General features: G+C 46.0%; 1 protein-coding gene across 1 annotated transcript; it reads left to right on the top strand.

The window, feature by feature from the left end:
• The first annotated feature begins 32,450 nt into the window (after nt 1–32,450).
• On the top strand, nt 32,451–42,033 carry LOC119375630 (uncharacterized). The gene is made up of 5 exons (XM_049411221.1): nt 32,451–32,541; nt 32,688–33,022; nt 36,469–36,582; nt 40,772–40,860; nt 41,904–42,033. Exons 1-5 carry the CDS (start codon nt 32,514–32,516, stop codon nt 42,031–42,033), a joined length of 696 nt encoding a protein of 231 aa, XP_049267178.1. The 5' UTR covers nt 32,451–32,513.
• The last annotated feature ends 18,915 nt before the right edge of the window (nt 42,034–60,948 follow it).

Genomic DNA, 60,948 nt, shown 5'->3' on the forward strand with positions numbered 1-60,948 from the left:
CAGAATACGCTCAGCCGATCGTGCCGTGATCACAATCTCATCAGAAGTCTCGAAACATTCTCGAAAGTGCCCATGCTTACTGGTGTGGCCTTTGGGAAGTAGTAAGACGTGTACAAGTTTTTTGCAAGTGCAGCCTGGCCACATGGAAATACCGAAACAAGTGCGCGTCGCAACATGCAGCTACATAACAAGCACAACTACAGCGGCCTAGGGGCATGACTATTATTATTACCATCTTGCAAGAGCGTCAATACAAAATTGGCCTGCGAAAGCCTCATTGGGCTTGAAGGACGGAGCCGACAGACAGCACAGACAGGAATTGTCGTAGATAATCCCACGAAAGAATGCAGGAATTTTTTGTAGCAGGAACGTGTACGTACAGCAGTGCGAGAAGAAATAACTTGAAACTAACACAAATGACGTCACCTAACTTTAAATGAGATTTTTGTTCAAGCATGCAACAGCGACATAACAACCATGCAATAAGGCAGTACCATCAGTCTTTTGGTAATGGAATTGAAAGCGATCAAAGCCTGAAGAAAAAGACGAACACATGAAAAGGACATATAACATCACTCTAACGTGCAGCAAAACATTTTTTTTCTTTTAGCACAGCAATATCTGTGCGTAGCTTGAAATTACATGTTTACATTGAATGAGCACTGACAAAAATTTTGCACCTTGTTTTTTTGTTGCAATAGATAGCTTATGACCCACTTATCACGGCTTCAAACCTCGTTGGCGCGAGTGCGCGACGATTATTTATTTAGAGATGTTTTTAGAGCGCCCAGTAGCAGTTTCGGTTTCAAAAAGCACCGAACCAGGCAGGAGCACCTCCGGAGGCAAGGTAAACATATCTGGCCCCGTGACCAAGCAAAATTGTGACGTAGGCGACGCACGAGAGCGGGTGCGAGTCTAGGTGCGAGCGGGCGCCGCACTGACAGTTCGTCTGCTACACCAGTTCGTCTGACGCGGGACGCTTTGAGCTGCTTGCTGTTTGTTCCGCGTTTTTCACGCTACAAAAACGGACGTCGTCCGTGTCGTTGCCAGACATGGTTCCAGCAGTCAATAGAGCGTTCCAGTCTGTTTGACATTAAAAAAAGCGTCGCATAAAACCAAATAAAGTGTCCCCAAGCTGGTGCCAGGTCATGTGGCGCCAGCTATGGAGGATTAGAAACAACTAATAAACGCGTAATCTATGTCATCCGAGCATTCGGAAGCACCCATCTCGGCTCGCTGAGCTTACGGCATCGATTATTTGACTATGGCTCTCAAAAACGGCTCCAAATCCGGACGAACACATTGCTGTGGAAGCTGAAGGACATGAATCTAAAGGAAATGGAAGCATCAGATCGGAGCTTACACGCTACAGAGCTCACGGCGGGCACTTGATGGATTCGAAGTGGACGACGACCACTTTTGTCAGTGCGGCCATGTTTTTCGGAGGAACGAATCCCTCGCCGGCGAAGCTTGCCGTGCACGTTGGACAGCTCTCGCGCGTGCGGCGACGGCCGACGTTCTGCGGCACCACGCTGTTGCGGCAGGCTTGCCGCTAGCGTGAGCGGGCCATAACATCTGCCAACGGGCACGACGAGCGAACAGCGGAAGAGCGCACAACCAGCACACGCAAAGCCGCAGGCATGTAGGAAGAAATGGCAAGTAGCACAAGCGGCAAGGGCACAACCAGCAACCAGCCAACCAAACTCGTGACGTAGGTTTGTTTACATTGCCCCCCGGTTGATGTCGGCGTCGCGAGGCGTTCGCATCTCGCTCAGTCGCACGGCATGGCCTTTAAAAATGATTTTAAATATGTTCTGGGCTATATTTGCCTTTCATGTTTCGTAGGCGTTGTGTATGGCTCCACATACATTTATTTCACTCATTATCTCACCTTCAAAATTTTTTGTCAGTGCTCCTTTAAGGTTCCAATACCCCAACGGTATTTATTGGAGGAAAAGAACAGATATCACGAGACAGTTAAAGATTGATGCCACCAAGAAGTTGTTTCATTTTACTTTTTTTTTGCACGAAAGGCACTGCGGGTAGTTGAATAAGACAGGACGTTATAAAGTAACCACGAGTGCGCTGACCGTATCGGGCAAAGCAGCGAATCGCCCAAAAACAGTGTTTAGGTCGGAGGCAGCGCGCAGGAACGTAAGCAGCTTTATACTTGTTAAAACAAAAATTCCTCAGGACAGCCGTCTCAGTCAAAAAGGCATCGAAGTTTGAGCATCGTAATGATTTAAAAAGCCCTGTGCCTGAGGGTAGTCTTAAAGGGCCCCTGTCACGAAAATCGAAACCTCGAAATATTTGTGTTGTTTGATTGCCCTGTGTACGTAGGCTCTACTCGCCGATTATTAGTGGTGACCGATGCCTCTATAGCGCTTTATTTTGGTTGTAAGTTGGGGGTCCCACTCCAGTGTGGAATCTTTGTGGGCCACCAGAAGACGCCACCATGTCACCTCTGTGACTTCATGACATATACAGCAGCTGGCGGATATATGCGGAAAGGAGGGTGAAACTCTAGGACTAGGATTTAGTGTAACAAATTGTGGATTGATGGTATTCAATGATCCTTGTCATCAGGCGGTGTCAATACAGGGCCAAGAAATAACGAGGGTGAGCGAATACAAGTACCTCGGAGTGGCGTGTGTGTGGTGACAGGTGCATGGCGGTACAGGAAAAAGCCTCGGCAGCAAAAGGAAAGAGGAATGATCCCATAATGAAGCAGAGGACGTTGTGAGGTTATAATAGGTACGAGGTGCTCCGAGGTCTGTGGAAAGGTGTAATGGTTCCGGGGCTTACATTTGGGAACTCAGTCGTGTGCGTGAGGGCATAGGTGCAATCGGGAGTGGATGTAAATCGAAGGACTGTGGGACGTCCTCGCGTTGGGTGCTCACGGGAAGACGACAAATGAGGCTGTAAAGGGCGATATGGGATGGGCAGGATTTGAGGCAAGGGAAGCTCAGAGCAAAATAAATTTCGAAGAAAGGCTAAGGAATATGAAGGAGAGTAGATGGGCAGAGAAGGTGTTCCGCTATTTGTATTGGCCTGGTGTGCGACCGATGGCGGCGCTGCGAACGGCGCCTGTACGACGTCAGAGCGGGGATTCGCGCGCTTTCGTCTGCTACGTAGGTCCAGCGCCGTGTTGAAACCACCGTTGTGGTAAATCTCAACAGAAAGCAGTTCAATTGATTATCTTGCGTATGGTGGCTACTGACGCTGTTCGAACAACCGTGGGTCTGCTTTTAACCGTTCATTTAGAACTACAACTCTTTGTTTCTTAGAACTGCGGTCGCTTTTTTTTTTCCGCGGCGAGTGCTGCGCAATGGTGAAGTACTGCTCTGTGCCTCAGTGTGCTTCGTCCGCTCGTGAAAAAGGCGTTAGCTTTCACAACTATTCTAAGGTCCCAAAGCTGAAGAAGAAGTGGATAGTCAAGCTCAGTATGGGAAAGCGCCCCACGCCTTCATCGACCGTGTGCAGCAAGCACTTCACGGACAGTGACTTCTGCTACCCACCGTACGCGCCACTCTATAGTCGGGTACAACTTTAGAAAAAAGCGGCATTTGCACCTCAAAGGCGGATGCACACGCGCTTCCACCAATGGGCGCGCGCTCTAGACTGACGTCACGAGCCGGACGGCCGGTGACTCCGCTCAAGGAGAAGAAGCGGGACTATTTTCTTTGCCGCGGAGGCAATCGGCTGCCGCGCTTCGGTCATATGGGCGGGGCCTCTCCTTTTTTCTAAAGTTGTACCCGACTATAGGTAAGCTCGTGACCGCGTTTAAGCGCCTCGTCAATACTTAAAAGTAGGGGTGTGCGAATATTCGAGTTTCGAATTCGAATCGAATAGTACCTAATCGAATAATTCGATTCGACTTTCGAATAGCTAGTATTCGAAGTTTCGAATAATTCGACACTACGAATATCTAAAACGTGACAAAGGCCAATGGTGCAACTTGGTTAGGGTGGGGTGGCAAAAGCTCACGTTACAGTAGGCCTTTCGTTAAAACTTTCACTGACATCCTTGTTCGAAAGCGAGCGCATGCTGATCTTAAAGGAGATTATGCCATTTCCGCACGTAGAAAAACACATGAGAAAACTGTCAAGCCCTTCACAACTTCGTTCGCGAAACGAACGCACGGTCTTCTTGCGTAGTTCGGTCGCGTATGCCGCAAGCGGCGTAAAACGTCCTGATGTTGGCCTTCGAAACCCTCGGTCATTGGCTTTGCATGTTAAAATTTGCTCACGCTGGGCAGTCGCCACTGCCGCACCGAAACACTTGTTCAGAAACTTCCATCTCCTGGCCTTTATCAGCGAAACTGAACTCTTTCTTTTTATTTACCTTATGCCGTAGGGCATACTGGCGCCAATAAAAAAAAAAGAAACTTCCATCGTTTCGAGACGCAGGTAAAACGCTGCTGTGAACGGGCGCCCGAAGATTTTTGTGGCCGGAGCACTCGCAGCAATCAAGCACAACATTAACGTTGTCAGATGAATCGTATTGCGCGACCATTGGGAAAGAAAACTAGCCACCGTACCCCCCTGTGTGAGGAGGTCAGGAGTGGCGCTGCTGACTGAAATGACGGCTCTTCTATCAACATGCTTGCGCGCCCATAAAAGCTGAAACAAAAGCCACTCTTGAATAAGTGCGTAATAAAACTGTCGGCACGCCGTAGCGTCCCTGATTTTTTCGTTATCTTGCCGTAACTTGAGGTACACATTTCGTGTAATTACACTATTCGATATTCGATTCGATATTTCTGGCCACTATTCGGCACTATTCGATTCGAGGTGAAATTTCACTATTCGCACACCCCTACTTAAAAGTCGACTTACACCAGGTGCGGTGCCGTCCCACAACCTGCCGCGAAGGCCCCTAGACAAGGAGCCGACCACGCGGCCTCCAAATCGCCTCGCAGAAAAGCGCGCCTCGTGAGCTCAGCTGAGCGGCGCAGGATGTCTGAGAGCTGCATTTGGGTGGTGTACATACGTATTTTACTTATAAAGGCAAGCGCGCGCCTAGCCTACTGCTTATCATAAATTCATAAGCGAAACTCGTTGCCGCTGTTTAGTGTACATTCTCTAAACACTTTCACCTGAGGCAGCGGACACACTTATTTAAAAGCGAAGCTCTTTCAGCTTTCCGTTAGGCTGCGTGGCGTGAAACTCGACCCAGCTCGCCTTTGCCACGTTAATCTCTGTGGCCCTGTGCGTGGTATAATCAGCGATTAACTATTTGTTATATTCTAATACCCATGCGACGGCCCTGCGCGGTGTTAATATGAACTACGACGTAATATCGTTGTCACCGAACCAGCATTACGAGACAAACGGCGGTCATGGGCATCGGCAGGGGCGTGTGCAACAAGGCGGCACTTGTGCACTTGTTTGCGCACGCGGTCGAGGCCGTTGACGGCCTCGACCGCGCATTCAACAACGTGGCCTGCGTCGTACACCGCCTCCCCCTCGACAAGACACCGCGACCTTTCACATGCTTTATCTACATACTTGTAGATGCTGGAGAACGGCACGCTTACTGAAATATCGAAAGAAACACCCAAACTAATAAGTATCGTACGGCGGAAACAAGATAACGAGCGAGAACACTCACACATAGTTTCACTTTCACCAGCAATGCGGTCGGTGGCATCGGCGCACTCGTCGGCCATCCGGGGATATCTTGGCCCTATCGATTGGGCCGCAACTAAAACAAGTTCAAGATTACGCTCGAAAACGTTCGTTGCAGGCGTTAGTTGACCATCGCGAGGCTGTTCGTTCGACAAAGTTCCCGCCTGAAACAGACGATCCGCATACAGGAGCAGCGGCTGCTGCAGCGCGGTCGAGAGCGGAGTCCCCGCTCCGACGTCATACGCGAGAGGGCGCCACTGCAAGATCTCGAGGCCAATAGGAAGAGCGTGGACACAGAGGGGAGAAAAAGAACTAGGCGGCAGTAAATATACGTCTCGTAGTGTGCGCAATATGACAACAAAGAGCGTTAATCGAAAAGTCAGAGAGGCGGATATGATTTACGGGACGGCAGCTATGGAGAAAAAACCGGCTTTGAGTAATTACAGAAAGGGCAAAAATGAAATAAGGAGGGAGGCTTTTTCCTATAGTTCAAGCAGAAGCGCTTTACAGTTTGAAGCGAGATTGGGTTGCCTTAGAACAACGTATAGTTATAAAGCGAGATGCAGTAACGAAGAACAACAATGTACATCCTGCGGGGGAACTAAGGAAACGATGGAACATGTAGTGATTGAATGTGGAGATATCCACCCAGGTGTACGTTTGGGCACGAGCCTACATGAAGCCTTGGGTTTTCGAGACGACAATGGAAAGCTGAACACACCCGCGATTGAAATAAGTAAGAGACGGTTAGAGCACTGGTGGCAGAAAATTAGAGAGAGAGGACAAAAATAAATATTGGAAAAAAAAATCAGGACATAGAACTGGGCTGAGAATTTGTTTTTTTTTTCTAGTAAGATAGATTTAATTAAAGTAGAGACACTAGGCCAACACTAAGAAAAAGAAGAGTAAAGTGATTTTTTTGTCGAGCCTGGTGGCACACTTGTCACAGCCCCGTTATAAAGGGGCGCTCATAGCATCCATCCATCCATCCATGGAAAAAAAAAAGGAGAAAAATGCGCTCTCCGCCGTCGTAGCATGGAACGGCGAAGGGCGTGTTCCTGCTGCAACTAATCCATTCCTTGCAGGGGTGCCGCTGCTTCTACAATCTACAAAACGTTTCAAATGTGCATGACGCCCGCCCCCCCCTCCCGCATCCCAACAAAAAAAAAATCACGCCACATCCACGAAGTGAATGATGATCGAGGAGCTGGTTCGGAGATAATCGGGTAAACAGTGAATGCTCCATACACTTACTCAACTGTCACATAAAGACGTCACACGTCTTTATAGTAGCGATTGTGGTCAGGTTGTTGTCGAACCACAAGCGGTCTCAGACCACGCAGCTGCGGCCGAACGTGCGGTGGAGGAAATCAAGGAAATGTGGTTTTGCCTGCGGCAATGTCATCATCAAGGCGCTCCAAGAACAAGAGGAAGAAGACTTCTCTTTCGCGCGAGCTGCGCCTGTAGCGGTCGCGTACATGGAACTAAGGTTACGCTTACGACGCGGGAGATTGCCCCAGCTTAAGAACCTGGCGAGCCAGCTCCTAAAAAAAGAGAGCCTTTGCACGCCCGTGCAACTGTCCAGAAGAGAGGTGCCTCTCTCTCTCCTGGAAACGTATGACCAGTCTCCTTCGTATAACGATTTACAATAGAGCGGTTAGGCGCTGAGCCACGCTCCCGCAGGGGTTTCTGGGAATAAAGGTTCGATTTCTGAGCTGACACTTTCTCTCCCTCTCTAGAGTAGAAGACCGCTCGTTTGTGCAGTCACTTCTCGAGAAAGTTCGTCAGCGACCCTGAACACCGGCAGTCGGATGGGTCGCGTGGAACACCCCCGACCTTGTGCACGTGCATAGTAATGACAGATTTCGTCACTATCACCAGCTGTGATTCGACTGTAAATGTAGGGCGGGTGTCGCGCGTGGTCCGCTTGATATTTATGTCACTACATTCAGAAGCTACCCAGAAATCTCCTTTCGACTACTTCCATTACACAACGCCCCTTTTCCGCGCCTTGCAGTGAGCCGAAAATGGCGATTTTATATGCATTAATGACGGAAGGGCTTTGCCTTTTTGCCAGCTAAAACACTATGAGATTCATGCATCCCTAAACAGATGTATGGGCCGCCGCTTTCTTTTTGTTTGTTACATAGCTATTTGAAATCTTCAAGAATATGAATGGGGATTAGGATGTCATCGTCCATGTTGTGGTGCAAGGGTGGACTGCAAAAAGTAAACGAAAAAAAAATGGAAAAAAACGAGGTGTCATTCACAACATACTTCGCCCACGCACGTGTGCTCAGTTCGCTCTTATCGCACGTGCACTGTCCGTTTCTTCGGCCTTCTTCTGTCTGTCGCCGCACACCCCTCGCTTTTTCGTGGTTGCCCAAGAGGGGCCTCAGACGCAGCAGCCACAAAACACGCACAACACAAACGGGACGTCCCGAGAATTCGGCCTTTCTTTTCGCCTCAAGAGAATCACCCCCATTCGTAGAGGGTATTTTCAACGGAGGAAAGGTTCACCTTATTTCTGAGCTGTTGCACGGGAGTAGAGAAGCTGAGGTCACAGTCTCGGAGTACATTTTGGGGGGAGGGGGGGGCAGGGGGGGCTCAGGCATATTATAAACAGTCCAGGTGAGATCGCGACGCGCAGGAGCCTTCATTGGTAACGTGCATACCCCTACTCCTCACGTTATCCCGTCAGAGAGGCGCAGAGGGGAGGCAAAGACTTACAGATGGTGATGTGGGGTTTGAAGTCAGAAAAGACACTTTTACTTGAGGTAAAATGTTCTTGATCGCCACACTCGGAGATGCGGGGAACTTTCAAATTCAAGGCTTTCGTTTTGTCGGACTAGGTGCCGCTAGAGGAAGCTTTTCGTTGTAATGATTCCGGGGCTTACTTTTGGGAACTTAGTGGTGTGCATGAGGGCAGAGGTGCAATCAGGAATGGATGTAAATCAAAGGACTGTGGGACGCCTCGCGTTGGGTGCTCACGGGAAGACGACAAATGAGACTGTAAAGGGCGATATGGGATGGGCAGGTTTTGAGGCGAGGGAGGCTCCGAGCAAAATAAGGTTGAAGGAGAGTGGGTGGGCAGAGAAGGTGTTCCGTTATTTGTATAGGAAGAGCATGGACACACAGCGGAGAAAAAGAACTAGGAGGCTCACTAGTAAATATACGTCTCGTAGTGTGAGCAATATGTCAACAAAGAGAGTTAATCGAAAAGTCAGAGAGGCGGATAGGATTTACGGGACGGCAGCTATGGAGAAAAAAGCGGCTTTGAGTAACTACCGAAAGGGCAAAAATGAAATAAGAAACAACGAGCGCTAAAGGGGAACTCAGGTGCATTTTCGACCATATTGAGATAATGCCGTTTTCAAATAGTATAAACAGTCCTGTACAGCAACGGTGGTTCATTTTGCTGAAAGACTCGTCAATAATTTTAAATAAGCAAAAAACGAGGAGTCGAAACCGAAACAGGGAGGTGAGCTGCTCCGTGCTGGGTAAGCAATGACGTCACGAAGTGCGCTACACGCCGCCACGGCTGGCCAGGGTGTAAAAATAGCGCACGTGCTTCCTCTATCGCACGAAAAGCAAGCTGGTGATGTCATCGACGAGAATCAAGCTGTTCCAGCCCGTCTCAACTTAGCAGTGAAGGGTTCAGCGATGATTGCAGCTTATACTTCACGCGCCGGCAGGTCGAAATCAAAAGGCGCGGAAGCATCGCCATTTGATTTCGACCTGCCCGCACGTGAAGTAGCTGACGTGCTCCGCATCGATCTCCTCGTTGCTCATTATTGTGCGTGCTTATTGTAAAACCCGATGCCAATGACGACTAAGACGCTAGCAGCTACCAAAACCGCACAACTCTACTCGCGTCGTCACCGCCTCGTAGAAGAGAGCGCGAGCTACAACCGTCTGCTGGGCGAGGCGGGGTTTGAAAAGAGTAGGCACGTCACGTCACACACACAGGGTGGCTCGCGTTAACAGGCGTGATTCTGGAATCGGCTACCAGTTTTAAAATTCGTTTCCTAAAAAACTGAACGACTTACGGTTGTATAATTTGGCACATATCATCAGGGTACCAAAGTGAAGATATGTTTATAGTTTAATTCAAATCGGTGAATATCGAAAAAGCCCCGGAGTTCCCCTTTGAGCGAAAAGAAGAGGGGGAGATGATTTATTGGACAGCGGCTATGGAGAAAAAAACGGCTTTCTGCAACTACCGAAGGCGCAAAAATTGAGGGAGGCATTTTACGATAATTCAAGGGGAAGCGCTGTACTGTTTGACGCAAGATCGGGCTGCCTTAGAACGCGTAGTTATAAACCGAGATTCCGAAAAGAAGAAGAACAGTGGACGTGCTGCGGGGAAGATAAGGAAACGGCGGAGCATGTTCTGATTCAATGTGGAGATATCCACCCAGGTGTACATTTGGGCATGAGCCTACATGAAGCCTTGGGTCTTAGAGACGACAATGAAAGGCTGAACTCACCCGCGATTGAAATATGTAAGACACAGTTAGAGTATTGGTGGCACAAAATTAGAGATAAAGGACAAAAATAAATAGTGGAAAAAATAAGGACATTCTGCCGTAAAGGGCAGAGAATTTTTCTGCAGTTGGGATGAGTTTTTTTTTTCTGCAATAAGATAGATTTAATTCAAGTATACAGACTAGGACAACACTAAGAAAAAGAAGAATAAAGGAATTTTTTTTGACGAGCTTGGTGGCACACTTGTCGTCGCCCCGTTATAAAGGGGACGCTCATACCATCCATCCATCCATACATCGGTGTAGTAATAGCAATAATGCAGATTTCGCAGTATTCCTACAGTATTTGTGTGTGATTCGTGTGTTTAATTGTATCAGGAGAGCGTAACTGCTATATTTTGAGCTACGGATGCTCAGAGTTCAGCGCTGTTTGAAGATTACACCGGTTTTGTTGAAATTTGCAGCACGAAAAATTAAGACAGTTTACGAGCTCCGTATCAAATTTTTGCTCTCCTAATTGAAAAAAGCTACGCTGAGTTAATAGATCGTGGTCTCTAGTGTTTTTACGTGCAAATTCAGCCACAAAACTTCAGTAGCTTTCCACGAAAATGGGCCAAGGTAGGTCCCTATATTGAGAATATTGCCAAATTTGGATGAATATAATTTGAAAAGTAGCCCTTGCACATCAATGAAATTAGGCATTCAGACGGAAAATGTTAATTTCTACACGCGCCCCGAAAATGAACTTTCACTATCGAATGGTTACTGGACAGTCTGCTTCGAAAGTTTCTAAATTTGGCTGTTATCAAAAGCTAAGCAACAAAAAAGTACAAGTCCAACATGAATTTCCTACGTTGAGGAAAGAGGTAAATATATTTTGAAAGTGTTGCGCAAAGGATAGTGCTGTAACTGTGGCAGATGTTTCAAAAAATGGTCACTGTTGAGGCACAGTCAGCCAAAACTGTAACTTGCGCTTATTCTTCGCTATCCATCCCCAAATACTAATAATTGACTTGTCTTTATTAAATACATTTCAAATGTCGAAAAACGAAGCTTTTCATTTATATATAAGTCAGTTATATCAAACACGGAGCACAGACGCCGCGTCAGCTGGAAAAGTGGCAAAAACGATTTGTTCGTGCCGCCGGAGTGAGACCGCCACCTTAAAGTAAGCGCGTGAGTGCTCATCTGATTAGACAGCACCTCACTAGTAGTATGACGTAGACGACGGCACCGTCCGACGTTCCACAAGAAAAGCGAGTATTGTCCACGTCGCAGACGATTCGCGGGGCGCACACAGTATCCCGACCAGCACCCGACGAAAGCTATTGTTCCTCGCACGTGTCCATCTGTGGTCGGGCTGCCCTCAATGTGGTTCTGACTGCTTGCACCAGGAATGCTTTTCTTTTTCCTGAGGAGACACGCTCGAAGCACCCAAATCGTTTCATTCGTCACCCGCGCGGGGCCCCCGATTTGAAAACTGGGCGTTCAGCGTCAACGAAGCTTGAGCGCACGTGGTCTCAGGTGCTCCATCGCTGTGGGGCGCTAGTTCCTTACGATTTTACGCGGGCGGTTCGAAGTGACACTAAAATTCATCACAGTTAACGATTTAGAGCATTTACGATTCAATTTCGGAATTACCAGACACAAGGCTACAAATTATAGTAAAAAAGTCACAAACTGAAGTTTCGCTGTCAGGGATCCTTTAAATTGTAACTAATAATGTTAAAAATAGAACCAGGGATATAGTCTATTCTATTTTTCCATCAAATAGCTCAGTGAGCGAACGCCGTACTGGAGAATACTATAACCCTAAGATTGTAGGATCATTTTGCGATCTAATAGTGGCGTATAGCATCTGATAATATATAATGTACGAGAGACTGCACGGAGACTAGAAGGAAGGTACGCCAGGTGACAATTCCAGCTAAGTCACGGTCAAGAAAAACACCAAGGTATTGAACAGATAAAAAATAAGTAACGGGTGCGCAGGTACACGGACAACAAGAGGAACAGTGAGCCAATTATGGGACGCTTAAACTTTCTTCATTGAGTTATGGTAACACATAAGCTGTGTTTTAGAAGCGTTCACGTCAATCATATTGTTGGCGAACCAATTCATCATAATTATCGTAGCATCTAGCGAAAGGCAAATTGCTTCTGGAAAACGGGAATGCCGAGACTGACTGACTGTGTCATCAGCGTACTGAAATATGTCAGTAGATACAGCAGAACTATGGAACGCGAAATGCAGGCAGCTGCAAGAGCAAAAAAATTTATTTTCGGTTATTTCTCGAGACACAACGCTTAAAACAGCCTTTCGGGCTTTTTACTGAGAACCTGAAAAACGTCCCTGCATTATCGAGAAAGTGTGAGCGAATTTGTTCCTTTTTTTCGGAACTACAGTTTGCACGGAGGCGGCAAGTACTAATGTTGACATTTTCATGCCTGGTATTGCACAGATGACAACACATAAATGGAATGCACTTTGCGAGCAATGGCAGTTAATATAACGTGTACAATATAACGTTGCAGCATAACGATTTTGATTTAAGACTTGCTGTTAGCACCACTATTTAGATTTACATGCGAGATCCGCTACCAGGAGGTCACGAACTCTTGCGAGAATTGTTTGGGTCGCTTCTGTTTAGCGCTCTGTACAGGAAGGAACATGAGGTTACGTGTCATTCGTAGGACACTTGTCATAGTGGGTAGGAATGCGCACTAACTCCTTGTAAACAGTTCCACTAACTCCTTGTTCAATCCTGGCCTCGGCGGTCGGGTTTCGTTGGAGGCGAAATGATAGAGGACCGTGTAATGTGCAATAACAGTGCATGTTAAAGAACACCAGATGGTCGAAATATCCGGAGTCATTCACTGCGGCGTCCCTTATAATCATATCTTGGTTTTGGGAAGTAAAACCCGACATAATATTATCCTTGTGAACAGCAAGAGCTTGTATAAGGCACAGCTAAGGACATGAAAGATCATAGACTAAATGCGCCTTCGGAGTACCTACTCAGATAAGTTGTGGATGAGGCACAACTCATTTCTCAAAAAGGCCAGCACGTGCTCTTTGCAAATTTGAACGTTTGTAGTGCCCTGTGGTGTGCGACAAAAAAAAAAAACATATGCGGCGGAAACCGTGAATGAGTGCGGACGAATCAAAGGGTAGAAACCACTCACCAAATGGCCCGAGAACCGGCGAAAATCTTTGTCAAGAAACCGGCCGAATCGCAGCATGTGATGAGGAGGCGCCACATCCTCTTGGTGGTGGGCCTAATCCAACACACGAACAGCCGAACTTGTGAGGCACTGTGAGGACCAGGCGATGTCGCTACGAGCGTTGTTGAAACACAGATTGCTCTTATCACCAGATGACCACAGTCGAACACCACGATGAAGGTCGGACAGATACAATCTGAGAATTTAAAACAAGACGACGTATAGAAAATACGTGGGAATAAGCTTAACAGTGCAAAACTGACCGTCGAGTTCTCACTGTTACTTCCTACAGCTATCCGTTTAAATACTGGTCTACTACAGTAGCATTGTTCTTTTTGGGCCAACCATAAGTGGGAATGAAAACAGTCCTTTCATATTGGCTGCGTCGAGCCACGTGGTTAGCAGAGAGAGGAAAATATCACGTGACCACCTCGCAGCGAATCGTAGTGGGAAAGGGGCGGGTACGCTCACTGTCTCATTGTCTGAAGGGAAGAGGGTGAGGAGGCGAACAGACCTTGCTTCAGTGACTCACGGCCTTGAAGAAAAGGGCCTGACGTCGTCCTCCTGGAACGAAGCAGTGGAATATGTCTCGTATTCACACCATTATCCTTTCCGAAGGTATTGTTCCTTTGTTATAGTTCCAGCTAATCCTCTTTTAACTCTCAGGTGTATAAGAATAGCAATGGCCATGCACTAGGCTCGCGGTCCTTCCAGGGAAGGCAATGGACCATTTGCAAAAATCTGCAAGGCGGCTTTCCTGCAAGGTTGTTTTCCAACCAAAAATTCTCAATCCACAATCCCTGACTGCTTTTCTCGCTCATTCTGTTTTTGCTTCTCTGCCCCCTCCCCCCCCCCTTTTTTTTTCTTACGAACCACGGGTGCCTTGTCCACCTAGCGAAGGCTGGGGGTTCGTACGAGGCGGCCCCACAGTAATTGTTGGGGAAAGAGGTCGTTTTGTCGTACTCGCGTGCCTTCACTGGAATTAGGAGCGGTAAAAGTACAATGAGCGAGAAAACCAGTCTGCGACGGAGAGCTTTTCGTTGGAAAACAACCTTGCAGTAAAGCCGCCTTGCAGATTTTTGCAAATGGTCCATTAGTTGTGGTCGACATCTTCATCGCCACAAGGATTTTCCAGGAACTTGTGGTGTGTTTTCCTGAAACGGCTAATACATTCTTGTTCCCTTGTTTTGGTACGACTCAACCTGACATCGTTTCATCGCATTCAGTTGCACTCGGAGGGTGGTTTGGTGCTTCGGCGGAAATAATGGGCACCTTACAAAGTAGCTATGCGCACGCGCGAGCAAGTATGCTTCCCAAACAAATGCCTTCGAACACACTTTGCCAGATGGACAAGTAATTTTTGTTGTTGTTGTGGTTATGTGGAGGAAGAGACGCTTACTTCTGCAGCCCAGTCGGGAGCACGGCGCAGCGTCTCGCGGGGGGGGGGGGGGGGGGGAGGCAACACTCGTCAATGCCTTTCGCTTCTCTTTCTCTCTGTACACCACAGAGCTTGCTTGCTTGAGGGGTGACATTCCTGAAGTAATCTTGAAAAACCTTTGTGCCGCGGGGGCATCTTCGCTGGAATGTGGAGGGGTGAACTCGCTTAGAGCTAGAAAAGCATTCAGCAGGCAAGCGCTTTCCTGTGGAACAGATGATTCAAGGAAAGACGATTTACAGGTTTTGCTGAGTGGTTTGCCGACAGTGCGGGAGGTACCGAATTCGATGTGCATGCCTTCAGTGGCCCACGCTCAAGTTTGCGCAGCGCGATCCACCGCCCCAGCGCAGAGAGGGGGAATCTCCTGTAGCTCGGACAAGTCGCGCTTGGTTGGGTTTCTCATTGCACGCGCGGAGAACGTGCTCTCCCAGGCTTTTATCTCGCATTTTTCTCAAATGGGCATGCTGTCCTGCTGCATTGTGAATTGTCCCAAAAGTTTAAAAATGTCGACGAGCCCAAAACTGCCCGTCGAGTTCTACCGCTTACTCAAGCAGTGTCAGGAGCAGAGGCGTCAAGAGTGGATTCAATGATGACAGTTCGCCGCACTGTGCGATGCTTTCGCGGTCTTGCCACCTTGAAGCAATTTTTGTCGTACGCAGTATTAGGACCTATTAACTGGGGAAAATGCGATGACCGTGCTCATTTCAAAGGGAAGTGCGTTTGTGAGCCGAAGCTACAACAAATAGACAGCCGCTGTACATTTCGAGATTGCGTGCTGGCTTTCCGAGTCAGCCATTTGTAATGTGACAGCAGAGGAGCATGTTGACTTAATACACCAGTTTAAAAACCGTACCGTGAGTACTACATGTGTTTTATTCTGCTGATGGCGGTACATTTCCCGTCGCGGCCTAACTGTAAACAGAATTAAACTACATGTTTGCACTGAGCGTTTATATTGACCTTGCATGCGACACGCCGTGATTTCTTAGCAGGCTGAGGTGTTGCGCTGCTAAGATCGAGGTCTTGGGTTCGATAACCGCATACAATAACTGTATTTCGATGGGAGCGAAATGTAGGAACACCGGCGTACTTGGATTTACGTACACGTTAAAGAACACCCGGTGGCCGAAATTATTTCGAAGCCCCCCAACACAGCGTGCCTCGTAATAATGTCGCGCTTTCGGCACGTCATATATAGCCTTGCATGCGCGTGAGCCGCGGGCAATATATAGCTGCCGCTTTGGAAACGAGCTGAAAAAAAAACCAAGGTGGCAATAAAATTTTCGATGGCTTCGTGAAATCAGACGCGGTTATCATCCGTGACAAATCTCGGCATAATCCTAAATATGCGCGATCCCAGTGGGTGAAAACGGAAAAGCGAGCTAGTTGGTACTGATTCATAATGGCTTAATAGTTGTGCAAAAAAAGACGAAGACAAGAAAGTGAACACCACAAGCGCTTACTCACAATTCAAATGTTTATTGCTTGAACATAAAATATATATCTAAACTTGACGCTCGACTAATTCCCGTGCATGCGCATCGTGGGCAAGGCAAAGGGCAGTAACCAGACCAAGAACACACCATTTCCAACCCTCCCCCCCCCCCCCCCCTCTTCAAAAAAAAAACAAAAAAAAAACAGGCTACTCCCTTTCCTTGAGTAGTATCGCTTCCTTTTCGGATAGGGCCAAAGGACGATGACTAACGCACATAGATGCCCTCGTGTTAATATGGAAAGCCTGAGCATGTTCTCGTGTCACGCGATCGCTCCGCAACGGAGATCTCGTTTAAACACCTCAATCGCATCTACGATCGCAACACGTTAGTCATCCTTCTTTGATCATATCAGAAAAAGAAGTGATACTACTCAAGGAAAGGGGGTAGCCTGGGGGGGGGGGGGTGAGTTGGAGGAGTGTGTTCTTGTTCTGGTTCTTGCGTTCTGCCTTGCCCACGATGCGCATGCGCGGTGATTAGTCGGGCGTCAAGTTTACATACATATCTTCTGTTCAAGCAAAACTTTCAGTGGTGAGCAAGCGCTTGTGGTGTTCCCTTTTTTGCCTTCCTATTTTTTTGCGCAACTATTACGCCATAATGATCCCAGTGGGTATTCTATAGTATGATGCTGACCACGCGAGCTGTTGAAACAAGCAATGCGACATTCGAATCAGTAAACACGGTGCGCGATGAGACGTCGATATTATGAGAAATGAAACACGCCTCTGCAAGAAACATGCATGGTCGAAGTGGGCATGAATTTTTTCTTTGCGCGTATCATTATGCTGTCAAAGGGAGCTCTAAAAAAATCCAAGGTGGCATTAAACATGTGATCCGACGTTGTTATCATTCGATGCCAACCTCGGCAAAAGTGAAACTCCCATGAAACTGAACACTGCGCATTACAGTGCTGCCAATGACTCAAAAGGGCAGAAGTAAATTTATGCTCTTCACACTGAGCTCATAATAAATTAAAAGCCGCACGACGAACTTGGCATCCAATGAATCGAAAGTTATCAATCGAAAACGCACGCGAAAGCGTGGTGGATGTTTGCTGACAGCTCCGAGCAGACACGATTGCCGCAACAAAGGTGCGTTTTACCGGTAACATAATTACAGAACTCGCGCAGTCACCTCCCTATTCATGTCATGGAAATGTGGCCGTTCACCATCTGCACGCACGTAGCGCTCACAAAAACAGCGTCGTTCTTGACCTGCTGGGACCCACAAGGATGGTCGATCAAGCGCGCTCCTCTGGTGAGATTCGGGCAGTGAAAACGTTTTTTCCATCTCTGCTATCCTTCAAAGCAAGCGACAAGTCGCGCTGCACGTGCACGGCGAGCAGAGAACAGCGCGTGCAGGGTGCGTGAACGTGCTGAAACAGCGCAGTCAAAAGGCAGGTGCGAGGCGAGCAGCGACGGGTTTTTGCAAGAAACGCGGCGAAGGATGGATGGATGGATGGATGCTATGAGCGTCCCCTTTATAACGGGGCGGTGCCATGTCTGTCACCATGCTCGAAGAAAAAAGAAAAAACTTCCTTGTTTCATGCTGGCCTAATACCTTATCTACATTGATTAAATCTATGTTATTATACCAAAAAAATCATAAATTCACGGTCTATCTCTCTGCCTCTTAAGGCAGAATGACCTTATTTTTTCCCCATTATTTATTTTTGTACTTTATCTCTACTTTTCTGCCACCAATACTCTAACCGTCTCTTACTTACTTCTATCGCGGACGTGTTCAGCTTTCCATTGTTGTCCCTAAAACCCTAGGCTTCCTGTAGACTCGTGCCCACAAGTATACCTGGGTGAATATCGCGACATTCAATCAGTACATGTTCCATCGTTTCCTTAGTTCCCCCGCAGCATGTACATTGTTCTTCTTCGTTACTGAATCTCGCTTTATAACTACGCGTTCTAAGGCAGCCCGACCTAGCTTCAAACAGTAAAGCGCTTCAACTTGAAGTATCATAAAACCTTTCCCTCCTTATTTTGTTTTCTCCCTTTCGGTAGTTACTCAGAGCCGGCTTCTTTTCTATCGCTGCCATCCAATAAGTCCTCTCCGCCTCTCTGACCTTCCGCTTAATGCTCCTTGTTGCCATATCGCCCGCACTGCTAGCCGTATATTTACTGGTGAGCCTCCTAGTTCTTTTTCTCCACTGCGTGTCAACGCTTTTTCTGTACAAATACCTGAAAACCTTCTCTGCCCATCTACTCTTCTTCGCTTTCCTCAGCCTCTCTTCGAATCTCATTTTGCTCTGAGCTTCCCTCACTTCAAAGCCTGTCCATCCCATATCACCCTTTACAGCCTCATTTGTCTTCTTCCCGTGAGCGCCCAACGCGAGGCGGCCCACCGTCCTTTGATCTACATCCATTCCTGATTGTACCTCTGACTTCATGCACACCACTGAGTTCCCAAATGTAAGCCCCGGGACCATCACACCCTTCCACAGCCCTCGAAGCACCTCGTACCTATTGTATCCCCATAAAGCTCTGTGCTTCATAATTGCAGCATTCCTCTTTCCCTTTGCTACCGATGCTTTCTCTTGTACCTCCATATATCTATCCCCCTCATTTACCCATACTCCAAGGTTCTTGTACTCGCATACCCTCGGTATTTTTTGGCCCTGCATTGACACCGCCTGATCACAAGGATCACTGAATATCATCAATCCACGTTTTGTTACACTAAATCGTAGTCCAAGAGCTTCACCTTCCCTTCCGCATATATCTGCCAGTCGCTGTATATCATCTTGACTGTCCGCAAATAAGACAATATCATTAGCATAAAATAGACCTGGAAGCTTCTGCTCAACCATCGTGCCCACCTGTTTGTGTGACAAATTAAGTCCAATGTTGCTACCTTCTAGCGCTTTTTCCATCCTCACCATGTACAGCATGAATAACAGCGGGGACAAAGGACATCCCTGTCTCAGCCCCTTGCTAATTTCAACGCTGTCCTTGCTACTTATTCCTTCCCATTCTATACAAACTGTATTTTCTCGGTATATTTCCCTCAAAAGCTGTACACAGTCGTCACCTATGCCCACTTCCTTCAGTATATCCCACAAAATTTCCTGATTAACGTTGTCATACGCCCCGGTAATATCTAGATAAGCTACGTATAAGGGCCTGTTTTCTATTTTAGATATTTCTATACACTGGGTAAGAACAAACAGATTATCGTCTAACCGCATGCTCAAGTATGCGCAGCGCCGTCCACCGCCCCAGCGGAGAGAAAGGAAACCTCTGGTAGCTCGGACCGGGCGCGCTTGCTTGGTTTTCCCATTTCGCGCGCGGAGAACGTGCTCCCCGGGGCTTTTATCTCACATTTTTCACGCTATGGGTGCCGTTCCTTCGTCGTACTCAAAAGCAGGCATGCAGTCCTGCTGCATTGTGAACTGTCACAAAAGTTTTAAAATGACGAACAGCCGAAAACTGCCCGTCAAGTTCTCCCGTTCCCAATGCAAACAGTGCGAGGAGCAGAGGCGTCAAGAGTGGATTACGGCAGTTCGCCGCGATGCTTTCGCGGTCTTGTCACCTTGAAGCAATTTTTGTCGTACACAGTATTACGAATTAACGGGGAGAAACGCGATGATCGTGCTCATTTGAAAGGGAAGTGCGTTTGTGAACCGAAGCGACAACAAATAGACAGTCGCTGTACATTTCGAGATTGCGCGCTGGCTTTCCGAGTCAACCATTTGTAATGTGACAGCAGCGGAGCATGTGGGCTTATTACACCACAGTTTAAATAACGTACCGTGAGTACTAAGTGTGTAATTAAGCTGATTGCGGTACATTTCCCGTCGCGGCTCCCTGTAAACAGAATTAAGCTGCATGTTTGCACTGAGCGTTTATATTGGCCTTGCACGCGACACTCCGTGAACGCTTAGCAGGCTGAGGTGTTGCGCTGCTAAGATCGTGGTCTTGGGTTCGATTCCCGCATACAATAGCTGTATTTCGATGGGAGCGAAATGTAGGAACACCGGCGTACTTGGATTTACGTACACGTTAAAGAACCCCCGGTGGCCGAAATTATTCCGAAGCCCCCAACACAGCGTGCCTCGTAATAATGTCGCGCTTTCGGCACGTAATATATAGCCTTGCATGCGCGTGAGCCGCGGGCAATATATAGCTGCCGCTTTGGAAACGAGCTGAAAAGAAACCAAGGTGGCAATAAAATTTTCGATGCCTTCGATGGCAGAAATTTTTTTCGGGGAGAGGGGGTCCAACAATAGTTTATGTACGTTCGTGCGTGGGTTTGTATACGTGTGCGTGTACATATACGCAAGCAAAATTGAAAATTTCGGAGAGGGTTTGAACCCCCCAACCCTCCCCCCCCCCCCCCTCTTGGCTACGCCCCTGTATAGTATGATGCTGACCAAGCGAGCTGTCGAAACAACCAAAGCGACATTCGAATAAGCGAACACGGTGCGTGATCAGGCGTCGATATTATTCGAAATGAAACACGCCTCTGCAAGAAACAGGCATGGTCGAAGTGGGCATGATTTTTTTTTTTTTTGCGCGTATGAAAGAGAGCTTTGTCAAAGGGAGCTCTAAAAAAAATCCAAGGTGACATTGAACTTGCGATCCGACGTTGTTATCATTCGATGCAAACCTCGGCAAAAGTGAAACTCCCACGAAACTGAACACTGCGCATTGCGATGCAGCCAGTGACTCAACAGGGCAGATGTAAATTTATCCTCTTCACACTGAGCTCATAATAAATTTAAAGCCGCACGACAAACTTGGCATCCAAGCAATCGAAAAGTTGTCAATAGAAAACGCACGCGAAAGCGTGCTGGATATTTGCTGACAGCTCCGAGTAGACACGACTGCCGCAACGAATGTGCGTTTTACCGGTAACATAATTACAGAACTCGGGCAGTCACCTCCCTATTCATGTCAAAGAAATGTACCCATTCAGCATCGGCACGCACGTAGCGCTCGCACAAACAGCATCGTCCTTGACGACCTGCTCGGTCCCGAAAAGGTGGTCGATCAGCCGTCCTCCTCTGGTGAGATTCCCACTGTTTTCCATCTCTGCGACCTTTCTAAACCTTCAGAGCAAGCGACACGTGAAGCTGCACGTGCAAGGCGAGCAGTGAACAGCGCGTGCAGAGTGCGTGAACGTACGGGGACAGCGCTGTCAGAAGGCAGATGTGGGCAGAGCAGCGACCGGTTTTTGCAAGAAAGGCGGCGAAACGCGTGCGACGCAGCGCCCCCTGGCCAAGCTTGGGTGGACAAGTGTGCCACCAGGCTGGATTGAAAAAAAAATGTTTCCCTTTTCTCTTCTTTTTCTTGATGTTGGCCTAATCTCTCTACTTCGAATAAATCTATCTTACTACAGGAAAAAAAAGTAAATTGTCAGCCCAGTTCTCTCCCCTTTACGGCAGGATGTCCTTATTTTTTTTTAAATATTAATTTTTGTCCTTTCTCTCTAATTTTCTGCCATCAGTACTCTATAACTGTCTCTTACCTATTTCAATCGCAGGTGCGTTCAGCTTTCCATTGTTGTCCCTAAAACCCAAGGCTTCATGTAGGCTCGTGCCCAAACGTACACCTGGGGCGATATTTCCACATTCAATCAGAACATGTTCCGCCGTTTCCTTGTCTTCCCCGCAGCACGTGAATTGGTCTTCTTGTTTACTAAATCTCGCTTTACAACTACGCGTCCTAAGGCAACCCGATCTGGCTTGAAACAGTAAAGCGCTTCCCTTGGAAATATCGTAAAATGATTCCCTCCTTATTTCATTTTTGCCCTTTCGGTAATTACTCAAACGCGTTTTTTTTCCATAGCAGCCATCCAGTAAATCCTCTGAGCCTCTCTGACTTTTCGTTTAACGCTCTTTGTTGACATATTGCTTACACTACCAGCTTTATATTTACTAGTGAGCCTCCTAGTTCTTTTTCTCCACTGTTGTCCGCGCTCTTCCTATACAAATAACGGAACACCTTCTCTGCCCATCTACTGTCCTTCATAGTCCTTAGCCTGTCCTTGAACCTTATTTTGTTCTGAGCTTCCCTTGCCTCAAAACCTGCCATCCCATATCGCCCTTTAGAGCCTCATTTGTCGTCTTCCCCTGAGGACCCAACGCGAGGCGTCCCACAGTCCTTTGATTTACATCCATTCCCGATATCATCTCTGCCCTCATGCACACCACTGAGTTCCCAAAAGTAAGCCTAGGAACCATTACACCTTCCCACAGACCTCGAAGCACCTCGTACCTATTGTATCCCCAGAATGCTCTGTGCTTCATTATTGCAGCATTCCTATTTCCTTTTGCTGCCGAGGCTTTTTTCTGTACCTCCATGTATCTATCCCCCTCATTTACCCATACTCCGAGGTAATTGTATTTGCTTACCCTCGGTATTTCTTGGCCCTGCATTGACACCGCCTGATCACAAGGATCACTGAATATCATCAATACACGTTTTGTTACACTAAATCGTAGTCCAAGAGCTTCACCTTCCCTTCTGCATATATCCGCCAGCCGCTGTATATCATCTCGACTGTCCGCAAATAAGACGATATCGTCCGCATAAAATAAACCTGGAAGCTTCTGCTCAATCATCACGCTGCCCTGTTTCTGTGACAGATTAAAACCAATTTTGCTACCTTCTAGCGCTTTTTCGATAATCACCGTGCACAGCATGAATAGCAGCGGGGACAAAGGACACCCCTGTCTCAGCCCCTTACAAATCTCAACGTTCTCTTTGCTACTCATTCCTTCCCATTCTATGCAAAGTGTATTTTCTCGGTATATCTCCCTCAAAAGCTGTATACAGTCGTCGCCTATGCCCATTCCTTTCAGTATATCCCTCAAAGTTTCCTGATTAACGTTGTCGTATGCCCCAGTGATGTCAAGAAAAGCCACGTACAAGGGCCTATTTTCCATTTTAGATATTTTTATACACTGAGTGAGAACAAACAGTTTATCGTCTAACCGCCTGTCGACTCGAAATCCATTCTGAAGTTCTCCCAAGATATCGTTATGTTCTGCCCATGTTTCTATTTTCATTTTTACTGCTTGCATCGCCAACCTGTACAGTACCGATGTAATGGTTAGTGGTGTATACGAGCAAACAGTAAACGTTACATGTTTATCCTATATATATGATACAGGCGTGACGCCGTGTTGACGTCAATTGTGGTTCCAGTGTTGGCTCCACTTTTATAGAAGTCTAATAAACATTACATTTTCATTGTTATCATTCAGCAAGGTATCTTGAAGAGTTGCTCGACCCCGGAGGAATACGTAAACGAAAGTTACATATGACATACATATCATTGCACCTTAAAGTGCACTTCGTTTCGATCATACTGAAGTCAGTTCTCTAAGCTGACTGCGGACGTTACGTCACACCATAAGTTACCCGTTAAACGCCAGTGTCGTCGACGTGCCTGGTAAAGCCACGATGTGCGCACAACTACTACACTTGGAAAAACACGTCGATCCCCCTCGTGACGTTTGGCTCAAAGACAAAAATGCAGCATAAACAACTACGCACTGATTGTTTCGAATGAATACGATTCCCACAAGGCGTGGGATCTGGCGAATTTTTTTTTCGTGTATCTCTGTCACCCAGCATTCACTTTCACCTTTAATTTTTTTTTCTCGGCCAATTTCTGTACAATGAATTTTTTGTCTATATATATTTCCCATATTTTGTTGACTTCCTCCTGCGGCCGCTTCACTTTTTTGCCATTCTATGCTCCCGTTATCCTTCGCGTCGCTTCTCGATCGCTTCCCGGATTTCCTTGTTCCACCAACTTTTTGGCTTCCTCTTTCCTTTACAGCAAATAGTTTTCTTCTCTTTTTCCATTTCTTTCGTGATTACATGTAGCAGCTCACTGTACTTCCAGTCTTTGCCTGGTAGTTCGTCTACTTTTTCCTCGACTCTTGCGGCTATATTTATTATTTGTTTGTCAATTAAATATGAACTGCCAGACTTTGATTCCATGCTCTTATTTCCAGTTTCATATCCCATTTGTAATGTTATTCGTTTGTGATCGCTACCCAAGCTGTTAATGCCTTCCTCGTCTATTCTCATCTCTCTAAGTTTGTCACATATTCCTTCAGACATGAGACAATAATCAATACTTGACTGTGTTTCCGACTTCCCACGTGATCTGGCCGTCACATTTAGGCCCCGTGTTAACTATCTCCAGACTATGTTGCTCACAGAGATCTAGTAATAACTTCCCATTGGTGTCTGAATATCCGTCAAGGTCGTGTATGTGGGCATTCACGTTCCCCATAGGGATGATTTCGGCCCCATTACCAAATTCCTTAATATCCACACTCATGCAATCCACTATCTCCTGATTCTTTTCTCTGCAGTTATTTCCCGTCCACATGTAGGCAACCCCTAGCCACGTTTTCTTTCCACCTACTGTGCCCAAAACGCAGAGGTGCTCTGAACGCGTCTGTTTCACTCTAACCCATTTGGCGCCGCGGTGAATTAGCATTCCTTCACCCCACCTCTCCTTTCTGAAATGATCCTGTTGCACCCTTCCCAAACATAATCTTCAATATGTGGTGTCTTCCAAATCTCTAAGGTGTGTTTCTGTAACCGCATACACGCTTATCTGTTCTTTGTTTAAACTGCTTTTCAATCTCTAACCATTTTGCCTTTTTTCTGCCACACTGCATGTGGCAAAACACGAGCTGTCACTAAAAGGTAAAGATGGGGCACATTTGTCGGCCCACTGCAATTCCCACAAGTGTGAGCCGTATCAGCATAAAATTCAGATTCTGGAAAGAAGCAGGGACACAACTGGTTGAGAACTCTTGGAAGCTTTTCGCATAAAATCACGAGGTTTATCATGCATTAGTGACACTTCATTGTACCTTTCGCAGGCAGAGAGTATGTTCTTGCATGGCAGGTTGTGATTAAAATGTTATCTGATCGTTGTGAGCCTGCCCTTTTGCGCATGTCTATACCTATGTATTGGATTGCACAAAACGTTATCAGTTCGATGTTTGCCTGGCTTTCCGCGCATGCCTTTGCATATATATACTACTGCAGTAAATTTGGAATAAACAGTCGAAAGTTTGCGCTCCCCTTAACCCTTCCCTTGTGATTTCTTTGCGCGAAATAGCCCCATCCGTGGCTTGTGAAAGAACTGCATGTTTATGTAACTAATGGCAACGCGCCTTCTCCCTTTTGCTTTTACCTTTTTTCTGGTTTTTCGCAATACTACCTGTCAAAGCGTCCTCCTGGTTGTCTTCCCTGTTACTACAGTGGCTAGAATCTGTTACTATCTACCCCGGGCTCCGAAGGGCCCGCGTGCACCCCCAAAAAGCTACAAAAAACGCTTGCGACGCAGCGCCCTTCTGACGGAGCTTGGGAGGCCTCCCGAGGTACGTCACAGCGTTCACCGGCGCACGTGCAATGGCGGCTGTCGGCAAGACACCCCCACCAAACGTTACTAGACTATGTTCTAGTAACGTTGACCCCCACATTGTACTGTCAAGCGGTGCTTGGGGCACGTTTTTTTCTTTTTTGTTTAGGACCTCTAACTTCATCTTACTATTGCAAGGTTAGTTGTATCTGCGAGAAAACATAGAGGTGTATGGTAAACTGCGTGGCGAAAAATTTGCCACGCTGGCTGGCTTGAATGTGGCGGTTCTACGGTTGGTATCTTGCAAGTATACTCCGTTTCATACATCAGGTGCAACGCTGTGGAAGCTATGCAAGAAGTTCGGCCAGCAAATTGTGTAAATCCGCGCGTATTGTGCTTGGCCTCCGCGATGAGTTCCGGCTACGCGCTGTCAGTGCTATTCACGAAGGCCATGATACAAAAAAGAAAGAGGCGCTAAGCGTTCCAAAATAAACTATCGACAACAGTGTAGATAACGGGCTTCGTTTATTTCTTGGGCACAAATCACCTTCCTTTATTACACAGCCTAAGAACGAAAAAAGAAGCCACATTACGGATGGTAAATTCATTGCACTATTTCTTACTGTGAACGCATCTACGGCAAGAAGTCTCGCTAGCTTCCGTAGCGTTGCACCTGATGTATGAAACGGAGTATAGTTCTGTCCGAGCTATCAGAAGACGCCACTTAGTGAGGAGCAGGAGGACTACGTTTTTGGGGTGAAACTTCCTAACTTTTGCCGCCGGGGCTCTACACTGGACGAGAAGCGGACGAGACGAATTGCTGTCGTGGTTCGAGGAAATGAGGCCCTGAGAAGCGGCTTTTTTTCCCCTTCAACAATGTCTCTCTCCCCTTCTCTGATACCCTAAGATCCGAAGCCCTGGCCCTGCGAAACTTCCTGGAATTCGCGGAATACAACAGGCGCTTCCGACTCCAACGCCTCCTCCACTATGACGACTGCTCCTGATCATCTCTCTTCTTCTCTTTCAACTTTCTTCCCCACTTCCCCATCCCACAGGCGCTGAGCCGTGCCCCCACCTGGGAGCCAGAAAGAAGCGTCTTTTCCAAAGAATCACTCAACAACTTGTCTCTGCTCTGCCCCCTGCGGTGCGGTGCCCTTGAAGCACCACGGGAGGAACAAGTGCGCTGAAAACCGCACATACTGGCTCTCGGCCGACAGCGCCGGTCCGTTCCGTGCGCGGCAACTTGCTCGAGAAATCCTGCCTCACTGGCCAGCTGCTTTCTGTGACATACGGTGCCAAAATGCGGGGCTGGTTAACAAACTATATCGCGGTGGTCATATCACGAGCGAGCCATAAGACGTTACATCCTTCTGTGTACGTATATAAATAATGCCCCTCTGTCGCTGTCGTTTACGCTAAAGCCCCTCCATCACGTCTGCTGCCGCTTTTTTAAGTACCGCCATCTATTGTTTCGACGATGACACCCACTTCCGGTTCCGGAGCTTCTTGAGCCACTTCCTTCCGCTTTTTCCTTCCCTCTTGTTTCTGCGCACGCATGTGCATACGCGAGAAAGCAAATATTTCATTCTCCGTTTCGCAAGTGTTGTTGTTTTGAGGTTCGTCGTAAACTGCCTGCCACCGAGCGAGTTTTCGCTCGGTGTTTCTGCGTCCCGAGGGCATGGGCGGGCATGGGGAATGTGCATCAACCGGAAAAGCCGCAGAAACATCATGGCGGCACTTCGGCTTCCGCTTCACTTCCGTAGCGGGGAGCCGGTGTAAAGGGAGAGGGGGAGGACGAGTTGGCGCTACTTAACCTAGCCGGCGGAAAACGCATGGAGGAGCTTTAGTTTACGCCTCCTACGTCATGCACTGATGACCACTATTCAGTCAGTTGTCTCTTGCTCGAGCTAGACAGCGGTCATTATTAAAGACCGGATTTTAGGCAAACGCGTATTTTGTTCCTTGCACTCCTATCGCGCCATTTTGATATATGTGCTCGGACCATCCTGTTCTTAATTTATATTAATGATATTGCTAATGGTTTATGTTCTACAGTGAGATTATTTGCTGATGATTGCGTAATTTATAGAGAAAATACTAGCGCTATGGATGCTTGCTACTTACAATCGGATTTAGACAAACTCGGTGCATGGTGTGAAGATTGGCAAATGGAAATTAACGTCACCAAGACCAAAGCCATTCGATGCTCGACAAAACCTAACCCTGCATTATCCATCTACACGTTAAACAATACGTCCATAGTCTCAGCATGCTCTATCAAGTACTTGGGCGTTCATTTGTCATCTGATTTGACATGGAACACCCATATAGACGCCATGGTTAGCAAAGCATCTAGAACACTTGGCTTCGTTCGGCGAAACTTAAGTTTAGCGAATACCACCACTAAACTCCTCGCTTACAACACCTTGGGACGTTCGAAAATCGAATACGCATCACTAATCTGGAACCCGCATCAGGCATACCTCATTCATAAATTGGAATCACTACAAAATAAAGCTGCTCGATTTATCACCAAAAACTACCTGCGAACATCAAGTGTAACAGAAATTAAATCTTCAATTGATCTTGTTCCTCTGGAAAATCGTAGGCTGGTCACGCTTCTTTCATTTTTCCATAAGATTTATCACAATCCGTCATCACGCGCTGCTTTTCATATCAAACAAGCCCATCGCGTATCCTCGCGGCTTGATCATCAGTTTAAAGTCGAGCTCGTCTTCGCCCGTACCAATCTTTTCTTTTACTCCCCGCTACTACTTGCTCCGTTACTGGAATCAGCTTCCTGCTGACATTGCAGATATTACTAATCATAATGCATTCGTTAATGGTCTGAAATGTTACTTTAAAGGTTAAATTTTTGCATGTCGAACTTCCCTTTTTTTTCTCTCTTCTTGACACATTGCACATTAAAATGCAATTCGTAATTCTATTTTTCTTAGTTGTATTTGGTGTCACATGTATTTATTGCTCAAGAAGCATTTGTATATGTCCGAGGTGTTTGGATAACTGTTATTTTTTTTTGCACAGTTTTTGTTATTTTTTTGCACAGTTCTGCTTGTTGAAAAATTGTGTTAAAGTGTGTTAAAAACTGTGTAGTGCCGCATGTATTGTTAGAGCATTTGTAAATGTCTGAGGTGTTTAAATTACAGTTATATTTCATATTTGCACATTATTTACTTTCGTGGAACATTGATATTGCTGCCACGAAAGTATTGGTGTATTACCTTAGATATCTCTTTCCTGAGTTCTGTTTGTTTAGCAACTGTGTTATGCTGTACTATTCATAGTTCTGTTCCCCCTATGTAATGCCTTCGGGCCTTTAGGGTACTTGAATAAATAAATAAATAAATAAGCATGAATTAGAGGTTAACAAGAGTTTTTATCGTGTTTTATAAATAAATGCCTTTTTTTGGCGTTCGTGCCCAAATGCTTACAAATGCCTTTAAATGCCTATTTTCAAAATTGGTTCTTATATGAACTCTATTTAGCTTCAAGTTTCGCTCCGGGGTGCTCTTTGAGACCGTTATTCATGTTACCGCGTAAGATTGACTGTTGGGAACTATGGGGTTCAACCTAGTCTTCTAGTTCAACCAACCAACAACCGCTAGCAGCAGTGAAGCGGGACACGCCGGCGAGAATCCGCCGCCGCGCTGACATCGCCCAATCGGTTGGTGAATGCGAAACAGCGGAAAGGAGAGTGAAGAGCAAAAAAGAAAGAGAGAAAGAAGAATGTTTGTAATTTACTTTTTAAGGTGTTCACCGCAGTAGCGTATCGTATTCCGTTTCGAGCAATCGTTTCAGAGCAAGGCACCTGGTAAGTCGCTGTATCTAGTTATTTGCAGAACTGCTTAACCTATTTGAGTTTTTCAGACCCTTTTCGTATGCGTAATTCTGAGGCGCTAGCTTAGTTCCTCTCAGAGGAGAACCCCGGCTGTTGTAAAGGTTTTGGTATGGATATTGAAGACCTGTTTTACTCTTTCCCGCATGAGGACTTATTAAAATGTGTTCATGAATGTATTAACGAACAAGGGCACGAGACGGTTTTCACCGATAAATTTGGTGTTTCTACAGGGGCATTCTAGAAATTCTTTCCGTGTATTTATAGTCGATGTTGGTTCTTATAAGAACCGGAGCATCCTTAGAACCAATACATATCCCTGATTTTTGCACATAAACGCCTTCCTTCCAACCTACCAGCATCGACTATAAATACACGGAAAGAATTTCTAGAATGCCCCTGTAGAAACACCAAATTTATCGGTGAAAACCGTCTCGTGCCCTTGTTCGTTAATACATTCATTAACACATTTTAATAAGTCCTCATGCGGGAAAGAGTAATACAGGTCTTAATAACAGAATAACCTTAATAACCTTAATAACCTTAATAACCGAATTACCTAAGGCGCCTTCCAAAAGTTTGTCAATCTTGCTAAGGTATAAATCACTATAGTGATTTATACCTTAGCAAGATTGACAAACTTTTGGAAGGCGCCTTAGGTAATTCGGTTATTAAGGTTTTTCGTTATGTGGACGATTACATGATATTTTGTAGTGGTGAGGACTTTGAAACGGTGGCAACTTCAGTGAGCGAAAAATTCGAATTAAATGGAGGATGGCTGAACTTTACTAAAGAGGTGCCTCAGAATAATGGAATACAATTTCTAGACATTTCCTTAACGTTCCAAAAGAACCACGTGTGCTGTCAGTATTCTCCTAGATCTTCAAAACCGCTGTTAAAATTTTCGTCGAAGCACTCGAACGTTGTAAAAAACAGCATCGCCATGTCTTGCCTTAAGTCAGCCCTCACCAAGTCGTGTGAGCACAAAATGAGTGATAGCTTTAACGCACAGGTTACGCGTCTTTTAGATGTAGGGTATCCTCGTGATGCCGTGCTCACTGTCCATTGTGTTAAGTCCGAGCATGGTTGCAGAAAGCGAAAGGAAGAAACGTGTCGTAGGTATACCGTACATTCATTGCGTATCTCACGGGCTAAAGAAAGTAGGAAGTAGATACGGCGTTAATGTTGTTTTTACGGCTGCCAGTAAGCTAAGTAAGACTTGTGCCGCTGTGCAGAGGAAGAATGAGCGAGTAAAGGAGAAGAAGCGGACCGATATTTGTTTCGTAAAACAGCTGTGGCCGCTTCTACGTAGGACAGACGGGCCGATGCATTAACCAAAGATTGTTGGAACATAAGAGATCGCTAACAGGGGGCTCACCTTCTAATCTATCTTTACATTGTCGAGATTGTAGGTGCACGCCAACATTTGATGAATGCGCAGTGTTGTACCGGCATAGAAATGAAGAAACGCGCCTGATGATTGAAGCATGGCATATCGAGAATAGTGGTAGCGCATGCGTGAGCCAACCATCGATTAACTTGCGTAAAGATGAAATCAAATGCCTTAACAGTTATCTTCCACGTAGACCGCCACGCGTGCCGGATTGATAGGTTCGCCTGTTGCATGGGCATGCGCAAATACGTTTCCGTGCCTTCTTTCTTTTCGGCCGTTGTGCGTCTCTTCAGTTGTCAGTCGGCGTTTGTGGTGTCCTGACTTCTTTCTTGTGTCCGTGTTTGCACGCCCTGTCTTTTTAGAATGAACGCTTATCCCTTCTTGTGAAGCTTCATCCCCTTACAGGCTTCACGAGCACTGTGGAGGGGGGGGGAGGAGTCGAAGACGCGAGGCGTGACAATGATTTTTGGAGGAATGTACTCACCTATTGTGTCCAGGCTTCGGGAACAATTGAGGAGGGGGCACCCAAAGCAAGGGGACTACAGTAATGTACTTCACCTGGACGATCTGTGTATATCTACGTAGTTTTCACTCTTTTTTTTCCTCCGGAAACACGTGTTGTTTTGTATGTCAAAATATGGGCACGTGGTGTGTTCGCGACACTGTTTCCTTTCATCTCAAAATTCTTACTCCTTCTTTTTTCTTTCTTAGGAAACACGTGCTGTGTGTATGTCATATATGACATACACACAGCACATACTAAAGTGCACATAGTATGTGCACTTTTTTTTCACTTTTACTTACTTCCCTCTCTCATTGTTTATTTTTAATTTTTTTTCTTAAATTATTTTACTTTTTTCTCTCTCTCGGCTCGGAGGACGATGATATAAAAGCGCATCGAAGCCTGGTAAATTTCGTCTTGATGAAGATCGGTCTCCGATCGAAACGTCGACAATAAAGCTGTTTTCTATAAAGGCGCATATACTCTTAAAATACTTATAACCTTGCGGCAACCGAAGTTACTCTTCCGCATTTAAGCCTTATATATATATATATATATATATATATATATATATATATATATATATATATATATATATATATATATATATATATATATATATATACACACACACAAGCGAGCGAGGCTTGCCCCCCTCTCACTCGCGAACGGGTTGGTACGCCACTGCTGTCACTGCTACTCACCTCCCACATAACTTATCGGCCCGTCGTAAACAGCTTTTAACAAAGGTCGCAAACCCCCTTCCATAATCGCTTTATTACGTTCCGAGAAAACACAAATGACGCGTTTTGATACCCGTTTCCTGTTGAATTTTACACCCACTCGATTGATTATTATTTACTACCGCGATATACGTACCGCGTCATTCATTTGTCTTGATAAGCTGCGCCAACATGTGCTTAATAGTAGCGTTACCAAATCGAAGTCACAGTGGGGGATCTACCCGTGGCTATTCCTTTATTGCTATCGCGGTTGCCATTAGCCTGAGGGGAACAAATCGAAAGAGGGTTTTTATTAGCGGCTAACATTATTGAAAACATGATCACGTCATTTACGTAAGTGGGCATGAGAAAGCTACTACGCTCCAGGCGCCCGAACAAATTGTTCAATCGAGCCTGTGATGCGAGCGGGCTGGCATGTGTGCCTGCGTTAAGCGCAATGATAGTTTTTTTTGGTTTTTTTCTGCAAAATAAGCAGTCACTCTGAGTAATCAAAATAAGTTATTATCGGCAAAGGCTGCCCTCGCCTCGCTTGGCATAAACGCCAGCGCCTCTTGTCGCCACTTCCCTTTCAGGGATCGTGTATCGCGGCACATTGCAGCATCTTGACAAGTCTGCTTCCGTCGAGAACATCTCTGCCGCCAAGTTCAAGACCATGTTCCGGATCACCGTCGTTCTGCTGCTCTGTGCGGCAATCTTCTGCACGCAGATGCCGGACATCTTCGAAGGCTGCGTCCGTTACAACCGCAAGCACGAAGAGCCACACAAGTGCACCTTTGAGCCTCGCAGCCGTATTCGTGGCAACGCAAGCTTCAAGCACTTTGCTCATCTTGCTCTGAAGGATGGCAAGATACAACCCACATCTGGCCAGCTGAACACTCTCCTGAGACTGACTCGCGTGGCAACCCAGGTGAGTGTTCGTCAGGATACATGAATCGGAAGCAGAGTGACTTCCCAAAGTATTTCAAGCGCTGCTTGGGGCTGCATACGAGAGATGCCAGATCTAATGACAGGGCTCTCTCGTTCTTCTGGCTGTCATTACTCCACACGAATTACTTTTCTTGGGATCATTACCCAATCCCAGTCGCTGCGGCCCCATTTTTGGTGGAGGTGAAATTGCTTGAGGCCAGTGTACTTAGATTTAGGTGCACGTTAAAGAACCCCAGGTGGTCGAAATTTCCGGAGGCCTCCACTACGGCGTCACTCATAATCATATCCTGGTTTTGGGACGAAAAAGCCCAACCATTATTGTCCGGTTCAATGTTGAGCGTCCTAGGTGCAAGCTCCTGTTTCGTATGTATACGAGTACTAGCAGTGGTGGCTGCTTGCGTACTGCTGTGGTGCGCTGTTGAGTGCCAGTGCTCTGGTTCCGTTCCGGGTCGTAGTTTTCGCACTACGAGGGGCAGGATACCTGTCGTGCACGTTAAAAAAAAAAGAAAACTCGGGTGGTTATAATCCATCACGCGTCTTTCACTATGGCCTATCTAATAATGAATTCCTGGCAATTGCGGAGGAGGCAACTCGGTAAAAGTTTCGAATTAAATGCGAAGGACGGGTTCAAAAAGACGGAACACTTTCTATAAACGAAGCTGGTAGCGCTATGTTGCAACGCCCAGTGCGAAATTCTTTTGCGCGTATTTTTGTGGCGGTGTATTCTGTTATCACTTCAATTTAAACAGCGTATGGAACGAGACATCAGACTAAAAGCAGGCTGTGGTGTCATGTTCCAAGCGCAATTTAAATTCGCGTATCAATACCTTACCAACTAGCCCCACGAAACACGCTACTCGACTGTATCATGTGCGTGCTTTCTACTGATAAGCGTTCTTTCAATGCTTTGCGTGTGGCATAAGAATTGACAATATTGGCTTCAAAAATGTTTTATACTACTTCTTGCCCTAAGATTGTGCTTAACATAAAGTTGGCCAAAAAGTTTCCTTCAGCGACAGCCCCCGTACATCCACGCGAACTTGCATGTGCTTGCGCCTGCACTGTAAGCAAAAGTTAGCCCAGATGGGAGCTTTATCAGCTTATCAGGCCCGAAAACTCGCATGCCCCCATCATTTACTCCGTCAAGGCTGAGTTAATATATGGCACATGTCGTCTTTATGCTCCCGTTGCGAAGTGAAAGAGCGTATAAACGACATGCCCTTATTATACTCCACAAGAAATATCTGCTCACGTTCATTAACTCCCCATGGGAGCTCCAGAAACCACTTTTGGCAGCGACGTGCGTGCGTGCCTGTGTGTGTACGCGTGTCCGCGTCTGTTTACCGCGTGTGAAGCTCCAGCTACACCATGTCTTGCAAGAACTGCCGATTAGTGCTTTGTGTAGACGTGTAGGACTATTTTCTCCGCTGAACCGTTCTGGACAGAGACAAGTTCAACTCGTGCCAGCATCCGACCGCGAACACATCGAGCTGGCTGTGCCGTGTTTATTCTCCCGACGAGCGGCAGTGCCCATGCACACGAGTGCAAGCCTCCGACACGCCACGGATACCTCGCTTCAACGTGCCCAGTTACGAAGAAGTGCGAAGAATAATTTCATCGGTAACAAAAGTAAGCTGTTGCGATCGTCAGCGGCTGTTTCTGGAGTTTCACCGGTTAAAACTTCGAAGCAATGAGATGTACTTAGGCTTCGCTACGTCGTCGGCATCAAGATTGCCGGCGGCCGGTGTGAGAGCTGTGCCAGCGACGCGCTCGCCCCGACCCCGGGCAACGGTTGCTTCTCGGAGTGTGACCGATGTTTCCCGGCTGCAACTTCTAAGCGGTAAGGAGGCTTCTCTACGTCGTCGGTACCAATCCGGCGGAGTTCTACGAGTTCTACGAGCTCGCACCGGCCACCGGTGAAGCAAAGGATATGTTTCACAGGAAATAAAAGCTGCTGGAAAGAATACGTTTAAGTTTTCTCTTTTGCGCCATGCGACCACCGCTGTCAAACGTCTAGCGAGAAGGCAAGCGCCGATACTAGACGGATTGAACCAACATGCAGACGCCGATGCACTGCGAGCAATAAGCACCGCCACTACGAGCCGTCTAGTTCATTGTAAGTACATCGCTTTGTAGCTTAAAGCGGATAGCGGACATCTGTTTTTTTTTTTTTATTGTGTGTGTAAAATAACGGCGACGAAAACTGTACAGCAGGAAGCATTTTGTGATCGCGAGGTGTCGTTCATCGTATAGCCGTGCCGTACTCCTGGGAGAGGCCTAGCGACGCCGTCGGCAACAACGCGGTATACCGGCGTGGCGCCGCGGTTCTTCGCCGGTGTTGCTGAATGTGAGCCGCTTAAGCGTTCGTGCACAGCCGCTCGGGGTTCGTGCACGATTATGTGCATTTTACAGACTCACGCACAGTACTGCTAAGGCGGATACATCCCATGCGACAGAGTGCCAGCTGATAATCAAAATTCGCTAATTAAAAAGGCGTTAAATGTTAGGCAGGTTTATAGTAAGAGGTGTGTGTGTGCCTCAGTGATATCTATAAGCCCACCGCGAATTTATACGTACGCCATGAATGTTTGTTGCTTAATTACGCGAAAAAGGTGTCCCACCTGAGCTACAAGGAGGTCAGGATAGGGTGCCTATATATAGCCGGTGACCGCAGTTTGGTTGTGAAGCGCGAGTGGCGAGCGGTTGTCAGTGTGAGTGTTGTATTAATTTGCGAACGTTGTGTGCATGTTTGTGTACGTGTGATCGACCTTGCGTGCTTCGATGCTAATTTAATTAAAGTTTTCTGGCGCATGGTCCGACAGCGAAAAGCATTTTTTTTTCGATGGTTATAAAGATTTACTCCCATACTTACCTGGAACAGCTCCTCGATGGATGTAAACATACTCCCCTCAGTCCATCCAAAACCACCGTCCTTAAGGGGGCTACATTTTTTACTCCGCCTGGACGGAGTATATAAACCACCATTGGGACAAGTCAGTTTACACCCATCTCTGCTTTTTTTGGCTTACAATGTGGCTTACAATGTGAGCTAGAGGACAAGTCAATTTACACCCATCTCTGCTTTTTTTGGCTTACAATGTGATACAATGAAATAGCTCACTTGGGATGGTAGTTGCACAATGGTCAGTTGGTAGCTGTTGTATGCCTTTTCTTTGTCAATGTGCCAGTCTTTGCCACCATCGTGGGCATGACTTTGATATCCTTATCATTCCGCTACCATAACAGAAATAATTTTGGAGCCCCTTTGGGCTGCTCTCGATGCGAGTCGCACTACAGCTACCTTTCTAAAGGATTCAATTCACCACTATTTAGCTCTGCCAATTGGTTCTCCAGCTTTTGTCGCAGATGGTTCTCCAGCTTTTGTCCTGGTACTAACGTGGGTCTTATTCTGCGCTTCTTTCACAGAACTACAGGAGTCTGAAAAATTTCAGCGTCCGACTGGAATTCAAGACCACTCCTAGCCGTTGCAACACCTCGCAAGTCTACGATCCTCACCAGTGCCTTCCACTCGGGGAAAGGGTAAGAATGCCGATGCGTTCACAAAAAAAAGAAAAAAAAAACCCGGGGCGCATTTTTTCTAATTGAGATGCTCTGCTGTAAAGCATAATGTGGAAAAAAGGACAAATCTTGCTGACAGTGCCTAACTAATCGAACAGGCAGGACAGGTACTTCTCAAGTCATTTTCTAGCCCTGAGTGCAGGTTTATGCTATTTAAAACACGGCAAACAACTACGAAAATTGTCAACAAAGGGCACAATATAGCTTCTGTAAAGAACGCCATTGTTTGGCGATGCTTTCAAGCGTGCTTGGTGATGTTTATTCAATACGTGGAGCAAGCACAAATTGGAGGAGTGGCAAATAAAAATGAGACAAGGGGCGCTGTTCCATCAGGATGGTATACAAATGAGCTTTTGGTTCATAGCTACGAGGGCCTGCACGAGTAGAACTGCGCAAGCAAGTGACGTCTTGTGTGTCTGGTCTTTGTGCCTTCTTCTTGTCTGGCTGGTTGATTTCACATTTGCTGTTTCACTTTCTTTCTCCATGTTCCTGTTTCGGTTCTTTCGCTTACTTAAGCGCTGTGCGCGTTGACTCCTCTTAAAGCACGCATCAACCTCTTTCCATAATGCTTTTATACTGAGAGCAGTCCTACCACACATGCTGAATGAGGCTCCACATTCTAAGCCAAAAATAGAAAAAAAGAGAGTAACTGCGGGTTTTAGTCCTAAACACCAACTTTTACTCCCCAAAAGACCAACTGGAACAAGATGGCTGACATGTCTCAAGCTGGGGGAGTAACCGTTTAGTGTTAGGTTGGAAGGGAGCAACAGAAGGACGAACGGCAACAGTTGCTCTCGGCGCGCAACCGTCGCTCTCCTGCAGGACGCACCCTGTATCGGTCGATGCATGGGCCACATTTTCTTGCGGGCTGGCGTAAGGAAACTACTTTTTGTAAACTGAACAGAGAGATACCCACGCTAATAGGGACATTTAGCTTGTACGTATACTTTTTAATGTTACCGCGTTACCGGAACACATGTTTTTAGAAAAGTTTTAGCTCCCCGTACGTAAACGTTTAAGTACGTACGTAAACGGATACCTTTACATTTGAATAAACTATGAAATGGTGATGATAACGGCAGTTATATTATATTGAACTTAGATAAGCTTGTATCACCGCTGCGGCAAAATCACGAGCGGTTTTTAGCGTGTACAGTATCCCGGTATACGCAAAGGGGTGCAGAATACCGGGTTATCCGACAATCGTGTCGCCATCTTGTGACGCTTCGTGCAACCGTAGTCATAGACACGTTTGTTTTCGCCTAGTGTTTTTGAGGAAAAAATGATTGAAAAGGTAATTCATTGGTAATTATGCCGCGGCAAGGCATCTACACCAGAAGTAGAACGCACGATGTTTCTGCAGTACCAATTTTTTGCTTGCCTGCTTCATCTTGTTCACGCTAGATGGCGTCACCTATCCAGCCTCTCGGGGTATTTATGTCAACGCTTCTCACGTGTCTACGGCTTCGGTATTCTATTTCTAGGTCACTCTAGTGACTCTAGCCGCTGAAACAAGGTGATCGCAATTGGCGCTCGCACCTCGGCTTATTTTTACTCGGCGGCTGGAGCCTCGGCAAAGCGGGTATCGCGAGTAGCCGCGAACGAAGGTGGGTTTGCGAGAAAGGGCCGTAAACGTAGAGCCAATCCGGAGAGTAGTTCACGTTCCGTAAAGGCCCGCTTACGCGCATATTCCTTCCGGCAGCTCGTAACACGGTAACGTGAAGCTAAAAGGCCCTAATACAAGCTAAAAGCGCCTAATAAAAGGCATAGTTGCACTAGAACGCCAGCACCTGAAGCTGCTGTCGTAGCAAGTTAAGTGGCGTGTTTGCGTATAACATTTGGCATAAATATATAGCCTGAGAATGTGGCAATAAGATGCGAAGCTTCGCGAGACTCCATGTTGTTATGCCAGGGCTCCCAACCCAAACTTTCTTGCTTCGACAAGGCATTCAAGCTGGTAGAACGTCTGACGCAGGGGCGTAGCCAGGGGGGGTGGGGTTCAAACCAAAATTTTCAGTTTTGCTTGCGTATATATACACGCACACATACAAACGCACGCACGAATATACGTAAAATATAGTTGAACCCCCTCCCCCCCCCCCGAAAAAAATTTCTGGCCACGCCCCTGGTCTGACGCAACCAGCGCCAACATCGATAGACTGTCTGATGCAACCAGCGTCAACACCAGCTGATGCAACGAGGTGGGAGTCTTACGCAATCCCCGGCAACTCCGGCTATGCGGCTGATGGAACCAGCAGAAACCTCTCCCGCAACGTGCGGCAAGCCCTCTCATGCGCGGATCCGGTTCGAGCCAGCGACCAACGGCGGTTCCTGATTGGAGGCGTCGAACTACTGGCTGATGCAAGGACTCGGCCAGGGCTACAAAAGAACCAAGCTGCGCGGAGAGAGGGAGACAGCGAACGAAGAAATCCCGGGTCGTCGTCGCACCTCTGTGCGAGCCCAATAAGCTGTCGGCCCCAGAACCGAATATGTAACGCCTCTGCTTATATGTATATACATTTGCCTGAACTCACCGTCGCCTTGATCGCTTCGTCTATCAGCTCTGCGCAGAAGCAGTCGCAAGCTGAGACATCTGTTACCCAACAGTGTATACGTCTCCAGTACAAAGCAGCAAAAGCCCCGACTGCAGGGTTGCAGCAGAGACCACGCAACGCACACTTATATCGCGATGCGCAGAAAGACTGACAGCGAGCTTGTCACTGGCTAATTTTGGCGGGTGGGCAGTTATCGCAATCGGGTCCGGTAGTTTGACTTTGTGTTTAATCTCAGAGCAAATGGTCGTTATCAGCTCGGGCGGTGTTGTCTTTTCAATGGGGAGGCGACTCTTCCGCAAAAAAATATTATTATTGATAATAATAATAACAATGATAATAAATAAGAAGAAAACACACCTCCGGGCAAAAAAGAAAAAAAAAAGAAATTACTCGCCTTTTAGCTAGCGCGAAAGGAGCACGGCAAAGCCTGTGTTTTCGCGAGAGATTCGTATACCTTGACGTTTTCAGATGTTTACATTGTTAATTTCTATTCTCCTTCGAACATCACCACTGGTTCTGTACGCCTATGCTCATTTCACCAAGTGTCAGAACGCGCAACGACCCGTCGGTACCTACATAACCCCGTTTTCTTTCAGACGGCGCCGTAGCGTTTGGTGGCGCAGTGGTTAGCGTGCGCGCATGGCGATTAAGTGGTCGCCAGTTCGAATCCTGTGTGTTTGTTGCAAATTTTCTGAAATTTCTTTCTGAATGAGATGTCTGTATATCGTGTGTACATCCAAACAAATGTCTGTATAAACCTCAATATGCTGTATAAGTAAATCAAAAGAATTTTTTTTTTCGGCCCAAGAAGGAACTAAGGAGTAACGGGAAGGAGCATCCGTTGCTCCCTTGAGGAGCATCAGGAAGGAGTAACTGTTTATCCTCAAGGAGTAACTGGGGGGACTAACCGTTCATCCCCCGAAGGAGCAACTGAAAGAAGAGCAACGGTTCGTCCCCTTGCCGTTGCTCCTTTTATGAGAGTAATGGGAGTGGCAATGCACTTGCTCCCTCAAAGGAGGAACCCCTATACCCCCGTTGCTCTGCAGTGCATTTCACAACTCCTTCGCTGGACACACGTGCGTCTCCAGTTGGCCTTGCTGGCCACTCAACGCACGTGGAAACCGCACGGATGTCCGAAGACGACGCGGGGGACACTAATAGATGTTGTACTTCTCCTTTGTGCCCCATTTAAATCTGTTTTCTGTGCGGGTTCTCTGTAAAATCGATGTTGAGTAGGCCGCATTGAGTGCGCGTAGCCAAGGGCACACGCCGTTTGCTGTCCGTAGCGGTGCATGAGGATGCGAAAGTCTTCATGAAAACTTCAGATATTACCATTGTATTCCTTAGTGCAAAGTCTGATTACACGCTCTGCTGGATGTGTACAGCCTTAGCTGTAAAACATATGTTCAAGCGTTCCGGCATGTTAATTTTCTAACGAACGGCACAAAACTTACTACCATCAACTTGCATTGCTTCGAATGCCTAACCATGCGAGCTCCTAATTTGTTGTTCATATATATATATATATATCTATATATATATATATATATATATATATATATATATATATATATATATATATAATTTTTTTTCAGGCAAATGGTGTGTGCCAGGCGAGCTTCCAACAACACGCCGCTACGCTTGTCCTGCAGAACGCTTGCTGCAAGCCACAACACGAAAATAGGTACTCTCATTCATTGCACACAGTCATCGAAAGCGCCTGCAATTTTTACCAACTTACGTAGAGGCGAGCGTTTAATTGCACTGTCATGGAAACGCGGCGTGACTGTCCCATATGGGACTATGAAAAGTGAGTGAGTACTGGCGAATGCAATCTTGGGTGAATCGGAATGGCGTACTGATGGTGTAACACTCCCCTTTCACTGGTTTTTACTTTTACCTTATTTCCGTCTTCGAAAGCGCAAGCATGCGAGAATCAGCTGTAGCTTTAGCCCTTAAGGACCACCGCTATACCACTCTCCCACCATCTCTTAACAAAAACGCGCAATAATTTGCTACTGAGTTTTAGGATGCAATAAAGCACCACTTACTCGAGTCAACGTTGTGATCGGTCGACCGCTACTGAATGTTTTAATAAATTGCAACTTTGTTAATTTTTTTTTTCTGTTTCAGGTTCTGCTGCTCCCATGCAGGATTCCTCTTTTTGCGGCTGCATGATGCCTCCTCTTGCCATGCGTGAGCTACCTAATTAAGAATGAATAAAATGTGTTAAGCATTCAGAAACTGTGCTGATTTTTTGTGACCATAACGACTGAGTGGGATGTCCCGCACTTTAGCTGAAGTCGCGCTCATGCTTGCTTTGTCGCTTTTGCGGATGCTGTCAGCAATGCCTCAAATTGGTTTTAAATTTGCGTATCATCGCTAATGACATTTGCGAAATCTGTGCGCCCGCATTTGCTCCAGCTGTGCGCCCGTATTTGCCCCTGCTTATTTTATTTTCTACTTACGAGTGGCACCATTTCTTGCTCATTCACGAGTGATTTCTTAATGTTCTATATCGTGACGTGCAGTTAACGTGCCTAATGCATTTGTCTTGGACTTTTCCTTTGTATGAGTATGTTGTAGCACTTATCACCCAGTTGCAGATACAAAATTTTAGGTGATTATAGCTGCGCTTAAGGGACCGTTTGTGTAAACTTATGGACAGTGTGAACGCACACAGCCCGCTAGGACTTGGTTATTGAGAGCTGCCCACCTATATTGCAGGCTAAGGGAGCGAGCGCAAGCCAGTACAAGCGCGCACCGGTCTCAGCCCTATACGGGAGTCAGCCAGCCGTCTCCGAGTCGTCATCGCAAGCGAACGCCAAACCAGATTAGGGTAGCGAAGGAAGGATAGGAGGTCGCGATGACGGTGCCGGCACGACAGCACAGTGAGGAGATTAAAGGGACACTAAAAGCAAATAATTTATCTTACAGTGAAAGGTCAATGTATCATAACGTCTAAAATGTAAATAGTATCAACAGCAGTGCTCTAGCAATCAGGAAATTCAGGTAAATGAAGGTCACGATGTGCGCCACGAGCGGGACATTTTGGAAATGATCTCAATGACGTCAAAGAGTCCCGAGTACAATTAGCCACTACTAATCAACCCAGTTGCAAGAAAAAAAAAAACCTTCGGCCTATCACAAGACGTAATAAAATGCTGTTTGTTTGTTTCCGTTTCATTAATGGGAAAAAGAACCTCTTGGTGCTACCATGGGGGAACGGCGCGAGTGGTTCAGAAGTTCCGTTTTCGCCAAGCTGCGCGTCTCAGTGGTAGTTTCGGTGTCGCGTACTGCTGCGTGTGCTTGGCTCTCGCTATTTTCGCCCTGTCGATACTCTAATTCTGCTGCTGCTGACCAAGCTAAGCTCCGTTACAGTGAACTATAGACGAATTCCACCGGACATACGTCACAGAAATGCGGTGGCGCTGTCATCGGGCGTTTAGTTTCGCGCGGTAGGAAAAAGCCGCCGTGCCTACCGCAGTTGCTGCTGTGTTTTCGCTGGTGCGTGCGCTGTTTGTCGTCGTGCAGAGAAGAAAAACGGTGTATCGACGAGCAGCGCCACAGTTATTTGCGCAAGAGGGCAGGAGAAGGATGGAATAAGTTTTTTTTTATTAGCTGTTTTCAAAAAGACCGCCGCAAGGAATGAGCGGCAGCTGTAAAACGCAAGAAATTGTCTCCGACGCCGGCTCATCGGTTATGTTTTGGAGCGGCTTACCCAGCAGAAAGGATTAGCCTTGTCAAGTGGTTGTCATTGTCATGTGCAGCACCGGATTTCATGGCATAAGCTTTGTGTGGAGGCATAGCGAGCACGTTTACGTTGTGGATAGCATTTGTCATATATGCGAAGAATTCTTCACGGTTGCCATTGTTGATTTAACTTTTTTTTCCATTGTTGATATAAGTCTTAGACGCGCCAAAAGGGTTTTATTGTACTCGCGTGAACTAAAGTGTGGCTCGGTCATTGCGCATGTATTTCTTTCTGCTTGGGCACGGTTCATTAACACAGCCGCGACTTCGACTATGCTTTTCCAAATCTTATGCGGCTGCGATGATACGCTTGACAAAAGTGTATCGTGCAGGGCTGTTCTGGTTGCGGTGCGCTTCACTGTATGTCCATGTCTGTCAGAATTCACAGAAAAACAACACTCGGGAAACTAGCCGCGTCTGTTTACGGGCTGTACGCATTTCGCGGTCTCGACTTGAGCGTAAGGAGGGAGCCGCAGACCGCGGTTGACAGACCTGACAGGTACGTAGCCGCCTTGTCCACAGTATGTAGTTGAAGCATTATCGCAAGCGTGTCACGGATGAAAGTGTCAACATTGGGCACGGCAACTGGCTACGTCAGAAGGGCAACATTGGGCACGGCAACTGCTACGTCAGAAGGTCCGTTCAGGCGGTTGATTTGAAGTGCGCTAACGCCGTGCGGACCACTAAAACGTGATTTTCTTTCAAAATAAGCATTTCCTTGGCACGAAACAAGCACTACCAGGTTTCTGCAACGCTATTGCAACAATCAACGTCGACTTAATATTTGCCTTTAGTGTCCCCTTTAGGCCCAACCACTGGCACGCGTATGCATGCGCTTACGCATCAAATGCGTCTCTCGGCGTCGGTCACGGATGGGTGTGGGTCAAGAGAACTTTGATACTTTCGCCTACGTCACCACGCGTACGGCGGCGTCAGTCAATCAGAGGCCGCGAAACCTCTGCCCGCTATCCCTAATGGCAGTCGCTTCGAAGGCACCTCGGAGTGCTGGGCAAGCACGGAAACTACGGTCGCAAACGTTCCAGAGTGACCGCGTCGTCATCCAGTACGACAACGACACGGCGAACGACCGCGGGTGCTACCAGTGTGACGCGGTTTCGTGGAGAGTTCGAGCGATGCCGACAAATCCAGCGAATGCCTGCCGGCTGTGCTTGCGTCGGTTTGCGTGCGATCGTCGACCGAGTGCTGCAGCATGTCGCTGTTCCTGTGCTTTGATCTGTGTGTATCTGTGCTCGGTACGGATGTAAACATGCTTCGGAGGTTTGAAGTCTTGAGTGTGAGCTCTCGCCTACCGCGAAGTCAATTCAGAGCGGTGTCGTCTGGATTCAGCGTAGGCCTCTACCGTCGAGTTCGTGTGAACCAGCTCATGTGAGGAACTCTGGTTGAAGGAAATTGACGGTAGTTGTTTTGCAGGTTGTCTACACCTTGTTTTGCAGGTTGTCTATTCTGACTCACACATTCTCCTTAGTCTATTCTGATACTCATAGACGGGAGAATGCGAACAATGGCGCTTCTCCATCCTCTTACAGTTTACTTAAATAATTTTTGTTTACAGCTTTTTGTTTACAGCTGGACAGCTTACATTTTGTTTACAGCCAGACAGCAAATTTGCTAAAAAGTTTGTAAGTGACAAGCACCTACACTGAAATCTGAGGTGCACAATGACACGATATTAAGAAGAGAAGAGCATGTCACCACATGTATATTCAGAAGGAACGAAAGTGCAATAATACTGCACTGCACTTTGTTTAGAAGGAATTCAAACTGTGCCTCATCTGCAACCACAGACACTTGTGAGACCATTCTAAACTGCGCACCTATTTACTCTTCCTCCAGACTGATTTCAGCTGAATGAATTAGTTGATGGTTTCAAACGCCAAATCCTTGGATGTATTGCAAGGGCTATTTCATTTCTCTTCAGGTTTTTGTATAAGCACTAACTTAGACTATGCATACACTTAAGCATAATTGAAATATGAAGACATTCCGTTTAGTTATGCTCGACAACTCGCGATAGACTTCAATACAGTGCTCTGGTGCCATCCTATGACCGATATAAGTCGCACCAGGAAGTATCAGATGCGGTTTGTTGCGTTGTAGGATATTTAAACTACCAAAAACGTGTGAAAACCTTCTACACAGTGCTCGGTTGCAATATTAAGACCGATATCTGTCGCATCATGAAGAGTCAGGTGTGGTTGTTGCGTTAGAGGATATTTAGACTACAGACAACGTACGAAAGCCTTCTACACAGCGCACAGCCTTAATCACAGTCTTAACTTAAACCATTTTTTGTGCCCACTAACATGTTCAAATACAGTTTTTTTCTGAGATTTATCGAACAGTGGAATATATGATCTACCTGGTTCGGTTCGTGAAATGAATGTTTCTGATTTTTGGAAGCACTTGTATGATATTAGTGTTCTATTTCTCTCATTTTTTACCCAGTTGCACTCAACAGGTGGCGATATCTGCTTTGTTGAAGCACTTATTGCGATATTACTGTATACATTCTTTCCTTTTGTATTTATGTACACCACTCTTGCAGTAGCCCTGCATTGTGCTGCAGTATTTGAAAATAAATAAACAAATAAATAAATCTTACGACCGATATCTGTCGCATCATGAAGTATGAGTTGCGGGTTTTGCGTTAGAGGATATTTCGACTACAGGCAGCGTGCGAAAGCCTTCTACACAGTGCTTGGTTGCAATCCTATGACCGATATCTGTCACGTCATGAAGTTTTAGGTGTGATTATTACTTCGATAAATGCTGTAAAATATGTCCTGTAAACGTGTATTGGATGCACCAGCATATTCATGATAATTTTAATGAATTTTGTTGCGTATGTATAGGAGCCTCCTGGTGGTTGATAAACCTTTGAGCTTCAGGAACAGGACGGGCCCTCTGATATCTTCACTAAAAGCGCTGCTCGCCAATTTACTTTCTGAGCCATTCCTAACAACAGTTACGCAATGTACAGATACCATGATACCACTCATTTCATTTCAGAGAAAAAAATCTCTTGCACACTCCCATTACATGAACCAATTGCTGTATAAGTCAATTATAGGTCAATTATTCCTTGTTTTATATACCTGAATGCCTTTGCCAATCAAAACATCATCCTGTGCAAGTAAACAATAAGCAGGTACGGGAGTATACTTTGTGCACTGCCTGGAAGTGTATAAGGCGTGAGGATAGACTGTTTAATTATAAACTCGATGCATATTTTATGGCGAACAGTGCATGTTCATTTATAAAAAAAAGAAGAAAGTCAGGCCCTATTTGCAGTCCTACAGTTTGTTGCTAGAGGGGACAGTTTGTTGGTAGAGGGCTAGAGGGGACTACAGATTCTTGCTAGATGTTGCATTTTGTTGCTAGGGGGGTCATAAGTAACTGTGAGTTTCCAGCAATGTTTTTTTCTTGTTTCCATACTATTGAAAAAAAATTGAGTTAGTATGTATGCTTTCTCCAGGATTCGAACTTCTCAATGTTGCCCCATGTAATAAACTGTAACTCATATTGGGTAGCTAGAATATTAGTCATGGACTCGTGGTGACAACCATGGTACGCGGGAAAGCCGTCTTTTTGTTAATGTGAAAAGTATTAGTTGTTATGCGGCGAATTTTAGGGCACTTCGTTCGGACTTTGCAGCAAGCGTCTATTTCCTTTCTTTTTTCGTAATTAAAGTACGCCTAAAGAAACGACGTCAAGCCCACCGACGGTGCGGGCGGCGCCGATCCCGTCCGCTTCTTTTTAGCAACAACACGAGCAGAATCATTTACATTAACAGGATTATATATTCCTGTTGAGCACTGATAGCATGGCCATCAACAGGCGTCAATAAGGCGATTGCACAAGCGTTGGCGATCTCGCAAACATCGTTGGCTGTGTCCCGTGTGCAGATGCGAACTGTTCAAGGCAGCAGCGCAGTCGCCGATGTCGATTACTTGTGCATACCATGGTTGTTACTTTGATCATTGGTCAATTACTTCTTAAATAGTGAAAAGAGTGGTGGGTGAAGCACAGTCAATATTTTAACGACCTACTAATTCTCTTCGATTGATAACGCGCCGTTCTAGGCTGTACATGGACAGTTTTAAACGAAAAGATCAAGCAACACTGTGGCTCAGCCAAAAGCGAGCGTCGTAGCGGTCGACGCTTGCCAGTGGTTGCGCGCCATTTTCCTCCACGGGGCGCGTCGCGACGCATTTGACGTGTAGGCGCTTGGAACGCGTGCCGGCGCTTGCCAGTGGTTGCGCCTTTACGCTGCGCGCCTGACGCGGGCATGGCGTAAGTTCAACGAGTAACGTCACCCTTTCCTTTATCTTCATATGGGACAAAGTCTAGAGTGCACCACTGTAATAGACTCTTGTAGATTTTTTCATTAAATATAACACATGATAATTATACTCCATCCTAGCCCAACACTTGGTTACTCCCTTATGAAAATGGTGATGTCCTGGAAGTGTACTGTATGGTTCCCCGAGGCAGCATGAGGACACAACCTGTATGTCTCCCAGATGTCGCGATTTGGCCGCTTACTTTCTGTGTCCTCCAAGTGTCCGTCCTGTATGTGTCCCATTTGTGACCGTCCTGTATGTATCCCATATGCAACCGTCCTTTATGTCTCCCAGATGTCGCGATTTGGCCGCTGACTTTCTGTCTCCTCAAAGTGTCCATCCTGTATGTGTCCTATAAGTAGCCACCTTTTACGCAGACCAGAAATTAGGCCATTGCATTGCCTGTATGATGCAGCATATTACGGCTGCTATAATTTGGATGTACACGCATACAAAACTCTGCAATATTACTCATTTATTATCATTTACACTGTACAGTTTAGAGCATTTCATAGACAATATTCAAACTGGCAACGTACATATGTCGGCGGTTGAAGAAAAATAAGATTAACAGATCAGCCTTAACCCCATAACGCCTCAACACATCATTAACATTTTAAAAGGTTTAACTTGTTCTGCATCTTTTTTGGTAATGAAGAGTACATTCATTTCTGAAAAACGCAAAAACAAATGTTTTAAGAAACTCATCATGACAGCAATTTATGACCAAGAGGCACTTCCTAAGGCATTATAAACACTATGGGCTTCTTAGATAAGCTTTGCACACCTAAGTGTATCAGAGTGACTTGTTGGGCTTCATGGGTTAATTACAAATGTATGCAACCTTCTAGAGTGGAAGAAGTGGAACAATCATAACTTCACAACAAACTCAGAATAAATACACAAATAAAAAATACTGCAATAAATGAGGAATGTGACAAACGTCAGTGCGCTACCCAGAGCTGCTCACAATAAATGCATGCTAAAATTAAATACTGCAATAAATTAGGAATGTGGCAAGCACAACATCAGTGCACTACCAGAGATGCGTGGTTGGCACCAAAATGCCATACTTAGCATGCATAATTTAAAGCAAACTATAGCCCACACAAAAGTAGTACACTGTAAGTCACCCTTGACTGCTGAACCGAAGGTCACGCGATCAAATCCCGGCCGTGGTGGCCACATTTTCGATCGAGGAAGAAATGCTTGAGGCCCATCTACTTAGATTTAGGTGCACCTTATAGAACCCAGGTGGTCGAAATTTCAGGAGCCCTCCACTACGACGTCCCTCATAATCATATTGTGGTTAAATCCAAACACTTATTATTACTATACTTCACACAACTAAAGCAAGCAGACAAAACAGTGTAGTTTAAAAAATGTCGCCACCATTCATCTCCCAATGCCGAGACTTACATTTCAATATTTCAGAATGCCTTCTGTTAGTTATCATTAACAAAGTTAAATATGATTAGGCATTATAGCAGGACATCACATGATTGCACTTAGGAAATGAATTTCCGAAAAGACAATGGAATATGTATGATTAGAAAAGCATTATTGCAGTTCCCCCTGCAATAATGCCCTCATGGCGCTGCAGTTACTTGTATAAATAAAATAAAAAAATTGACTCTGATGAAAAAAAAATATTACAAAATGTACGGTGAATATTAAGGTGAAAATAAAATAGTGAATTGATGCACTACTGCATTATCACAAAATTGAAAGTTCAATTTTAAAAATGATAACTGCACATAAGATATGAATTAAAACATGACACACGAGTCGAGAGAGCCGCTCACTCAATAAATTTTGAAAAGACAAAATACAAAGCTAAGGAAGCAGCATTGACACATTCAGGATTGTGCTTTATGGTTGCATTAAAATTCAGCCCTGGGAAAAACATGAAAACCAACTTTGCAGGTAAGTTGTGTGTCCATGGGGACACAAAGTAAGACATTACTGCTGTCAGCCGCCCAATTAACTAAGATTAAATAATGAAATTTTTAGTGACTACAGCAAGCGGGCATCTTTGTATTGAAAAGTTGGAGGCAGTCGTGTTTCTACACAGTTCCACTTGGAAGAATTCTTCTAGCATGTCTGTGCTGCGAGATCTCCCGCTACAAAATTTAATTGTGGTTTGCATGATGCAAGGCGGTGAGGATCAGCAAAATATTACTTCCTGGTGTGACGAGCAGTCACTGCTTGCTATCACCAGCCTGCAGGAAAAGGGTAACCGTTATCATGTTTCCCTATGCCTTCGACCCGCTGTAACATTAAACCTGGCACATCAGGGAGGAGCTATGTGCCAGTGCTCAAGGTCCTGCATGTGCAATGATGCAAGCCAGAATTAAACTTTGCAGCAGGATATCTGAGCCCAGACATGCTAGAAGAATTCTTTGAAGTGGAATCGTGTAGAAATGCAGCTGGCTCAAACTTCTTAATACATACATGCCCGCTTGCTGCAGTCACTAAAAAAGTTCATTATTAAATCTCAGTTAATTGCACGGCTGACAGCGATAATTACTGTCCCACTTTGTGTCCCCCTGGATAATAACTTATCTGCAAAGGTGGCTTTGACGTGACTTACAGTGCGGGCTTTTAAAGACGATAGTCTTTCTTGGGGAACTTAAACGCAGAAATTTTGGTCTGTCTTTCTGTCTGTCTGTCTGTCTTTCTGTTTGTCGGCACGTCCCTCGATTCAGCCACTCGGCCAAAGTTGAACCACTTGCCCAAGGGCCAGCCGTCTTGAACTGGTACGGCTGTTCATACTTGTGAACGTTGTCGATCAAAAAGTAAATATCATGCATATCTGAGGTGCAACATTACTAGGCAAGTATTAGGTGGCGTGTTCCTTTAATAGAAAATGCATACATACGTAATTTTAAGGACCCTAGTTTCTTAAGCTGCGCTGAATATGCATAAGAATGGAAGCTTGAGCGAGTTAGTATGCGTTCATCTTTGTTGAAACAGCGCTCACTAGACGACGACGAAGTAAAAGAAGGCACAGGACAGGCGCTGCCTGTCCTGTGCCTTCTTTTACTTTGTCGTCGTCTAGTGAGCGCTGTTTCAACAAAGCTGAAAATGCGACTGCGCTGAAATTTGCCTTCCTCCGTGCCCTTCGCACGAGCTCATTGTTGTGTTTCGGTTTCGGTTCTGTATTGCACTGTACGAATGCCATGGGTTGGTGTTGAAAAACTTTAGTTTTGAGAAGGCCAAGAAGGTGAAAAAAAATATTAAAAAAATGAAAAAGCAGCGTTGTGGGCGGCCTTCAGGCTGCCGTTGTGGGCGCCGCTCTGGCGTTCCTGTTTTACCCAGGCGACGTGTAAATAAAAGAGTGTGTAGAGAGTACTCGTTGAGTGCGGACGTTTCTCTGCTTCAGCGCTTCGCGCCAAACCGCGTTTTCGGGCTGGCTGGCGTCCCCGCCGGTCGTGTTGGTCACCGCCGGTCTTCGCCTGCTGCTGCGCTGGGACTACCAGCACGCAACACAGCACTCATGTTTCCCGACGTATTGCCAAATGGCGTCCATATCTCACACAGCGCTACTTCTATCGTCTTTACACAACATTTGCAGCGAAGCACGCAGATACGCGGCCAATTTTTTTTATAAGAAAAACAAAAAGCTTAATTTTGAACACCCTCTACATGTGAGCTACTTGAATACAGCAAACAGGTGGTTGAAGTGCCCACTCCGCTGTTCTCTGTGCAGTTCCCCTTGTACAGGAAACAGAAGCCATGCGCAGCTGCTGTACATCAGCAACGAACTTGTCCATGAGACACCATTGATGACAGGCTTGTCCGGATTTCTTTCACACTCACTTTGTACAAGGAGCACGTATAGGCTGCAATGGAAACAACAAAATAACAATTTAGTGACACTAGTGTCTGTTAGCAAAGCTGAATTCCTCACACGTTCTTTTTTAATTGATCTGGAACATTGTTTTAGATAAGTTTAAAACAAGCAGGACGTACAGAAACTAGAGAAGTTACAAGAAAAACTTGTTTGATGCATTCTTGGTGAACACAGTCGCAACCTTATGAAAGTATATGGAATTTCCACATCGCAGATGTGTAAAAAATATGCTTGAATATTGCTCCTGCATAATGCAGGGTGCGCTAGGGTGTGCTTTCTCTACACTACATTCGTACCCTGAAGCCTAATATACAGAAGGAGTAGTCACGAAATGTTTCACAAGAGCTTAACGTACAGTATGTTCCCATCATGCTGGAATTGTGTTCTTAGTTCTGTGTGGGTATAGATGCAGTGCACGGCCACCATATTCAGTGGCACCTGACTCCACTCAGTGAGATATACATAAAAGGAATGCTCCAAAATAAATGCAATAAAATGCGTGTTGTGGAAGAACTTTTTATGCTTTTGATGTCGAGGATCTAACCTTACCATTTTAGATTGCTCACGTACTAACGCAACGTTACAGCTCTTAAGAAAAGATACCCCTGTTTGCTGTATGTGTCAACCACGTGTAAATGAAAGTTCTGTGCGTGAGTAATATCATTGGCTGCTATCGGTAAATCCTGTTCTTGCAGCTAGCCAAACCTATGTGTGAGTATGCATTCACACAGGCACATTTGTATTCCTGTAGCTATATAATGCAATGCAATATGCACCATATGAATATTTTACTTATTGCACAAAAGCACAATAGCACTGCACATACATGACATTATGCACATTCATCATGTATCCATTGCAGGTAACATGTAAAATTAAATTATGTCTGCTTGCAAACACAGCTAATGTAGCTTTCTTCAGGCTGCTCACATTGGGATGATTATATAATGTCAGAAATTGGTTTCACTCTACTATTGTGTGCTGCTAAATTGCGGTCATTAGTTTCAATGATTCTGGTTGGCTGAAAAAGCAATACTCCTCACTAATGCATCACAGGCTGTCTAATGGCCATGTGGAGAAAAAGGTAGAAATGCTAAGACTTACAAGGCACCAATCTTGAACCACATGCCATCCCAATAAAGCATGCAGGCTTCTGCAACAATCTCTGGCAACCAGAATCCTGGAAGCTATTGACCACAATTTAGCAAATACACAATAAACATTCGATGAACCTTATTTCTGAAGTTGTATAATTGTTTCAATGCCAACAGCGTGAAAAAACACAGTCTAGATTTGTGTGTTCTCAGATAAAATACATTGTCTAATTTTACATTTGAACAGCAACACATGCATGACTTATGCATGCATACCGTGAAGTATGTATAACATTATTGCGAGTTATGAGCAATAAGTAAGATGTTCATATGTTGCACATACCACAGATCCTTTTTAACATCTGTAGCGCATGCCTAGAGAATTTACTTTATCCGATAGACCGTTAAGCTTTTCATCTACCAGAAAATGTCACTGGAGGTGGTGGTACAACTTGTTTATAATGTCCGTACCCGTACAAGTAAGTGTTTAGCGAAGTTTTAACGCCAAGGTGGGGCGAGGCGCATACAATTCTTAATAACCAGAACAAAATAACAAAAGCCAAACAAGACAGAAACAAGCAGAATAAAAAAGTTGTGCTCGAACGCGTGGACTGATGCTCGAATTAGCGCTTGCACTGTTTAGGTGCGACAATTCTTCCCCAAATAGACATGAAGGATTCGCTGCAGTACAGTTCAAGTTTAACGTACGGCTTAAAACGCACGGGTGCCGGCCGCATCAGGCAACCTATGTTGCGGGTGAAAACATCGGCCGAATTTGACGAAACAGGCTGTATGAGCACCTAAGCGTAAGTTCAAGCTTCGCGAGCCGTACCTAAGACGAAGCAACATGCTATTTCAAGATCACGGACACGCATCAACCCCGAGTATCACGGCAGTTTAAAGATACGTGCCAGCGCGGATGCATACACATGCACACGTTTGACCACCCGCAAGAAGGAAAACACATCTATCTGATAGTAGTCAAAACATTGCTATTATAACGATCCTGCAGCTATTGAAAAGAGTACGCGCAGCATATGGAACTGCCGTAGGAGAGTTCAGTGCGCTAAAAAAGTGAGCATGAATTACTAACAGGTCCAAGCATACGCGCCTTAGGCACGATCGACGCTTACGGCTAACAAACGCCGTCTTCGCCCATCTATTAAGCCAAAATAGTAGTTTACCGCGAGCGGGGCCACCCTCCAACAACACTGCCGTCAGAGGAGGGCACCGCCACAACTCTGTTCAAATCCCCCGACGAATCACAGCCGCGCATGCGCACTCTCCTTTACGCGTCAAACAAAAGAAAAAGCTCGCCCGCGCTTAAAATCACAAACGTGCCTTGATCCTGGTGAAATGATAGACACAAACAAGCTCGCTACGTTAATAAAAGCTCATTTATCGTCTACTGGTTAAGAAAAACTTGGTTAACGGTGTTATTATCGCGCTCTCGGTGTTAACCAAGCGCTGACAGCAGCAACGTGCTCCACGATTTGAAGCAGCCGGTCTTCGCTTGAGTATAGCGCATCCTCGTAATAAGCAGCACCGGCAGAACACACAGGTCGAGCACAAGGCGCAAGCACACTTCAAACAAGGGAAAAATTCACTCAAACTCGGCCTGCTCGGCCCTTCGCGACGCGGCGAGGCGACGTGCAGCCAGTGCAGCAACCGCAAAACAAGAAAAAGTGATACCACGTGGTATCAGCCCCGCAGACGTATACCGCATTTGCGCATCGCGCTTTCTAACTAAAAACCTGAATTTGCGCTTTCAAATATTAAAAAAAATTAGGCAAACATAATGTACATAAATAGTTGAGGCGTACAATGTCTTGACCTCGGAAAAAAAAAAAGTCGAAATCTAAGCGCGCGAAATTTGAAAAAAATTTGAACACATGAACAACGATGTACATAATCGCCACAAAACGTTCGTGTGTCGTGAATTAATGTTATACAATTAGTGCAGATGTCTACACGCGAGATTGTTATGCAATGATAGCACTTATGTCAAACTAAAAAAGTATCAAATACAACTTTTATCTAGTGCGACGACAAAAAAAATTTATATATATATGTGTGTGTATATATATATATATATATATATAATCAGGTCCATAGCCAGGGGGGTGGGGCCCGTGGGGCCCAGGCTCCCCCCCTCCCCGAAATTTTGGTGAAGTACGTGTTTTTCTGAAAACGTCAAGGTTTTCATCAAGTGCCCCCCCCCCCCGCGAAAAAAATTCCTGGCTACGGGCCTGATATACATATATATATATATATATATATATATATATATATATATATATATATATATATATATATATATATATATATATATATATTAGTTTTTTCCACAGCCAGGACTTTTTTCGGGTGGAGGGCCTAGGCCGCCCCCCCCCGAAATTTTGATGGAGGGGGTGTTTATTATATATACCCCCGAAATCATCAAAACCATCAAAATTTCGGGGGGGGGGCCCTCTGGCTACGGCACTGACAAAAAATGTTTTTGTACTACCACATGTTACCCACTTATGAGCTCGGGTGCTCCTGCAGGTAACACATAGTTCGCTGCCAGGTAACATCCTGCCGTAAACATAAAGGACACATCCTACAGGAGACAAGAAGGAATCCTTCGATAGGCCGAGGAAGGGTTTCGTAAACATAAAGTAGCGTCCTGCAGGTCACAAAAAGGAAGAGGAACCATAAAGGTCATGTAGGACGTCAATGGGAAACAAAAAGGACATTTCCCGGACATCACCATTTTCATACGGGCTACGCAACCACCATATTTCACTTTAATATGATCATATTGCGGCGGGCCTATAGGTGCTTTTGTGTGCTTTCAGCGTGTAAATAGCCCCCTCAATTTGGTTTAAGTGTTAATTACCAATCGCCGAGGATAACTAAACGTTTTTCCCTCATCTTAATCCTTTTTAAGCTATCCATCCTATACAACCAAAAACTAGAAGCATTACTGCAGTTTTATACGGCGATTTTTATTTGTCACACTTTCGTTAAAGGGACACTAAAGGCAAATATTAGGTCGACGTTGATGGTTGAAATAGCGGTACAAAAACCTGGTAGTGCTTCTTTTATGCCAAGGCAGTGCTTATTTTGAAATAAAATCATGTTTTAGTGGTCCGCATCGCGTTAGCGCACTTCAAATCACCCGCCTGAAATCAGGCTTTCATACGTCACTGCTGCCGTGCCCAACGTTACCCGCCTTTACTGTGCGGCCGCCGACACTAGTAGCAGCAGAGCGAAAGTAGCAGGACCCACAGCAGCAACAACGGCCATCGAAGCCATCGAAGCTTGCCGCAATCGCCGCAATGGATGTGGACGGAGAACTTGACAACGAGACTTCGAGCGCGAGGGTTCATTCCGCGGCACCCAGTGAAAAGACACATCGGTTTCTTTGCTGCAGCACTGGCGTTGTGCACCATTCGGGCATCCGGCAACATCACATGCATGCGGCATTTTGTCTAACTTTCTGTCAGGGCGACTTTCACGAGCGCGCAAAACACACGCGGCAGTACGCGATCCCGAAACCACCACTGAGACGCGACCGCGTGAGCGAAGCAGGGCGCCGGGCGAAGCGCAGTTCGGCGAAAACGGAACCTTTGAACCACGCGCGCCGTTCCCCATGGCAACGCCACAGAGGTTCTTTTTTCCATTAATCAAACGGAAACGAACAAACCGCATTTTATTACGTCTTTTGATGCAGGGAATGTTTTTTTTTGTGTTGCTGCTAGTTTGATTAGTAGTGATTTATTGTAGGCAGACTCTCATACGTCATCGGGATCACTTCGAAAATGTCCCACTCGTGGCGCTCAATATGTGATACATTTAGCTTAATTTCTCGGCAAGTAGGGCACTGCTGTTGATAACATCGCCATTTTAGAAGTTGGCATACATATAGCTTTCACTCTGACATAAATTGTTATTTGTCTTTAGTGTCCCTTTAAGCCTTTTATGGTGCTATTTTTGGTCACGCGATGTCAGCCTTTGCGTTCATGGCCTTATGTCGCATAAAAGCTAGCGCAATGAAACGGCACTGCTAAAGGTCCAAGAATGATGCACTTACGCGCGTCAGTACAGTCAACGCTTTAGTGAGGACACGCTGACGAGCTCAATTACTTCAGAAGAATGCTGGTGCTCAGCACTAACTGTAACCTGACAGCTACGGCAGCGCAGGTGCGAGGAGCGTCACAACGCGCCGTCATAGACGTAGCACCTATAGGCATAGGCGTGCGCAGGGGGGGGGGGGGGGCAAGGGGGCGAGAAGGGGGGGCGCGAAGTCAGCCCTATACATTGTAGGGGGGCGAGAAGAGGGGCGCAAAGGCAGCCGCATACATTGACATAATAGGGAGCGGGGGCGCTGCGACGAACCTTCGCCCCCCCTGAAGGGGAACCCTGCGCACGCTTATGCCTATAGGTGGTTCATCGAGGACGGCTGTATGAAACGACATTGAGCCTTGCAAGTGTGCTACGAGAGTTTAGCGCCATTCCTTTTTGGTGTTTCCTGCGTATTCTGCGTAGCGCAGAAATATCTACATACTAACGATGAACTGGGGAAACAACAAAAAAAAAAAAGAAACACGTACCACGGACAAGAGAGGAACACGTGAACAATATCTCACTCTTTGTTAAATGAAACTTAATTGTTTCCTAAACTCAGATATATACAGGAACGCGTGAGAAATTTCTGAAGCTTTCTTTCTTCAGTAGTTTGGTGATGCATGCCTGCCAATGTACGTTGTGACGCTGCATAAACTACAAACTGCTTATTTAACGGCCAGTCTGTAAGCCTCCCCACGTGTGTTTGTACTATGCATGTGTTATTGACATGAAACCTTCAGTTGCTTGGCTGCGCCCGTCTCGTGTTCCTTTCTCGTCCTTGTGGCTTTATCTGCACAGTTCATCGTTAGTACGGATTACAGACTAGCCCAGCGGTCATTTCTTCTATCTGCACTGCTCTGCAACAACGGTGCGCTGTCGTGCATTGCCATCACATTCAGGCAAAGAATCAGCGGATTACGGAACTTCTCCCTGGTGGTACTCCAAAGCCAAGTCAACGCGACGGTAGTGTTCACAAAGTGAGGTTGTTAGGTTTCGCAGTCACACCAATCCAGCGCGCTCGGCTCGGTTGCTGTGCTGCAAAGGCGTAGGTTCTTCATTTGCCGGGGAGAGTAGCAGGGGAGTGTTGAACGCCGAAGTAATTCGTACTTTGAGATAAGGGAGAGGGACACACACAATAATTCTGCCTACTTATGGTCAAACTTTTGTCTGTGTTTACTCAATTTAAGCATACTTCATTTCAGCAGTGACATGTCTAGAACACCATGCCGGTGGTAGTGGTGCTGCTAAGGTGTGTAGACCCAGTGAACAGTGGCAAAAGCGCCCTACCCCCCTTGCCTGTGGGTAGGCAGGCATCGCACTCTTATACACTCCTCACGTGAATTCATCGCGTTGAGTGTTTCGCCGCGATGGCGAAGCAGTGATTGCTATAACAACAAATTGGATTGTTATTTGAAGTGCAGGTGATTACTCGCACCCTGACTTCGTTGCTGACTAATTGCTATCGCCAGGTGTACGACTCACTCATCACTTCTCACTGAGTTTTAGCTCAGAAGCGCGGCTTGGGCCGCGTGCGCAGGATCCTCGAAAGGAAGATGACTTGACTGGTTGGTATCCGCTTCAAGACCGATTTATTGTAAACAAGGACTAGATGGTTCGAATGGAAAGTGAAAGGGACAACGGGAAGGAAGAAAGGTCAGAGACGGTCCCACGGAGGACACGGTGTGGGCGCAACCACTTTGGTCCCGTCAGCATTGTGTTGGTGGTCGGTCCCCTTCGCGACCCGTGTAATCGGGCGGCCACCATTCCCGCTCCCCCAACGCCACGTCGGCCGTCAGATCGCATGGAAAATCGTACCGTCTGTCTCTGTTCAACATAACGAAATGAAATTTGCTGAGCCTTTTAATAAAGCGTTATTCAATGTTGCTATGAAGAGATATTGCCAGTAAAGCAATTAGAAATTGATGCAGGCTCCAAGAAGAATGGGCAAAACAGTGAAAGTTTATGAGTAAATGACGTTTTTTTCTGTTCTGTGTAGAACAACAATATTGAATGGGTTTCCGGGCTACAGTGTACTTTATGTCTACGCGGACGTGTTTTGATTTCTAATGAAGAGCTCATGAATTACCACTACTTACTACTTGATCCAGCATTACCGTCGAAGGGACAAACTACCTAAGCTGAAACTCTGAAATGTTCAATTTTCAAGCAGCAAGCCTTTCTCTAGGTTTCTATGAAGAGAAAATTCCCGTAAGTTACTTAGAAAATTTGTGGGAATTCAGCTCATTTTTCTGCTTGCCAGGTTCACGCAAATTTACTTTTTTTTCTTTTACAGGCTAATTCACAAGTATTGCATATTAGCAGGGCCATGTAGTGTCTTGTAATTACCATTACTCCCTAACCTTACGAAGCAGTGCTTGAAACTAAATATTTTCAAGAAATAGTAAATCTCGCAAACATTTTTTGGTGGTGGCGCCATCTGTGAAAAAAATATCGAGTTGTTTCACATCAGTTCCGACCAATGTTTATAAAACCAGGTAAGTTGCAAAACTCCCCGCGTCAGCCAACCCGTCGCGCGGCGCCGGGGCAGCTTCCGGTTTGGTGGCGCTGGCGGCGCAACAAGCTTCTGCTAGCAGACGAAAATGCGTAGTCTGCGTGGCAAGACGCCGGGGCAGCCGTTCAGAAAGGGCTCCGTTGTTTACTCTCCGTCTGTATATTATCGAGATTTTTCGTTGCGCTATCGCTGCAACTTAAAACTGAGTAATATTTAGCAGCGGTAGACAAAGTCACTAAAGCTATGACTTTCTAGACTGCCCACGATAACTCATGCTTGATAACATAACTTGCGAGTCTGTCCATTACAGAAATTAACTATATGGCGCATTCCCGTAGCGTAATTATTTAGCTAAAGTGGAAAAGTGAATACTTGGGCATGTTGGTACTTATTTCTTTTCGTTGTGGACTGTGCAGGTATTGCGCGATGTCAACGAATAAATTTTTGTTGTAAGTCAGCGCTGTTTGTTTGTGTAATCCTTTTTCTGGTCCTTCGTCTTTTTTTTTCGCTGTTTTCTTTCGGATAAATCTTCACTATAACTTTCTTTAAGTAAGGAGTTTTCACTTTGTACCGCGGCTGTCGTTACTTGCAATTATGGAGTGGTAAAATTGCCGTGTGTGCACTGCACGCCACAATTTCAGTCCTGCTACGGAAGGAAAAATTGTATTTATTTCACGCACGCAATGCAGAGAAACAACTTTTCCGATATTACATGTATGGTGTGATGCACACAAACGGCACAACTTATTTAGTCTCAGGTATTAAACTTTATCAAAACAGCTCTAGTTAACTGTAAAAAATTATTTACAGCACAATTTTTAGACTCACTCAAATCAAGGCACGTTCCGGAATATCTTTGGGGCGCATCCTTCGATGATCGAGTCTCCTTTCCGCTGACGATTAGAACCTTAATTCTTACCATTGACCATGTGAGTGAAAGTCTTCAGGATGTCTTCCCCATGAAAGTGCATATCACATACACGTGATACGTCGGACAGTTTCTTGTCCTCGCGAGGAATATCGCGAACCCACGCCGCTCGCTGGTCAGGGTCACGCGGGGCATAAATAGGTTACCAATTACGTCTCGGATTTCGCGGGACTGTCCCGACTTTTCATACAGCGTCGCGAGCCTTCCCGGTCGGGACAACTATATGTCCCGGGTTTATTCCGGACCGTCCAATTAGAAATTTTTATGTGATCCAACGCACGCCCGACAACGCCAGTCACGCTTCAGAACACGAAGTTCTCACGAATAGCACGCACGAAGCAATGTTGCGGTGGCTAGCGGTGGCTGCGAAGGGCTTTAGTTACTTTGGCTGAACTTCTGTGCGAAGTGCGACAACTTTTACGGGTACATTCTCCAGCAAGAGGAAGTGTTGCGAACAGCACGTAGCCAGCTGAAGAGGCCGAAACAATAAAGAAACAATGACCGCCGTCCCGACTCCCTTCATTGAAGAGTTGACAACCTATAGGCACAAAAGAAAGGCGTCTCAGATTTCCTGTAACCGCTCGTACAGCTGAGAACAAAACATATGTCGGCACGGTGAAGACACGCACATCCGAAGCACAATAGAAAGCGCGAAACTATTCACGCACAAAGCAGCCTCAACAGACACTGACGCGCCGCAACGCCGGCTGAAGAGAGTGGAGTGAATCCTGTTGCGACAACAGCGCCACATCTGTCGCTGATGGCGGCGGCGCCGCGCAACATCGCTCAGTTTTGCAACTGACCTGGTTCTATAAACGTTGGTTCCGACATTTCTCAAAAATGGCGCCTCTAAACATTTCCAGGTTTATTTTATGCGGACGATCTCGTCTTATTTGCGGACAGCCGAGATGATATACAGCGGCTGGCTGATATCTGCGGAAAGGAGGGCGCAGCTCTTGGACTAGGATTTAGTGTAACGAAGTGTGGATTGATGGTATTCAATAATCCCTGTGATCAGACGGTGTCAATACAGGACGAAGAAATACCGAGGTTAAGTGAATACAAGTACCTCGAAGTATGGGTAAATGAGAGTGATAGATACAAGAAGGTACAGGAAAAAGCCTCGGCAGCAAACGGAAAGAGGAATGCTGC

Source organism: Rhipicephalus sanguineus, chromosome 11 (assembly GCF_013339695.2).
Source record: "Rhipicephalus sanguineus isolate Rsan-2018 chromosome 11, BIME_Rsan_1.4, whole genome shotgun sequence".
Classification (NCBI taxonomy): Eukaryota; Metazoa; Arthropoda; class Arachnida; order Ixodida; family Ixodidae; genus Rhipicephalus; species Rhipicephalus sanguineus.

Bases quoted from the DNA above. Each gene is read 5' to 3' on its own strand.
- LOC119375630 (XM_049411221.1), top strand. From the start codon at position 32,514: ATGCGAGCGGGCTGGCATGTGTGCCTGC. The intron at 32,542-32,687 runs GTTAAGCGCAAT...CTTCCCTTTCAG, and splicing joins GGGCTGGCATGTGTGCCTGC to GGATCGTGTATCGCGGCACA. The intron at 36,583-40,771 runs GTAAGAATGCCG...ATTTTTTTTCAG, and splicing joins GCCTTCCACTCGGGGAAAGG to GCAAATGGTGTGTGCCAGGC.